General features: G+C 63.4%; 2 protein-coding genes across 2 annotated transcripts; one reads left to right on the top strand and one right to left on the bottom strand.

Moving 5' to 3' along the window:
- Window positions 1-28,885: 28,885 nt before the first annotated feature.
- Window positions 28,886-42,039, bottom strand: YTHDF1 (YTH N6-methyladenosine RNA binding protein 1). Its single transcript, XM_042930450.1, has 5 exons — window positions 41,950-42,039; window positions 41,754-41,778; window positions 40,679-40,758; window positions 31,531-33,051; window positions 28,886-29,696 (listed from the first exon to the last, which is right to left on the bottom strand). Exons 1-5 carry the CDS (start codon window positions 41,974-41,976, stop codon window positions 29,670-29,672), a joined length of 1,680 nt encoding a protein of 559 aa, XP_042786384.1. The 5' UTR covers window positions 41,977-42,039; the 3' UTR covers window positions 28,886-29,669.
- Window positions 42,040-54,859: 12,820 nt separating this feature from the next.
- BIRC7 (baculoviral IAP repeat containing 7) lies at window positions 54,860-58,869 on the top strand. Its single transcript, XM_042930092.1, has 7 exons — window positions 54,860-55,229; window positions 55,987-56,086; window positions 56,340-56,421; window positions 56,529-56,574; window positions 57,696-57,767; window positions 57,939-58,137; window positions 58,836-58,869. Exons 1-6 carry the CDS (start codon window positions 54,860-54,862, stop codon window positions 58,130-58,132), a joined length of 864 nt encoding a protein of 287 aa, XP_042786026.1. The 3' UTR covers window positions 58,133-58,137; window positions 58,836-58,869.
- Window positions 58,870-68,358: the final 9,489 nt, after the last annotated feature.

The raw sequence follows: 68,358 nt of genomic DNA, 5'->3' as shown, positions 1-68,358 counted from the left end.
GTCGGCCGAGGCTTCTCCTTAGGGAGATGCCCCTCCCGGGGGGGAGGGGGGGTGAGAGCAGTGCTAGGCGGAGTCCCACTCTGCCCTCCGGCCTGGGGGAGCCCGGCAGCGGGCAGGCGCCTGCAGGGCCCGTGGGACCGGCTGTGGGCACAGCTGTGAGAGGTCCTCCCCCAGGCCCATCCGGAGGCCCTGAGGTCCCAGGAGGACACCAGAAGGCCGCCCCCCTCAGGGTCCATGCACCCTGGACGCAGCAACCAAATGTGCGGGGGCCTCAACCCGAGGCAGGGCCCCTCCCCGTTACCACAGAAAGCCCACCCTGGCCCTGGGGCCACCCTCCATCCCCGGAGGTCTGTGGGGAACCAGACAGGCCACGTGTCTGGCCGTCCCCACCCCCCACAATCCTGAACCTGAGGGTCCGGTCTGAGCGTCAGGTCCCGGGGAAGGTGGGGGCCAGACACTCCCGTCCCGCTGTTTGCTCTTTAACCTCCAAACACCCCAGAGGATTGGCTACAGTCACACATCCAGCCCTGCAGGCGAACCCCACCCTGCCCCGACACTCCCATACCCACCGCCCCCCGACGCTGGGCTTGCTGGTAGGTGACGTCATAGCACACACACACCGCAGCCAACGTTCGGATCTGAAGACACCCGGGCCTCGCCTGCACACTCAGAGCGAAGGGCCGCCGTGACCAGTGGGGGGCGGGCCCCGAGCCCCCCAGCACATCAGTCTCCGCACACCCCGTTCCTTCCATCCCAGTCCCCTGAGGTCCCTTCGGATCCGCTCGCCGACCCCGGCTGGCCCAGGTCTCTCCTCCTTGCCTTGGCTCACGTCCCCCCCTCTCCAAATCTATCCGCCCCCCCCCCCCCACTACCACTGCAGAAACCAGCTCCACCCACACTTGTCCCACCACTCAGCCACCCCCTCCCAGGTCTGGACACAAATCAGGAGCCCGGGAGAACCCTAACCCCTGAGGCTCTGGACAAGGCTCTGGGCACTGCCGGCCGAGGCGCCTCATTTTGGGCTTTGCAGGGAACCCAGCTCCCCCCTCCTGGAGCAAGTGCCCTCAGAGCACAGAGCTGGGCCTCTCCTCCTCTTCCAGGACCTGCCTGACCGCCCCGCCCCCCCCCCCCCCATGGGACAGAGCGTGGCCCCTGCCCACAGGGAGGCTCAGGAGGACTCCCAGGGCCCGGCACCCAGCAGGAGTTGCCCCAAGAGATCTCCACGTCCCTCAAACCTGGACTTGTGTCCAATCAGCAGGCAGGAAGGGGCCCTGTCGCTCTGTGCCACCACCTGTGTGCCAGGCGTCCACCTCCAGAATGGCGGCCATCAGGCCATCAGGCCGCCCAGGCCCCACGGAGCCAGGTCTCACCCCCTTCCCTGACGATCAGTCAGAGGCTACGCTGCTGTGCAGCTCTCACTAGAGACGGTCATTTGCTGTGTTGACCAGGGGAGCCAGAGGTTCCCCCACACGCACGTCCAGGCGGAGACGCCCCCTCTGGGCAAAGCGGACAGAAGTGCTTCTGTGTGCACGGAGGTAGTTTTCTCTACTCTGTTGTCACGACCCTGACTAAATGTGAGCGGTCGACTTTGGGCCCAATTCTCTGGATACCACTGAAAGAGTTAAGTTCTTTGATGTCTGCAAATAAAGGAAGTTTAACACTCTCCAGGGTGCAAGCAGGCCTCCCACTCCGGTGGCCCTGGTGACTCTTCTGCGCTCCCCTAGCCCGTCCAGCCAGGGCACAGGACCCCGTGCCCTACAGGCTGTCGTCGGCTCCCAGGAGTGCTCTCCCAGGCACGTTGTCCGGGGGCCACAGGGCAGGCCTGGGCCCCTCCAATCTCTGGTCTGCACTCCAGATTTACCTAGCGGTCCTGCCAACCTCCTTGGTTTAAAACTCTCCTTAAATCTTTTCTAAAGAAAAACATAAATGGCAACACCAGTCAGAGAGGGTCTTCCCACGGCTTTCTTCCCAGGGGGCTGGTCCCTCAGTGTCCACTAGAAACCCTTCCCAGGGGGGATAAGTCCAAGACAGCTGGGTTGACCCTTGGCCAGGCCCCAGACGTGGGACCCCGCACAGCATAGGTCAGATCCCATCCATCCCAGCGTGTGAACCGGACAGACTGGCCCATCAAGCACCAGAAGCCCGCTGCCATCGCTGGACAGGGCCTGGGCGCTGACATGACCACCACTTTACCAGCGAGGTACTAGGAGGGACTGAAGACAAGTCCTCCCGAGGGACGTCCCGAGGGACGGAGACAAGTCCTCGTGGCTCCCGAGGACTCGGGTTTGGGGACCCGGCTGGTGGGTGCTGCAGCTGGGATCAAAGGACATCCCACGTGGGCCTCGAGCTGTGCCCTCATCGCAGTCCTCAAGCGAGGGGTGGGTGCAGGCTGGGGAAGCCAGGCAGCTGGGGAGCGGTGGCACAGCCTAGGTCCCTGAGCTCCGCCCCTTTCAGTCCCCCCACCCCCACCCCCGTGCACGCACACGCAGACACACGGACACCTGTGTGCAGACACGCGACACGCGCACACACCATGGCACAAAGACATTTCCACCCTCGGCCTGTGGATTACTAGCTCGGGCCTTAGGTAAGAAGGAAGAGACGGAAAAGTCACTAGGCAACCAGCCAGGGTTGCTATGGCATCTTCGAGAGCAGCCGGGCCAATCGGAGCCGAGTGCGGGCTGGCGTCTGTCAGCCGGACGGACAGAGAGGGGGCGAGGCAGGCATTGCCAGCACGCAGGGCGTCGGATGCAGACCTCGGCCTGATGAGGACAGCGCACCTCATGAATATTCATCAGGCTGATTGAGGCAAGGCCAATTAACCACTTGGTGGCTCAAATATTCCTGGATCCGTCCTTCTCTTTTAACCACTGGGCAGCCTAAGGGCAGGCTCCACTGACTTCCCGCCTGGCCCTGGGAGTGGTCTCCGTGCAGTCCCAGCCCCGACCCAGGACGTCCCAGCCACCCTGCAGGCAGCCCCCTGGGGCCACAGCCCGGTTTGAATTCCCACCCAGGAGCCAAGAACACAGAGGTGGGGTTCCCAAAGGCCATGTCCACTCCATCCCTCGCTCCTTGCTCCCTGATTGGGGCAGTGACAGAGCAGTGACCACAGACTTAGCCAGCCTCTCCAATGTCAGGCCAGCCACTTCCTGGAGCCCCAGTTCCTGTTTCAGGCTGGGTCTCCAGAAAGCAGAGCCTGAGGCAAGGGTCATGCACCTCGAGGGCAGGGAACATAAACTATGCAAAGGAACTCTGTGGGGGATAAGGTGGGATGTGTGTGTGACTACTGGGCCACCACCTGAGGGCACACTGCAAAGAGTCCATCCCAGCTGGACATCCAGAGGACAAGGACCACATCCCCTCCCTGTAAAGTCAAAGCTGCACCTCAGAGCAGACGGCAGAGAAGGGGGAGTTTCTCTGCCTGGTTCCCTCTAACCTCCGTTTCCCTCTGGTCTCCAGGTTCACCCCTCGGGAGCTCTCTGGGGCCACTTGGGAATCTAGGTCCCTCCCCATGGTGTGGCATTTAATCCAGATCTGTAGGTGGCTAAGGGAGCTTTCGACCACGAGAGGAAGGACGGACAGGCCAGGGGGCCGGCGGGGGCGTGGTGTGCAGGAGGCTGGAGGACGGGCCAGGGGCCGGGCTGTCTGTCTCGGCAGCAGCCGCACTGACCTCTCTCGCAGTCTCCGGGCCCCTCCCGGGGGGCATCCGTGCCCCCTCCCCATGCCCTCTGTGGAATGCTGCGCCACCCCTCCATCTACGCCCAGCCCCTTGCACGTGCTCAACAGCGGATGCCAGGCCTGCCCCCCCCACCCCGGCTCAAGCCTTAAGGGGAGGGGTCCAGATGCTTCTGTCACCATGGTGCTGTGGGCCCAGGGCACAGTGGGTGCTCAGTCGGTATTTTTTTGGCGAGTGGGGATGACAACATCCGTAGCTAGTCGTTCTTGGACAGCAGCTGCAAAACGGGACTGTCCGTCTGAACGGCCTGGCTGCCTGAGCAACCCTTGCGGTGAGGGCCAGGCTGAGGGTCTCAGGACACCCCGAGCTCAGGGCTGCGGAGACACGGGGTGTGGGAAGGCTCTCCAGGTCCAGATGTGACTCCCTCCACCCGGGCCTCAGGCTCCTTAACCCAAGTGGGAAAACGCCGGGCTCCCTGCGACGAGTCGGACACCCTGGCCTGGCCGGCTGCGGTCCAGTGACAGGTCGCTGCCGCCATGGCCCGCCACAAACAGGAGCGCACCGGCCGGGGCGAGCGGCTCGCTCCGCCTGTCCCCCGGGGCACATTCGGCCTCTCCTCGACTGGTCCTGCCCCAGTGCCCTCCAGAGTCTGAATCTGCTGGAAACACAGCCACCCGGCCCCACCCACACGGGCACTGGGGAGCACAGCTGCTCCTTCCCCAGACCCTGGCTCAACTGCGTTCTCCCCAGGTCTGGACAAGCTGTGCCCCAGAGCTCGTGGGGTGCACAGAGCCCTGAGTCTGAATGCCATGCACCCCTAAGCCCACCAGGTTTACAGAGCCCAGAGTCCTGCACACTGCCTGGTGGGCAGGGATCTGGCAGGCTCCAGGCACAGGGGTGACCCACAGCCAGCCGGGCTTCTGTCCCTTCTCATCTCACCCAGTCCCCTACGTGTGCCAGACCAGAGCAGGGTGCCCAGAGGTGGGCAGGAATCCGGCCGCACCAGCTCAGGAGCAATAGCTCAAGGGCAGTGGGGCCACAGGCCCACCCTGCCTGCTGCCAGGACAGAGGGAATGATCTCTGTGGGGGTCTCAGGACCATCAGTCCTGACCTCCCCTGACCAGCCACAGGCCCTGAAGGGTCACTGCAGTCTGAGCCTGCTTTCTCTGCCAGCGAGACTCACTAGGACCTTACTCTGTGCCTATGCCCGGGACAGACGGGAGACAATGCCATCTGACTATGCCCAGGACAGACGGGAGACAAGGCCATCTGACTATGCCTGGAGGGGACCTGCACAAATGCCCACCTGAGCCCCACCTGGGCTACACCTCAGCTGGGGACCCGCTTGCCTCTCCCCTACCCGCCGTCCTGCCCTGACCCTGGAAACCACATCTCCAGCTCCCCAGCCCTTGGGGCCTCCAGCTGGGTCCGGGCAGGAGTGCCTGTGATGGCCCCACACCCTCCCCCCCCACCAGCTTCCTCCACCTCCACATCTCCCCAGGTGCTGCCCCCACCTCAACCCTGGGCATCGGCCCCTCACATCTGGGACCACAGGGCAGGGCACGCCCAGCACTTACCTTCAAAGTGGTCCGACATAGAGGATGAGGAAGGTGCCGGCAGGTAAGCGGACCCCCGGTGTCCCACCAAACCTTGGGGTCAAGATGAAAGCCAGAGGGAGACCGGGGGGGGCGGTGCTGCTCTGGGTGGGGGCCAGGCAGAGGGTCAGATGACAGTGGGGAGAGAGCAGATGGGGAGGCAGGGCCCGTTCTGCAGGGCCTGGGGGCAGCCGGTGGATGCTCACGGAGAGGACTGTGTTTCCCCGTGGAGGGGACTGCTGGCAGGCGGGGGCTCTGGAATCCAGGTGAGGGATGGGGGGCAGCGATGAGGCCAGAAGGGAGGACAGGGCAGGAGGCCTGGAGCCCAGCGGGCCTTGAGGTGGGGGTGCCAGAAATGAGTAGAGGGCCCTGGAGGGTCCCAAGCCCCCTCCCTGTCCTGGAGACGAGGCCGGCAGCCCAGACAGAGCAGGGTCTCCCTGAGGTCCAGAAGCAGGAACACTGTTGCACTAGAGATGGGGGTGGGGCTTACAGCCCTGGGGCTTCTTCCCAGGTGCCTGCCCCTGGCCGGGGTCCCCTGAGTTCCCACCACCCAGACTACGGGCTGTGAGGCTGAGGCTTTGGACAAGCCAGAAAGGAGCCTCCCACGAGCCCTGGGCTGGGGTCTGGAGACCCTAGTGTGTGTCCCCATACTTGCTGGCTACACGCGGGTGGGCTTCTGCCCCTGTCCAATGAAGGGTGTGCCCACGACTGTGAGGGTCTTTTCCACAGAGGACTGGGCGTGGTCAGGTGGGTGAGAGCCCCCGGGCCCGGTCAGTCCCTGGCCAGAATGTCCCGTGCCCCGCACATGGCAGAGCAGGGCCGGCGTGCTGGGTGCACCTTCTGGGGGCCCCGGCTCCCCTGCCATCCGGGGAGAGTCAGGTCCAGCCAGGGTTCCCAGGGGCGGCCTGACCGTGGAGGCCCTGTGGGGGGTGGGGCCCGAGTGTGGCAGCCCCTCCCTGAGTCCTACTGTCCCGCAGTGGCCAGGCCTCTGGTGGTCTGGACCCTAGGACCCCCCCTCACCCCCCACCGGCCCATTTTTGGACACGCCCCTTCTCCTTGCCCGGTCCTGGTGGAAAGCAGGACCCTTCGAACCGGGAGAAAGTGGGGCTCTGAACAAAGCTTCACAGGACGGTCTTACTTCAAAAGTGTACATTTTCATTAAAATGTTACTTTTGCAAATGAGGGGCCCCTGGGTGCCTCAGTCTCCTGAGCGGCCAACTCTCGAATTTGGCTTGGGTCATGATGTCACAGCTCATGAGTTCGAGTCCCATGTCAGGCTCCTTGCTGACAGCTCAGAGCCTGGGTGGGATTCTCTCCTCTTTGCCCCTCCCTGGCTCACGTGCGCTCACTCTCTTGCTTTCTCTCAAATAAATAAATAAATAGATAAATAAATAAATAAATAAATAAAATGTTACTTTTACAAATGAAACACTTATTCTCCCTAAACTCTCTCACAGGCCCCGGGAGGCAGGGCTCTTACTGTCCCCATATCTCACATGAGAACACTGAGGCTCCCGTGAGTGGGAGCCCTTGGTGAGCAGGGGCCAAGTAGACCTTGCCCAGGCCTGTCTGCTTCCAGAACCTGCCCTTGGGCCATGAGGCCAGTCCCAGCCTGTGTCTGGACACCAAGAGTGGCAGCCAAATTCCAGGGGCCAGGGCCCTGCAGGAAGGTCCCAGGAGGGTGAGGAGACTCAAATGTAGGGAAGGGGAGGGCGGGGAGCCCCTGGCAGCAAGGTCACCTCCAATGGGAGCCCCCACGACAGCTTTACCCATCACGTCGTGAGATCTGTCGACTTTGAAGAACGATTTACAAGAAAACGTTTTGCAGTGACAAAAAAGCAGGTTTAGGATGCCCTCACTCTCTGGGCACTGGTGGTAGCCTGAGCCCATTATTTTCACTAATATTGGCCTTGGCCCGCAGCAGGACCAGCCAGGTCGGTCTCTGAGGCAGAAAGCAGAGTTTCTGGGTTCTGGGTCCCTGGTGGAGCTCCGGGCGCCCTGTCTGCGTGGCATGGCCCACTCTGCCGGCGTCATGGGCTGGGGCGGGGTCTCTGCCCATGTGTCTGCCCCAAGTCACCCCCTGGAGGAAGGCAGAGGGTGTGTGGTTGAGAGCTGGGGTGAGGTCCCTCGGAGCCTGGTCCAGGACAGGCGGTCCAGCAGGCCCTGCCCCCGAGCCCGCTCCCCACCTTGACCCATTTTCAGGGACAAGGGGTCCTGCAAATTCCTCTGCCCCATAAGCAGTGGTGCAGAAGCTCGTCCCCGGGGTGGGGCCGAGTCAGAGGAGGCACACCGGGTGGCCATTTAGCTCTTCACCTTTAGGACAAGAGACAATGACTGTCCCAGGTCAGCTCTTGAACGAGGAGGGGTCTGGAAGGCAGGTCTCCGGCCAGGGGGGCCTCCACCCTCCTTAAGGCGAAGCCACAGGTGTCTGAGTCACTGCGGGAGGACCCGCCCCTGCTCCCCGGCAGGGAGGGAGAATGCCGGCCCTTTCCCACCGTCCTGTCCTGCGTGATGCACGTGTCCCTGTCGGGGTCAGACCTGCGGGGGGGGGGGGGGGTGGGTAGGGGGGGACACTCCCCACCACTGCTTCTCTGGCCCTGAGGCCCTGCGCCTCGGGCACAGCCCTGCGGCGAACGTCCAACCCCTCCTTCATGGCACTGCCGCCCGGGGGACCCTGGAACCGCCAAGGAACAGGGAGGCTCCGTGCTGAGGTGGCTCCCGCAGTGGGACGGCCAGCGCCGCTGCGGCTGTAAGGGTGGCGGGTCCCAAATGGAGCCTATTTGCCAGGACAGGAGGCAAGAGACGCCAAGGCAGGTTCTGATGCTCCAGCTAGGAATTCAACCAAACCGCAGACACTCGGCCCACAGGAAGGGCCACAGTGGCAGGGACACAGGGTCACCGCGCCCCCGCCAGGGTCCAGTACCCAGGGGCACCGTCCAGTGTCCCGCTCTTCAGCTGAGGAAGGAGGCCCCTTCCCACACCTGCCTTCTCACGTCAGGCACGCTGGGCTCTGGCTGCCTCGCCTCTGGTACAGAGGGTGAGGGCTCTTCCTCCCGGGGAGGGTCCCGAGAGAGACCGGCTTCTGTCCGGCTGCACCCCCGGCCCCCAGGGGACCGCCGCAGCTCTCAGCCCCCACGTGAGGACCTGGCTGACTGAAGGCACGGAACGGGGAGGCGGCTCGGTTCCCTTCCAGGCGCAGCCCCGGGTGGCGCAGCTGGGCCCCCACCGCTCAGGCCCGGGCTCCCCGTCCCCCTCCCCTACCTCCCTGCCTCACAGACGGGTGCGGTGTGGGGGCCCGGCTCTCGGGACTCGGTGCTGCTTCGCTGTCATTGCTGTGGGCAGGGTGGGGAGCAAAGCGGGGGGCGGGGGGGGGACGTCTCGGCGTTCCCTCCCTGCCGTGTCCCGGGGCCAGCCCCGCTCAGCTTCCTTCCTGCAAGAACAGCACCCGAGTGCCCTGGGTCCCACAGCTGTCCCACTCTGCCCCCACTCCTACCTGGCGGCCTCCCGCTGGGAGTGCCCCCCCTTTCTTTCCCTGCCGGCTGAGTATCAGTCTCTCCCACCTCAGTCACTGAAGGGAAGTCTGGGAGGCCCTTGGAGCACCGGGGTCTCTGGCCCTGCCCTTGGGGGGCAGGAAAAGCTGCATTAACTCAGCCCCTGTTGGTAAGGAGACTGGCCAGAGACAGAAGCACCCAGAGTTGAGTGACGTGGACAAGGCTCCAAAGGGGCACCTTACAAAGGTGTGGGCAGGGGCAGGGAGGCCAGGGACAGACAGTGTCCTGGGACTGGCATCGAGGCTGCTGCCCTCCAGGGCAGAGGACCACGGGGAGCAGGCCGCCTGGAAGGAAGCGTTGCTGTCTGTCAAGGAGAGGCCCGGACAGGAGCACGCGGGGTAGATACTCGCTCACCGGGCCTCCGCCCTCAGGGAGGGCCCTGCTGCCTCCCACAGCCAAGGCCAGCTCGAAGCCAGAGGTGCAGAGCCCTCAGGAGGGACCACAGCAAAGCTGGTGCTCACGGCTCGTTCACACGTCTGTTAGAGTTGGTATCTGAGATGCTTTTCCAAGGAAGGTACCGGGAGCAAGGAGGGGCCCAGTGAAGACCGCGTCCGCAGTGGCCACAGTGCGTGTCCAGGGACCTGTGCTTTCCTTGCCTCTGTGCACACAGAGGGCACGCAGCCCCTGCACACCTCCAGGGGGGCCTAGTTAGCGCAGCACGTGGTGTGCCCTCCCCCGTCCGCCTAAGACGCCTCCAGCAACAGGTTCGGGGCCGCCCACGCCACTCACAGCCCCCGCAAGGTACCCACGCCAGACAGACCTCCCGCTTCAACAGTCACAAATTAGGACATGAAACCCAAGGCTTGATTCAAGCCTTTTGTGCAGGAACTGCGAGGGCCTCCCACCCGGGGCCACAGATGCCCACTGCCCTCCCCCTAGCCGCCCTCTCTCACGTCCTCTCTTCTCATGAAGGGCTGCACGCTTCCACCCGTGGAAAACCACTATCGCGGGCCCTAAGCAAGCAGGAACCGTGACAGACACAAGGAAAGCCAACGGCCTTACCAGATGCCACAGACGTGGGGTCGAAGGCCCCCGAATGATGCAGGTGAGAGGCACCGAGTGTCCTCCATGCACCCAGCCCGAGGTGGGCAATCCCCCAGCCCGGATCTTGGGACATACTTACCTGGCCCAGCCCAGGCCTCCCACCACTGGGCAGGCCCCTGTCCACCGGCCCCATGTCCCTCCCAGAGTTACCAGGCACGAGGCATCAGCTCGGTGTCTGTCCCCTTCCTGCAGCACGAAGCCCTCCGACCCCGGCGTGACTGCCCCCTCCCCAGAGTCCGCACTGCTCAGACAGGAGGGTTGACCTTTCTGGGGCCCACAGCCCTGCTCAGCCCCTGGCACCGGGTCTTGTCCTCATGTCCACTCTCCTCCCCAGGCCTGGGTCTCAGGAACACACAGAGGGTATCTCTTTGGGGCAAGGACATTCCAGACACGTCTCCCGGCATGGACGCTTCCTGTGACACTTGATTTGTAGGGTGGGGGGCGCCCGTGAAGAGTGGCAGGAAACCGCTCCTTCCCCTAAGCCACTGCTTTCCCACTAGAATCACTCGTGAGAAACAGACGGCCGGGCCCTGGATGAAGGTGCGGACGAGGGAGGGAGAGGGAGCTGCACACTGAGCGATGGAGGGAGTTCCAGGGTCAGGAGAGGGAAGGAGGGAATGGGTGGCAGGGAGAAGAGGAAGGACAGAAAGGTGGGGGGGTGGGGCAGAGCTTAGGTGCGAGAGAAGCAAACACAGGCAGGAGAGGCCAGAAGGGGAAAGAGCTACAGGACAGGGAAGACACTGGGACAAGGGACGGGGGACAGGGACCCGGATCTGGACAAAGGAAGCCACCCTGTCCCTTCCCATGAGCAGACCTGACAGCCCAACCAGGGAGGGTCCTGCTGCTCCCAAACCAAGCCATTTCTCGGGATCCCCAACCTTCCAGGATGCAGGTGTGGGCCGGCTCAGGCTCCAGGGCCGCTGTGGGGGCGGGGGGGGGGCACCCGGGGAGTAGGGGGCAGCACTGGGGTGGGGGTGGGGGGGGGGCCACAGAGCAGGGCAAGTGCAGTACAGGCCGGAGCTGTGGCTGCCTCGATGGGAGAGGGGGCCTTGATGGGGGCCTGAGGCAGTGGGGGGCTGCCCGAGGGCCAGGCGCCCCTGCTCCCCACTCAGAGGCCAGAGGTGGGATTGACCACCCGGGGGGGAAGCTGTCCCTCCTCACCTGCCGCCCAAAGGGGTGGAGGGCGGCCACAGGCATGCGTCACCCCAGGCCATCAGCGGAGGAGGCAGGAACAATGCAGAGTCTGGCGGCCTCGGCCTCGGAACAGACCAAGGGACAAAGGGTCCCCCAACCTGTGGCCCGTTTGGCCTCATCCATCCTTCACCCTGCCTGGCTGAGGAGACAACCAGCTGGGGGCAAGGGTCCTAAGGTGGGAGGCCCAAGGCCAAGGGTGTCCCTGCCTCTGGCTCCCAGGTTCCAGAAGGAATGTGCCTTCCCTTACAAGGCATTTTGCCTTTACAGGGAAGGATGTCCTGCATGCCTAGGGGCCGGGGCATGGCATCCTGGGTGCTGGGCCCCACAGCTAAGGGTCTCTAACTGCTTAGGCCTGGTGAGTGGGGCTCTGTGGGCCCTGGAAGAATTCCAGGGAGACCAGACCACAGAGACCTGCTCCAGGCCTCCTAAATGCTTTCTGGAGGACAGTAGTGGGGACAAACCCTCACCCCTGCCTCCCAGGGGTGATGTACTGACACCAAGATCCTCGATGAGGCCGGTGGGGAGCTGCTGGGAGGCAGTGGGGAGCTGCTCCAAAGCCAGGACCAGCCCTATGGAGGGCGGAGGCTAGTCCCGGGGCAGGGGCTGGTGGGAAGGCAGCTGGCCGGGGCTCTTACTTCCTAGCTGGGTGGCCACAGAGCCGCCCGGAACCTCAGGGAGGTCCGGCAGGGGCGCCTGGGGAACAAAAGGCCTGTTCCCGCCACTGGCCAGGCATCCAGCCTCCCCTGGCTGCTGCCTAGGACGGCTGCACCAGCCTCCAAAGCTCCCCGCTTGGCCCAGCCCAGGTGCGGCACGTACCTGGGCTCCCGCAGCAACCTCGCAAGCGCCCGCAGTCCAGCGGCTCCACAGCTCTCTGGCCCGAGGACCCATCATCCCAGGATCAGGCTGGAGATGCTCTGGGGCTGCTGGGCCCTCCGTCAGTCTGTCTCTCCTTGAGGGGTTGGGCTGGCCAGGGAGGAGGGAGGAGGGAGCAAGGGGGCGGGGGCGGGGGCGGCAGGGAAGGGGCTGTGGCCTCATTTCCATGCAGCGGCCCCTGGCCCCTGAGCGGCCCGCCCCATTGTGTGCCTGGCCTGGCTCACTGTCACAGCCTTTGTGGCGGCCTCTCCCCCACGAGGGGAACTCGAAGATGGTGGGGGTCCCGGCCCCCCACCAGCTTCAAAGGGCAGGTTCCTCCTTCCCACATCAGGCCCCATCCAGACCCAAGCAGAGGGCCCAGTGGCTGGCTCCAGGCAGGGACCTGAGCCTGGTCGTGGGGGCGGGTTTTGCTGTGTCGTCCCCCCTCCTAGTCTTGCAGGGTGAGGAGCCAGGCAAACATGCTTTGAGCACGTGGGGGTGGAAAAGGCCCCGAAGGAGCAGCCTGCAGAGGGTCCAGGCTGGGTTGGGTGGGTGGGCCTCCCCTCTCTCAGGACACCTGCTCTGCCTCTGGGAGCCTTGGTCCTGGTGTGGGAGGGCTGGGGAGGGACAGGACCGGGGTGCTCCCCTCAGAGGAAACGTGTGGGGTTCCTGGTGCCTGGCGGAGGGGATCTGGGCCTCGCTGCAAGGGCAGGTCTGTGGGTGGGGGCCTCCCAAGCCAGCACTGGAAGCTGGGGACCATTTTGTGGCTACAGGGGACCCAGAGCAGGGATGGGGCTTGTAGTCCCTTGCAAACCGTCCCCTCCTCCCTGAGGCTGAAAGCCTCAGCCTCCCCTCCCCAGGCTTCGTCTACACTGCCTGCGCCACTGGCCTCCTGCCTCTCCCTACCGCTGTGGGTGGCCAGACCCCTGTCCCCCTCCTCCCCAACCTGGGAATGGGGGCAAAGGTCAAGCAGCCCGGAGCCAGCTGTTCCCAGATGTGGCCACAGCCCCACCCCTTTCTGGAGGAGTGACAAGCCTTGCGCCCAGGAGGGGCGGGGGCGGGTGACGAGACAGCAGGAGCCGCGAGGGCGGGGGTTCGTCACCGGTTTCTGTGGGTTTGTTTAATCCCACGCCATTCGCCATTCGCAGGCTTTCGCGGAAGGCTGCAGGGAGAGAAGGGGGAGGGGGTCTCGGCCCACGTCCCGCCCCCAAGAAGACACCTGACCTGTCTCCAAGTTGCCGGCGGGCCCACGGTGAGAGGGGCCTTTGTGCGCATGGAGGAGGCTGCCTGGAACCCGGAGCCCTGAGCCACCCGGCTGCACCGCCCCGCACCCTTCACTCCGAGGTGGGGAGCTCGCAAATAAATCCACAAACACAAAATCTCGTGTGCCGGAGAGAGACTGCGGCGTGGGCATCGGCAGAGAGCAGGTGCGGGGAGCAGCGAGGCCGCCGCATGCGGAGGCTGGGCCCGCGCCGGGGCCTGGCAGCAGTAAGTTGACTCTTATGAAACCTCGGGAGGCTCCAGGCCCATCAGGAAGGTCCCTACCGGATGGGCGGAGGCTGGGGACCGGCTCCCTTTCCCAGCCTACACCCACGGGTCAGCTCCACCCCCACACCCAGGGCCATCCTTCCTCCCGGAAGGCCAGGGTGATGGGCCGCTGGTTACTGGGAATGGAAACGCACAGCCTCGGTGCTCAGGACTCGAAATGTCAAAATGGCAAGAGGAAATAAAATGCCTTCAGGCTGCGCAAAGCTTGTCTGATCCGAGGGAAGGAGCGCGACACCCCCACATCTGCCCTGCCTGCGGAGGGATCTGCTGGTGGTGAGGGAGGCAGGGCTCCACCAGGGAAGGGAGTGAGTCTGCGAGGGGTGCTGACCCTTCCCGGCCCAGGTGGAGCCAGCCCGGTAGGGGAGGGATCTGAAGAAAGATCTGGGGTCTGTAAACCTGAGCCCCCCCCCCCCCCCCGCCCCTTAGAATGCAAACAAGCTTCAGGGAGCTGGAAACCAGAGCCGGCCTGGGCCTTTCCAGGAAGCCAAGGGTGGCGGGTGGGCGTCTGCCATCGCACCCCGACTGGACCCGGACCCTTCGTGGGAGTGGACGGGGTGGAAAGTCCAGAGGCAAGGCGGGAGAGCGAACTGGGGTTCAGAGTCAGGTTTCAACACCATGGACAGCGGACCCCCTGCAGCTGCAAGGCTCCCCACGTTGGGGTGAGGAGGGGTATCCTCCACCTGGTGGACAGAGGCTGACAGAGGCCGAGAGCAACAGTCTCTGACAGAGCTGAGTGCCAGCTGCCCAGTGTCCCCTGCCCTCCACCCGGCCAGCGAGAGTGTCCAGCTTGTGTCCCGCGATGGCTGCCAGCCCCACGGGCTTTGGGTGCCTTCCTGAACGTCGGGCGGGGGGTAGGTGAGTATGTTGGGGGGGAGGCGGGGACGTTGCATGTCTCAGGCGAGAGAGCGGGGCCATCTTGACACCGCAGAGGACGAGGAACCGCGGCTCCAAGGGTGAGGCTGAAGCGGGACCGAAGGGTGAGGGGAGCTCCAGTGGGCTGAGGAGGGGGTGGGGGCTGGGGGTCCCAACCCCCTTCCCCGTGGGCTCTCCGTAGCTCCCTTAGTGCTGGAGAGGGCCCGAAAGGAAGGAAGCAGGGCAGCGCACCCAAGGTGGGAGGGTCGGTGGGCTCCGCTCTGAGGGCAGATGGCACAGGGGCCGGGTTGGCCTGAGGGAAGGGGAGGGGGGCAGAGGCCTGCTGGCCCGGCCTGGGCCTGCGGCTCCCTCTCCGTCTGCTCGGGAACAAAGGCCCATGGGGGAGGCCTGAGGTGGTGTCGCTTAGGAAAGTCTGAATCCTTGGCCCTAGAGGAACAGGTCAGGGACATTCCTCAGAAGGGCTCCAAGCAGAGGGCACTGGCTCAGCAGTGAGGCCAGGAGGTGTTGCCTGGGGGCAAAATCTCCCCATCCCGCTCAGGGCACTGTGAGAAGGGGGAGCAGTCTTTGATGGGGGGGGGGGTCGCTATCTCCCTCCTCTACATAAACGCCCGGAGAAGCCCCTGCACCCTGTGATCTCTCTGCAAACCCCTTCCCTTCCCGTGTAGGCTGGAGGGGGCCGTGCCAAATGAAGGTTTGTGAGCGGGAAGGGGGGGGGGGGGAGTGTGTCACGGGGGCCAGTAGAGGAGGCTCCAACCTGCAGCGAAAGCCTGAGGGCAGAGGTGTGTCTTCGGTGCGGCCAGGGTGTGGGCTAGGGTGTGGGCCGGGAAGGCCTGGCTCTTGCGGGTGTCGGTGCGCGCCCAGAGGCGCTGCGGCTGGTGGGCTGTGGGAGGAGCGTTGGAGTGCGGGCGGGGGGGAGGCGTTTCCGTGGGCAGACGTGTGGCCGCAGGGTGCCGGGCACGGTCGAGGGCGCTCGAGGGCGGCGTCCGTGTGAGCGGAGGAGCGCGCGGGGCGGGACGCGTGAGTGTGCGCGGGAGGCACCGGGCGCGCAGTGCGTGTGTGCGCGTGTGCGCGGCGCGCGTGCCCCGCAGTTCTCAAGGACACCTCGGGGAGGCGGCGGCGGAGCCGGTGTCCGGGTGACGTCACCGCGCGCCCCAGTATAATCGCCCGGTGCCCGAGCCGAGCGCGGATACGCGCGGAGGCAACTGCGGCGGCGGGCGCGGGGACAGTCGCGCCGGGCCGGCCTGGGCGCCCCCAGCGCTGACCCCGCGGACGCTCGGCTCCCAGCGGGCCCGCGGCGCTCGTGGACTTGCCCGGCTCTCTTCGCGGCGGTCCACACGCCCTCCTGCGCCCGGGGCAGCGGCGTGCGGGGCCGGCGGGCGCCAAGAAGGAGGCGGGAACGGGCGGCGCTGCGAGCGGAGGCGGCGGCGGCCGAGGAGCAGCAGGCGGCGGAGGCAGCTCCCGCCCGGGACGGGTAACTGCGCTGGGGGCCGGCCGGGGCGAGCCTGGCGAGCGGCCTCTCCGGGTCTCCCGTCTCTCCACCAACGGCTGGAGCTCCTTCTCCCCTGCCCCGGCGCGCGGGGAGGACGCGTCCGCTGGGTTGAAAAAGACACTGGTGTTCATCTCCGAGCATCGAGATTCTTTCTTTGAACCGCACTCGTGGCGCGCTCCTGGGCCGGGCCGGGGAGGGACGCAGCAGGGGGAGAACCGCTGCAGAGAGCCTGGCGCTGCCCAGTCGGAGCGGGCTCTGCACCTCTCGGCGGCCCGCGGGAGGCGGCGGCCGGGCGCGCACACACGCTGGCTCCCCACCTCGGCTCCTCCCCGAGATTCCACGGGGCCCCTGGCTTCCGGGACGCCCCAAGAGGCTTGCTTGGGACCCCCTCCCTGCTGCGGAAGGGAGACAAGAGTGGGCTCCTCAGAGTTGGGGGCGGATCCGGGCTGGAGTCCGAGGAAGCACCGTCGGCGTGGCGCAGCGCCCCCGCCCCGCCCGCCCGCCCCGCTGCGAAGCCGCCGGAGCGTTCGCGGCCTTGGGGCGAGGACCCCACGCGAGCTGGAGCCGCGGCCCCGACCCCGGCCTGGCCGCCCGCCGCAGCCTGAGGGCCCCTCTGCGTGTTCACAGCGGACCTTGATTTAATGTCTATACAATTAAGGCACGCGGTGAATGCCAAGAGAGGCGCCTCCGCCGCTCCTTTCTCATGGAAATGGCCCGCTAGCCCGGCCGGCGGCGCCCCTCCCGCGGGAGGAAGGCGAGCCCGGCCCCCGGCGGCCCCTCGCGCCGCGGACAAATCCGGCAAACAATGCGCCCGCCCAGAGGGCGGCCCAGCTGCCGGGCCGGGGACCAGGCCGCGGGACACAAAGGGGCCCGCTTGCCTCGGGCGGCGCAGGGCGGGTGGGGGTGACCGCGGGGGAGCCTGCGGTCGGGACGAAACTGCGGCCACCCGGCCTCGGCCCTCGGCCACGTGCGTCCGCAGCGGGCGGCAGGGTACGGCAGGGTGTCCGAGGGAGAGCTGGGACCGGGAGACAAAGAGAGAGGGTCCGCAGGGAGCGGCGGAGTGGGGGGTGGGGGCCGGCGCGCGGTGTGCCAGGAATCGACTGTCGGGGGCTAGGGGGGCTCGGTTTGGGGAGGTCCGGCCACCACGCGGGCGGGTCGGGGCGCTGTCCGCGGTGCTGGCGGTGGGCTGGCCCCGCGGGACAGGAGGGCCACGGGCGCAGGGCCAACTGTGTCCCGAAAGCCACTCGCCCCAACCGCGGGCCCTCTGGGCAGTTGCCATGACAACGAGGGAGGGGGTGGGGTAGGGTCTGAGGTCACTGCAAAGTCTGTCCTTCCTCGGTCCGCTCAGCGACGGGGTGGGGGTGGCCCTCACTGAGCTCCGGGAGCTGTCTCCCAGCCTGGAGAAAGAGACACTCAACAAGGGTAGGGGAAGGGCGGGGACAAGTCTACACCTGCGTCCAGGGTCCGAACCAGGGCAGGTGTGTGCACCCGACCGCATCCCTCCCCAAACCTCGCTCTGGACTATGCGGGACTCAGGCACGTGAGGCTCCGCAGCCCAGGGGGAGGATGGCAAATCCCTCCCCCACCATCTGCAGCCGCAGTGACACCCACTCAGGTTTGCTGCAGGCATTTTTTTTTTTTTTCTGTCCTCAGGAGCCAGCGCCACCTGCTGGTGCCCTGGCAAGGGATCTGTGTGGGCTTCTGCTCCTTTCACCCGCCAGGCTCCCCCAGCCCCGCTGGCACCTTGGGTCACTCAGCTGCCTCTGCCCCAGGACAGACAGGCCCCCAGCCACGGTCCGTGGGGAACACAGGACCTGCGCCCCTTCCTCTCCTCAAGTCCCCAGCCCTGGCTTGGCTTTGCAGCCGCGCCGGCTTCCGTCTCAAAGCCGGGGCAAGGGGCCTTGGTCTCCCTGGATTTTCCCTAGGCAGGGAGCTGAAAACCTGCACAAAAGGAACCCACTTAGGTTTCAGGGTGTGGCCCTCCAACCCCCACCCCCTCTGCAACCGCAGGGCAGGAAGCCTGCCTCCCCAGCTCTTCCTCAGTGCTGTCCCTGACATGCACGCCTTCAGGCACAAGCAGCAGCCAGGGGGACCCCGTCTTCCCACCCCCACCCAAGTCAGGGTCACTGCAGGTCACTCCAAGGACAGAGTCTAACCTCCTGTCACCCTGAAGGACAGGGAAGTGCCAAGGTGGCCCCAGTAAGCCTCGGCCTGACCATGGTGCGGCACAGCTGACCCCACAGCTGTGGGGTGGCCCCTTCTGCTTCCTTCCTGTGAAGGGGGTGCAGATATCACCCCCAAGGGCACTTTCAGTCCCGAGGGGGACCCAGGGTCACTCCAGGACAGCACTGAAGGGCCCGGGTGTCCCTGCTGGGCATGGAAGGAGTGTGGCCCTTGTCCAGTCTGAACTTTCTCCTGGGGCTGCTCCTGAACAGGCCAAGTGGACCTTCCTTCCCGGGGAAAGTGGCCTCTGCTTCCCTGGCTCTCCGGACCAAAGAGGGGGCTGCACCCTGTGCTTCCCCCCTGTCTTCCTGGGGCTTTGGCTCCTGACCAGAATGGACCTTTGAGCAGTTACAAGATGGGCTGGGGGAGGACACCCTTTCCCCCAGGCTGGCCAGTCTCTGCTGGGGGTCAGTCTCTGGGAGCCCTGACCTTCTGGAACCTTCCCGCACAGGAGGCCTGAAAGTCACAGAGCACCCGCACCAGTCCCCTGGGTGGGTCCGAGTCCTGCGTGGGTCTCGGGGCCTCCAGTGAACAGGCATTTGCCGGGGCTGGGTAGCTGCTGCGTTGCGGCCAGAGCCCAGACGTGCAGGGCTGAGCCTCAGACGTGCACTCTGCAGCCAGCTGGCACTGAACATCCGTGCACAGCCTCCCTCCTCCTCACACAGGGGCTTGCACACTCTGACACACGTCTGTGCTCACATATACCCACATACAGACCACTGGCCCCACTCCAGTGGGGGAGCTGGACCCCCTGACCAGTGCTAAACATCCCCAAGCTCCTGGTCAGGGCCTGGCCCGCAGGATACCCCCTAAGGAGGAGCTAGGGAGTCACCCAAGGGGACACCTAGGGCGCAGCAAGCTTGGATGAGCTCTCAGAGCACCTCAAGATCAGCCCAGGCCTCTGCAACAGGGAGCCACCCCCAGCGTGGGGCCAGTGAGGAGGACATGGGCAGAAGGCAAGGGACCCCCATTTGGCCCGCCAAGAATCTAGCTCTGCAGAGAGGACTTCTCTGCTCTGAATAAAACCTAATAAACTGCCAAGACGGGTCGTGCCCACGCAAAGCCTCCTCCCAAACTCACCCAGGTGTCCCCCGACTTCCAGCACCACCCCACTCTGATGCAGCCGAAGAGGGAGGTGCCGCAGGGCCAGAGTGGCCTCTTTCCCCACACTTGGGTCCTCTTGGTGCTGCTCTGGCCTCGCCTCTGAGGGAGGGCCCCCTCAAGGCCAGGCCCCAGGCAGGCCTCCGGCTGGTGCAGAGATGGAGAGCTGGGCTCTCTGGGCCACCTCCTGGTCCAGGCCGTAAGCCTGGGCACTGGTAGTGGATGAGCCCATAGAACAGCAGACCCTCTGCAGCCCCACCTTCCCTGTTGGGCTCCCGGGGGCAGGTGGGGTGGAGTGCAGGGTAACGACGTCTGGGGAGAACGGAGAGCCTGGAAGTAAGACGGTGAGGCGCTGCTTGTCCTCACAGGGCACTTGCACGGACTGCCCTGGCTGCCTTGTGAGCGGTCGGCAGCAGCCAAGACGAGAATGGCCACAGAGACGGACACACACGGGCCCTTCCCGGGCCTGCACCCTACCTCTGCCCGCTGGGCTGATCCCCCAGCCCTCACCACCCAGGGAGCTCACAGCAGGAAGGCAGGGGTGGGAACAGGCACCAGAAACGGTGCAAGAAGAGGCCTCTCTCCAAGCCATTCCTGAAGATGCTCTGATGGGAGCGGGGCCTGCTGACAGCTGAGGGCGGTCAGCCCCCTTCCCCGGGCCAGGGGTGGACACTGGACGAGATGGAAAGGCCCCTGCAGATAACAAGCCTCTCTCTGCTCACGGGTGTGCCGAGCCCATCTCAGGTGCTCAGCCACGGTCAGCAAGTCCTTTCTGGCGGACCTGAGGTCCCTGTGGGCCTCTGCAAGACCGCTCCCTTCCCCACTCCCCACCCCTGAGTCCTTGCAGCCTCCAGGCAGGGCTTGACCTCAGAGTCACCACCCAGCAGGGAACTCCGCACTCCAGCCTAACCGCCATGTGAGCGTATGCCAGGAGCTCTAGACGTTCAGGAGGGCACCGGGGCGTGACCACTCTGGACCCTTGCACGGAGCCCCCGCCCCCCTCCCCACCAAGCCGGGACCAACACCCGTGACCAGCCCCGGGGAAGTCCGGCCCCGCGGGTAAAATCTGCACCCCGCAGGAACAGACGACCGACAAGAACAGGCCTGGGGTGCCCTCAGCCCTAAGCCGCGCCCATCATGGCTCAAAAAGTGCACAGTCATCTCCACGGCTGGCAGGGCCGCCCACGCACCAGGCTCAGGTAGAATCTCAAGGCACAGCCAGACAGCGCAGAACCCTCCACGCAGGCGCCCGTGGAGAGCCGCAAGTGCCGATGCTCACGACGTGAGGGCATCTCGCAGGATTCTGTGCTGGACGGGCCCAGAGGGACGCCGGGCACTGCACAGACAGCAGAAGTCGGCCCCAAAGGCCATCTGCATGAGCGTGACAGCAGAGGAAGCCCTCTCCCTGCTGGGAGACCGCCCTCTGCCACGGCACCTCCAACCGGGGGAGGAGGGATACCCAGGCTCACGTGAGGTGAGGCCCCTGCACACCCGGATGCTCTACATTCATTCACTCGACAAATATTCCTGAGCCCCTCACAGGGACCAGGCCGCAGGCGCCTCCAAGGTCTGAGCAAGGCTGCAGGACACGGGACCCTTACGGGCCAAGAATGACACGGGTTCCCGCACTCCTCCCAGGAACCCAGCTGGAACTGAGTCTGGAACAGAGCAGGAGGTTCTTGATGGTGGGAGGCAGGACGGTAGGTCCCCCAGAGCCACCACACACGAGTGGTCTTTCCCTCCCCATCTGTGCTGGACAGCGAGCTCAGACGTGGTCACTCGGTGAACGTAAGCAGCTATTATCATCGTCACCCTCATGATCGCCATCATCGCCATCGATATCAGCGCCATCACCGTCATCGTCATCATCGACCTCACGGGGTGAGGCCGACGGAGCCCCCTCTGGCTGGTCTTGGTTTTAGTTCTCTGAAGCAGTGCGGGTGGGCAAGCACAGCGAAGAAGATGCAGAACCGTGCAACTGTGCCCCTGAAAGGCCATTCAGAAAGCCCACGTGCTCCTAAAAGGGTGGCCGCATGCTGAGACCACGGGAAAGGCAGTGACCGGGTGGAGACGGGAGTGGGATGGTCAAGTGCAGGGCTCTCAGTGACAGCTGGGTGTGTGATGCAGGACGGCTCTCCTCAAGCCACAGAGACCCCCAGTCACCAGTGCTCAAGCAGCCCCAGGCCCGGCCAACCCGGAGCCGTCTCCAGTGCCCTTTCCCCACGGTCCTCCAAAACGTCGGGAAAGCCCCTTGTCTTGGCACCCAAACTGCATCTCCCCAACCACTTCACACCCAGGGAGTGCGGGACCCCTGGGGGCAAGCAGGCTTTGCCTCCCGGTTTCTCAGAGCCCACCTGCCCGAAGACCAGAGATGGTGACCCAAGAGCCCACGGAAAGGCCTGTTTCCAGCCCGATCCCACTTTCCTCACGTGCGGAGAACCTAAGGAGGTGCTCTGCCCCAGCACCCAGACGGAGGGGAAGGCAGGATTCCCCCAGGGACCCCTGTTTTGTCTCGGACCATTATCACCTTTACAACTGACCATCAGTGTTACCCGGGCCCACACACCTGTGCGTGTGTGTGCCTGGGCGTGTATGCATGGGCGTGGGAATGTGCACGCGTTTGTGTCTGTTGGTGTATGTGTGGTTACACGCGTGTGCATAATTAGGTATTTATACGTGCCTGTGTGTGTGCTCATGTATGCATTTGTGCATTTATACACACGTTGGGGGGTGTGTGTGTGTGTCCATGTGCACGCATACCTGGAACACGGGGCAGCTCGAGGCTAGGGAAGAGCCAGCAACCCTTCTAGGCCTCCGGGCTCCCAGCGGCCCTGGGCTCTCCTGCCGGAGCCTTTCCCTGTGTTCTAATGGAAAGGCTCTTCTGCCCACCTTACCTCCTCCCCAAGTCACCCTTCAGGCCTCAACCTCATGTTTGTCTTCCAGAGGCTTCCGTGACTATCCAAGGACGGGCATCAAAACCCCAGGGTCCCTAAGGCACAGGCTCTCCTTTGGTCATTTCTTTATTCCTCCGCACCCCGGGGTCCTTCACTGGCCATCGGGGCCGGGGACTGGCCGGGAGAGGCAGACCGGGACCCAAGCCATCAGCCCAGGTTGAACAAGGTCTACCTTTCTCTCCGAGGAGGAGAGACCTACTCGTCCTCCAGACCAGTCAGGGCCTTTCTGTCCCCCACCCCATCCTGGCATCCACCAGGTGGTACCCCCTGTGGCCTATGGACACAGGCAAGACACAGCCAGCCCTGCGACATCCCCACGTGGGACCCCAGGCCACCAGGTGCAGATTAGAGCTGATGAGCCCCAAGCTTCACTGTCCCCACGGCCCCAGAGTCCGGGTCGTGGGCCATCCCCAAAAGGCTGGGTGGGCTGTGTCTTCCGGGCAGCACCCCCACTTACCCCCACCCCACAGCACCTCACCCCTGTGCAGCTGGAACTCCGAGCACCAGGAAGTCCCCCCAGAAGGCTGGGCCCCCACCCCTGGCTCTCAGAGGTGGGGACAGACATGGGGCCTGCTCAGGGCAGAGCCACGGCTGAGGGAAAGACCAACCCCCCGCCAGCAGCTCGAGTACAGCCCCCGGCCTTGGCCTCCTCACCCACAGCCCTGACCGTGTCTCTCTCAGACCACCACCCCATGCCCTTGCCCTTGCCCTGACCTCTAGATGCAGATGCCCAGGTGTCTGCTGCTCCCCTACCTGCACTCAGACACCCTCTCGCCACCGAACCCCAGATAGGGGCTTGCCGGCCGTACGCTTTCTCTGGGTGCCCAGGGCCCCCTCCTGGCTGCCCCTGCCCCAGAGGCTCCCTTACCTGTGCTTGCTGGGGGGACCACAGACTTCTGGCGACCTGCCCCAGGGCCTTCAGCAGCCCACAACCCCGGCTCCCCCCGCATCCTGGTCCTTCTCCAGGAAGACTTCCCGGCCAAGCATATATCCACACTGTCCCTCCTCCCTCTTTAGTGTTCCTGCAGCAGGCCACGGTCTGCTCACCCTCTGGACATATCTGCGATCCCTGGGCGGGGGGGGCCATCCCCCAGCTGGCCCGGTGGCCCTCAGCGGCAAAGGATTATATCACCAAGCTCTGTGCCCTTAATGGCAGCCAGTGACCAGAACCCCAGGGGCTGAGTTCCAGTTTCCAGGGACTTTGGGGTGGCGGGCGGACAAGGAAAGGACAACTTTCTACTCCACACGGTGACAGGATTCAGGTGCCTGTACTGGCAGTACACCTGGGCAGGAAGGAAACCCAGACACCCGCCCAGGGGACAGGGGAGGAGGGCAGAAAGGGACGAGCCACAGGCACCAGTCACTCTGGCCTCGGGGCATCGTCTCAGGGCTCCGGCATGAAGCACGGGGACCTCATCCCACCTGGGGCCACATCAGAACCCCCACGGGCGACACACCTGGGCTCAGGGCAGGGAGCAGCCGTCCCGTCCACACTGCATCCCCGACAGTGGTGCAGACGACACCTGTCACTCGGGACACCACCCACACGATCGCTCCCACCAGCTGGTGGTGGGTGTCGCAGTGAGCTAGGGGGCCCTACGGTGCCGCCGGCTGCCCAGGGAAGCAGCGACCTTTTGAGTGCCTAGGACAGGAGGAAGGGGCCCGCTCTTGGCATCACCACCAGCCGGCCCAGCCCTGGCACCCCTCCCTCTCGGTGCCGACCTCCAGGCTGAACCCACTTGCGGACGCCCGCTGTGCAGGGCTTCCCTGGCCACAAACACACACTCACAGTGCGCTGGCCCAGGGACAGCAGTCGCCAGCTATGCTCGACCTCCTATGTCTGCAGAGGAAGCCACCGCGGGACCAGCCACCCAGAGGACACTGCAGGGGGCGGAATGCACCCTCATGGACCCGTTAGGCCTGCAAGAATGTGCATGCGGGGGGGCGGGGTCATCTTCCAGGGCAGGCAGAGGGAGGTCAGTAGAGCGTCGACCTTGAGTCTTCCTCCAGCCACGGGGAAAGAGCGGACCAGAAAGCGTCCTCCCTCCCCGAGATGCTGCAAAGGACCCCGTTGTGTTAAAAACCAAACTGGAATGAGACGGTGCCTTAGGAGAGAGGATCACACTGCTCTCACACTCACTGGAGAGCCTGACACGCTGTGGTCAACAACCCACTGGAAATGTGGTGAAAGAGCCACAGCAGACCTCAAATGGTGCACAAAACATGCACACGCACACCTGCACACCACACATGTATACACACATATTCACACACACACGACCCCCCACCTACACACACCACCCTGCACACACACCCGCACACACTCATTCACAACCACACACACACGCACACACACCCCTCCATGCACATACAACACCTACACGCATACATATACAACACACACACCTACACAAACTTACACACGTACACATGCACGCATGCACAAACACGGCAAGCACATGATCAAGAAAACGGGGCAAAACGTTAAGAATAAGCAAATCCAGGTAAAAGGTATTCTATGTACTTGTTCTTGAGCTGTTCTGTAAACTTGACATTATTCCAAATAAAAAAATGAAAACGAGATGCACCCTCCCCATCAGCCCCACCCTGTCCTAACGCCTCCTTTCCCGGGCCCCATGGTATCCAGGAACTTTCCAGGGCTGTGATGTCCCACATCCTAGCCAAGAGACTTCTGTCCCCATCTCCGGGGCCCCATGCCCAGTCCCTAGGGTGTGGCAGGCCTCCCAAAATCCTAAGGGGAAGGGGCTCTCCCCCCTGCCTGTGGAGCAGTGTCCCCCGGAATCCGGATGCTCTAGCGGCTTGCCAAGGTCCCCCCCCCCGATCCCGCCTGGATGGGTGCTCCCTCTCGTCTGATGACCTACCACAGTGCAGGCGCAAAACAGCCACACCTGCCCGCACCTCGCATCAGCCACTAGAGATGTTGTGGCCAACACTAACCCAACACAAACTGTCCGTGACGCCAGGGACGGCTCGGGGTCTCACGCCAGCATGGAGATCACAGCAGAGCCCAATGCTTGTGTGTGTGTGTGGGGGGGGGGGGGGTGCTGGGAGGGGCCAGGGAGGAAGGGAGGGGATGGGAGGGGACAGAGGGAGATGGGAGAGGATGGAGGGGGATGGGAGGGGATAGAGGGGGACAGGAGGGGATGGAAAGGGGCAGAGGGGGGCGGGGGGGGGGATGGGAGGGATGGGAGGGGACAGGAGGGGCACCTGGAGAACAGCAGGGGCACTTCTCACCCTGACCAGCCCCCCCGCCCCGAGGAGAGCGGCTGTCCTCTCCCTCTCCCCGCAACCTACAGAAAGCCCCCAATTTCTGAGCCAGTTAGGCAGGGCCGAGGAGAGAGGGGCTGCCTGTCCCCTCACCTCCCTTCCCCTCCCAGGCTCCCAGGGGGCAAGGGGCAGGGGGAGACCAGGCCTGGGTGCTGCCACGGTCACAGCAGAAATCGCCTCCCAGGCTGCCAACCGGCCACGGCCCAGAACGGGCAGCGGGAAGCAATGGAGCCTTTCCCTGCCTGGAGGAGGTGCTTTCGCACAAGCACCCAAGTGGCCAGGCCTCAGGGACCCAGCCTCCCACGTCCGTCAGCGCGGGGGCCCTGCGCTTGGGAGGAAGGTCCTGTCCCGTGGGACGTGGTGCCTGGGCGTGTGGGTCCCCCTCTGTGTGGGATGCCACAGCCTCAGGGCACCCTCGTCTATCTGTGTGCTTACCGCTGATGCGCCAATCTCAGCCCGGGTCTGTCCTGAGGCGGGCAGGAAGGGGACAAGGAGCCGGGGTCACCGCTGCAGGTGCACCCCAGTGCCACTCAGCATGTGTCCAGAGGGTACCTGACCTCACCCACGAGCCTTGCGCTCCATCCACTGTGGGCGAGGTTGGTCACTCTGACTCAGGGGGGACTGAACTCTTGCAGGGGCGGGGGGGGGGGGGGCACACACACCCCACAGACAGTCCAGAGTGCGGCTGCGCAAGGCTCCGGGAACCTGTCGAGATGACCCTCGTCCCCTGTGCCTCCACGGGTGCCGGAGGTCGGGGTACCACCCAAGCCACTCCCGGAGCTGCCCCACGGAAGGTCACTGCAGGGGCAAAGCCCGGGCCTGCTCCTCGCTCTCCTCACGCCAGGGCAGGTGACACAGGCAGGGGTGACCTCATCTGCGGGAGGGCTGACCCTCCACCCTGCATCCAGGCGGCAGGAGGGATCTCAGCAGTTACTTCCCAGCGTGTGGTCACTTCGGTGACCCAGACCCTCCAGTAAACACAGATGTTCTCTGAGAAGAGACGAAGTCGACTGGGTGTCCTCAGCTCAAAAAAAATTCGCCATGACCCTCCTCCCCACAAAACATTATAGTAAAAATGTCATTCAGGACAACCGTTCAAACCCCTTTCCTAACACATAGGTTTTGGGGGAGGGGAAAACTGCACACGCACATGTCAAAAGCAACTGCTGGGTGGCTCAGTCAGTTGAGTGTCCGACTTCGGCTGGGGTCACGGTCTCACAGTTCGTGAGTTCGAGCCCCGCATCAGGCTCTGTGCTGACGGCTCAGTCTGGAGCCTGCTTCCGATTCTGGGTCTCCCTCTCTCTCTGCCCCTTCCCCTGCTCATGCTCTGTCTCTCTCTCAAAAATAAACATTTTTAAAGACTTAAAAAGAAAAAAAAGGAACTGCAAGCTGAGCACGAGGTGATGGATCTCGTGGGGCACCCCAGGGAGAGCGGGTATAAGCGGAGAGTTACCTGCACAAGGCCAGGGGCCCGGCCGCCTGCCCGCGGCGCTCGCTGAGCCAGGCCCAACAAGGACCCCGCTCCCTGACCTCAGCGAGGAAACACAGCTAGCGACCTGCCTTCACCCTACTGAGCGGGAGGACCCCGGGCCACAGGGAGCCCGAGGCGGCACGGGAGCCCAGGCTGGGGAGAAGCCACCAGCAGGCAGGCCCAGCCAGCACTCTCTCTCTGGGACTCCGCTCTGTGCGTTAAGCGCCCACACGAAAACGCCACCTGTGAATGGCGTTTGGGCCTTGGGCTGGGACAGAGGGGAAAAGAAAAGCGGATTCCTGGCTTTGGGGGGCAGATATGACATCACATAGCCCCTCACGAGCAAAACGTGGCCCGCTTGCAATTGCATGCATCCCTGTGATCCTTTCCCACCGCCACACAATGATCTTTCCTTCCTCGGATGTTTAGCCTCAAGTGACACAGTGCAAGGCAGCCCCTGACCTCTGCTCCCCGGAGCCAGTCCGGCTGGCAGGGTTTGGAGGGAGCCTTCAGACTAGGTGACATCTAAGGACCAGGCACACAGGCCAATCAGGAACTGATCTCATTAGAGAAACCGAGTCGCAGCTTCTCGGTAACAAACGCCTGGCCCCTTCCTTCGTGCCCGTGAAAGCCCCGGACCCTCCCTGTTGCTTCAAACCCAACCGAAGGTGAGGTCATCCCTCAGCCAGTCACCTTGCAAGCCAGGAACCAATCTTAGACTTTAAAGGAGCCCGGTGACCACACGAAAGGAAATGGCGCTCAAGGAACCCACACTCAAGGTCTAATACGCACTTTACCAAAATAAAATCCCAGAAGGAATTCCGAGCAAACACGGAGCTACATTTGTACTAGAACACTCACCGGGTGGGGAGTGCAAAATCCCCCCCACCGCCCGGCCTGTCAGGGCGCAGGGCCCGGCCTGACTCCCTGTGTTCACCAGCCATGACCTTACTCCAACGGCTGGGCCCTGGCAGGGCGAGCACCCGGGAAGGCCCGTTTTCTGGGATGATGCTAACATCCTGTGCCTTTGTGTCAGCTCTGCCTCAAACTTCAACCCTCTTCCAGTTCGTGCCTGTGGATTTTACCTCAACGGTAAAGCAAACCGAGCAGGCACGGGACTTCCTGCTACACACGCAGGCTCGGAGGAAGCGTGCCGGTGCCCGCGGCTGAAGAACGAACGGAGGGAGGCGGCGGGCGGGACGGCCAGTCCGGGGAGGCCGGTGCTGAGATCTGAAAAGGCCTGCAGCACAACGCGGGGGGGACTACGAACCCGGAGCTGTAACCGGAGCTTTAAACAGTCCCTCCGTCTTTCCCACAAACCGCAGCGCAGGGTGAGCGAAGTTACAACATCGACGGTCTCGGTCGCCGGCTCCCCTGCGGCAGACGAGAACGAGTCTCGGACGCGGAGAATCGCGCTCGGGCTCTGGGGCAGCGACCCCCCCCCCCGCGGCTGGCTGTGCAATCACCACCACCACCACCCCGTGAAAGGGGAGTGAAGGAGGAGGACACCGGACTTGCTAAATAGGTATCGTTTATTAAGGCTTGTATTCTCCAGAGGAAAAGTTATCCGATGTTGTCCGTGACTCCACACAGGCAGGAACAGTTCAGAGAAAGTGACACGTTCTAAATACAAGTCTAAATAATACAGCTTAAACTTTAACTCAGAGGGTCTTTTGGAGTAAATAGTTTTCGGAAGGTATCTGCTCTCTACACAGGAAGATCCCCTACAGTGGGCGCGTGCAGACTGCGTGCCGGAGCGACGGGTGTGAGCACCGTGGTCACGCTTGACTCGGACTCCAGGTGGCAGCCAGTTCAAGGTCCCTCGGTCCACAGAACAGGACAGCAAATTCAGTTTCTAAAAGGTTTTTTTGTTGTTTGCTTTTTTTTTTTTTCCCCATTCAACGGGAAAGAGAAACCAGACGCGCACGGTGAAAGTGACGCCCGCGGCACCGCCCGCCGCTCCGCCTGCACCAGCGGACCGGACGTGTAAAGCTCAGCATCGTGGGCAGGCAACTCAGAAGGGCGTCGGGTGAGGAGGGGGGCAGGTGGGGCGACGCACACGGCTCGAACGGCCGCCCGCCGGGCCCGGCCCTCCGCGGGCCGCCGCGTCCACCCCGCCGGGCGGAGCGGCGCGAGGGACACGGCGGCCGCGGCGCCTGAGACCGTTCGAGGGTGGACGGCGCTCCGTGCGACGGGGCACGTTCACCACATCCGGAAAACTGAAACGTATCTTTTTGTCTAGTAGAAAAATCAAACGGATTAGCGTTGTAGACAGATAACGGGTAATAGAAATAGCAAACTGCCCAAATGAGGTGATCGTTAACCTGTTGATTTCGACATTTTGAAAAGAAGTATTTTAACAGAAGACAGTAAACGCCAAAACCACTCACGGTTTCTTGTGTCTGCTGTAAAGCAACAAAGGGGTGAGAAATGAGTTCCACGTAAACATGTTAAAGGACACTGACTAGAAAAGTAAGAACATAATTTCTGCATAAAACCCCAAAAAAACCAAAAAACCACCTTTCAGATGTATTAGGGCTTTCTGTTTGGTTTGCTTTTGAAGGATACTTACATCTCACATTAGGTCTGGTTGATAGGCTGACAGAAAACATACCCCTTTATTAGTGAGTTCTAGAATACGATAATCCATAGAAAAAGTACAAACGAACGCAGATCCATCTGGGCAAAAATGAAAGACAATGAGCGAAAGGTGCGACGAGTCGGGCCCCGCGCGAGACAACAGCACCGAGCACACGTTCTCTTCAACTTTTTCAGTCCGACGTTAGAACACAGAAGAAACTGGTTCGTCCTTATTGTTTGTTTCGATTCTGCCGTTCCTGTAAATAGAAAAAGGAGAAGAGTTGAACGCGCGGAGTGAACGCGCCATGCACGCTCCCTCCGAAGTGAGGTCCCCCGGGCCGCGCTGCGGGCTGCGGCCCCCACCTGGGCCTGCACCCCCCGCGGGGACCAGCCAGGCCACGCCAGCGGGCGCCCCGGGCCTCTGATAACTATGCCCAGCCCTCGGCGTCCACCTGCTCCACGCAAGTCCTCTCTGGCCGGGGCTCTTTCCTACCACACCCAGAACCATCTTTCCCAGAGCACGTCTGACAAGCCCGTGACGCATCCCAGTCTCTCCCCACGTCCGCCCGGCTGGCTTCTCATCAATAGGGGCAGAAACCACATTGGTCCTTCCTCACAGTGCTGCAACTAAACTCCCCTGGAGACACACGAACAGCGGTCTAGGGAAGAAGCACACTGCTGAAAGTTCTGGTAGGTTCCACACGTCTCTCAAGCTCCCTGGAGGAACAGCGTAATGCCGCGAGTGCCCCAAGTCTGCCTGCAGGCACGTATCCCACGGACCAACTCGACACTCTCTCTTCCCAACCCCACTGGCCAACTCAGGTTTGGGACCCCAGACCCTTAAAAACGGCAACCGGTTACGGGCAGAAATTCACCCCTAGCCTCGTCACAACTCCCAGAACCTGGCGAGTCAGGAAGCGTATCTAAGATAAACCGTCACAGCCACACAAAGCTGCTGCCAGGCTGAAATCCACCAAGGAGCTTAAGCTTCATGACCAGTGATCTCTGCTCCACCCCTGCAAATTCAGCAATTCGGCATTTTACTCTACACCGAAAAGAGTTAGAATACAGGGTCTCAGGAACTGGAAATAAATAACACGCCCCTCTCCTTGCCCTACAAACCAAAGAAGGACCAATGCGTTTCCAAGTTTTACAAACCGTGATGGTTGCGCCATCGCAGCGCCTAACTCTGCTAACGTCACCATCGGCTGCAGGCCTTTCAGCTAAAAATGCTCCGGGACGCTTGCCATTCACAGACGGGTGACGCGTCTGTCGGTACAGGACCGCACGCCCAACCATCGTCAACTGACGTTTAATTTAAAAAAGGATGTTTCGGTATCAAACAGCAGGAAAAAACCTCAGCATGAACTCTCTGAGACAAGCCAGCTTCACAGAGTGTGCTTCACCGTCCTTGTTCCCACCCTGGGCCAGTTCACGGCCACGGGCCCCGTTCCGCTGCAGCACAGGCAGACTCGCTTCAGCGGGCCGGAACTGCTCAGGCTCCGGGAGGTTCTCGGTGGCCGAAGGGGAACGCACTACGTCGGAGGCCCAACTCGCGGCTCGCGCCCCGGGTTCTAGATGCTCACTTCCGGTTAGGGGAGGCCTGCGTTCCACACCCACTCTGCCCCCACCTCCTCTTTGCCACCCGGAGGGAGAGTTCAAGGTCCCAAAACCTGTAAGGCACTGGGTCTTCAGGAGAAAAAAGAAGCCACGGCCTCCAGACCAGAGCTTCCCGGGCGAGGAGGGCGGTGCCCTGGGGGGTCAGGCAGGGCCTGTAGCCCCCCGCGGCCCCAGCAGCCTCGCCGGCCTACCCCAGTCCACGGGGCGTTATTTCTAAGTGTCCTGGGAGAATTTCTGCACCATGGCCCCAGGGCTCGTGTTCCCTAAGAACCACAAAGCTGTGTGGTCACGTCCACTTACGCGCCCCCCCCCCCCCCCCCCCGGGTGGCCGTGCCCGGACAAGCCCAGACGCTGCTGGCCCTGCCCGAGGCCACGGGGACCTGGCGGTCGCCGGGCCCCAGCCAGCGAGCACGAGGCCTCGGCTCCAGCTCGGGCCCCGGCCCGCCCGGAGCTCGAGAAGGTCAGACTCACCTTGCGCACCTCCTCCTCCTCCTCCTGACGCTTCTCGTAGTGAGAAAAGTCGTCAAAGATGGAGGTCGTGTGCTTGTAGGAAGCGATGATTCTCAGCACTTGCTTTGCTTTCTCTAAGGGCACCTCCTGGGTGTCGCGGGAGTTGGTGACCGGCTTGTTGTCGTTATTCTCCAGCCTGATGTGCCGCAGCTGGTTGTTGGGCACGTCCTTGACGAAAATCCATTTCACGTCGAACTTGCCTTTCCACTTGTCCTGAGACCAGACCCCCGCGCTGGTGCCGTAGTCCACGGGCGACTTCATCTCGGCCACCCCGCAGAAGTGGCCGCTCCCGTTGACGCTGAAGAGCAGGTACACGGGCCCCTTGCTGCCGGCGGCGCGGAAGGCACCGTCCAGGCGCTTGTTGCCGTGCTCCGTGCTGCACCAGATCGAGTACTTGATGGAGCGGTGGATGTCGTCCTCCGAGTAGCTCTTTATGATGAACACGCGGCCGCTCTTAAGATTCCAATCGAACTCTTTAGGGTTATAGCTGTGGGCCGCTTTCAGTTTTTCCAGAACGGGGTGGGACTCCACACCGGGGGCAGAATTGGGCTGAGCGTTCCCAGGAGAGTTACCGTCGCCGCCGGCCCCTCCGCTCTGCCCGAACGCCGCATTTCTGTTGCGAGGGGCGACCCAGCGGGTCTGGGGTGGCTGCTGAGGGCTCGGATACTGCGGTTGGGCCAAAGGGGGGGGCTGAGCGGGAAGAGGCTGCACAACCGGCTGGGGCTGCGGGGCAGGCTGGGGGGCCGGTGCCTGCTGGGGGGCCGGAGGCTTGGGCACAGGCCCTTTGTTGTCCCACGTGCCGATGTCCATGTTATGCTTTATAGGTGGCGGGGGCAGGGCTGCCCCGACGACGGGTCCGCCCTTTGCTTTCATTTTCGGCTGTGGCTTTGCCGGCTTGCTGGCGATGGCAGCCCACGAGGTCGGCTTTGAAACCGGCATATTCACGCTCGTCCCACCGTTCCCGGAAAGGACACCGGCCATCGCCACGCTGCTAACCACCGACCCCACGGTCTTGACGGCAGAGGTGGTGACGTCCCCAATCTTCAGGCCCACCATGCCCTGCTCCAGGCTGTTCATGCCGGGGGCCTTGTTGAGGGTATCGCTGTGGAAGCCCGTCTGCCCGTCCACGATCGTGCCACCCAGGGAGCTCGGCGGGTACGTGTAGCTGCTTCCGTAGGCGGAGCTCTGAGCCTGCTGCCCCTGAGACCCGCTCGTCCCCCAGGCGGAGAAGGCAGGGTTTTCGGGGAAGAAATTGAACCTGTGCTGGTAGATGCTGTTCCCCAGGCCCCCGGGCTGGCCGAAGACAGCATCGTGCATGAAGTGGTGGTCTCCGTTACTGAGCTGTCCGTAGGTGGTGAGGTACGGGATCGGAGGGTCCCCTCCAGTGGACCAGGGCGCCTCATTGAGGGAGTAAGGAAATCCGATGGACGGTGGGTAGTAGCTGGACAGGTAAGGATCCGCCATGGAGGGGTAACTGTTACTCTGGGAAGACAAGCGGGGACGGGTTAGACTGCTCTCAGGACGCGACTCGGAGACTTCCTGCCTCGGTCCAGGCGGGCTGCACGGCAGCGTCACCCCCCCGCAGGAACCGAGGCCACCCAGTGAGAACACAGCAAGGGCTGAGAGCAGCCAGGTGGTCACCTGCAGCGTGCTGGGTCCGCGTGACGCGACCGGGCCCAGCCGCCCCGGCACCGGCCACCAGCGGTCCACCTGCAGCCGCTCCTGCACCCTCAAGCAGCACACTGTTCACGCGGGAGGGAACCAGAGTGAGGAGCGGCGACGCCGCTGACCCCGCACACGGGACAGCACCGCCGGCACGGCGGGAGGGGAGAACAGCTGCGGGAAGGCCAAGACGGCTTCCGGGGAGCTCGGGGCGACAGGGCGGCTTGCCCGGCAGCCTGGTTTCAAGCCCCCTGATTGCTCAACGCTCCCGTGGGTCCCCGCGGGTCCCGGCTCACGGGCAACACCCTTTTCCGCTGGACCCACGGGCTCCTCCCACCCCCTCTACCAAGGGCCCCTTCAGAGGCCCCTCCCACACGCCTTTCCTGCCAGCCCACCCCCACTTCCGAGTCCAAAGGGGCCTCGTCATCTCACATCCCCACCACGGCCCAGGCGTGGCCTTGGCTCTCACCGCGCGTCAGGCAGCACGGAGGCCTCGGCTGGCTCCTTGGCCGAGACTCCGTGTCCTGCCTGCTCTCTGAGCTGGAGAAGCCTTCACATCGGGCTCCAACTTCACCTGGGATTCCTTACTGAGAGGACACCCATGCGTCGGCTGGAGCCCCAGAGAGGGCTTTTCGAGCGGCTGGACTGCCCTCAAGGCAGCAGAGACTCACCTCCGGAATCTCAGGAAATCTGCCCAGGGTGTGGATTTAGACCTGAGGTCAGCCATTCTGGCAAGGCGTCTCCTTGGGGAGAGACTCAGCGGGCTTCTGGCCACAGCTGGGGCCCCCTGGCCATGCCACTGGCAGGTGACATAGATGGTTTCCTGGCAGGTGTGGGCGGTAGGAGGAGCGGAGGGGTGCAGGGTAGGGGTGCAGGCTTCCCGCCCAGGGCAGCTGGTTTAAGGAGTGGCAAGGCCATAAAGGAAAACAAGAGTGGAGGCAGCAGCAAGCTTTCCAGCCCATGCTACCATTTTCTGACTGCTTAGTGGCCCCCGTCCTCTCTCCTACCCTCCTCTACAAACAACCAGAAAGTTCTACAAGGAGAGCATTGGCCAGAGACCTCCTCCTCCAGCCCTGCACCGACTATCACGTGAGAACACCGCTGTCCTGGCCAGCACAGTCCCAGGGACCCACAGAGGGGGGGAGCCGGGCTGAGGCCGCCAGGGAGGGAGAGCCAGAATGCCAAACAAGCATTTGCACTCTGCCACCGTGAGCAGGCGTGGGACTCTCCAGACCCCGCTCCCCCAGAGGACCCTCTGGAGAACAGGCCGGTCCCTCAGCAGTCCCAGCCCAACACGTGACGTCGGTCACCCAGCCTCCTGGCTGTCGGTCTCCACTGCCACCTCCTGCTGCCCCGTCCCGTCGAGGATTCGCAGGACCTCAGGCATCGCCGCTCCTGCCTGTTGGCCGCTCCATTTGATAGCAGACAACTGCAGAATCACTTTTTAAAAGGCAAGGGCTTTCCCAGTAATAAAAATCATGGAGATGCTCAGGGGGTGAAAAACAGACAACGAACCGGCCCCATCATCGATGTCCCATAAGCCGCGGCACAGCTGGAGCTACCTTCCCTAGAAAGGACGTCAGTGACTCCGGCCCCTTTCTTGTAACCTCCTCTGTCTGCCTGCATCCAACCTGGGCCCTCAAAGACGCTCTCCAGGGGGCCGGTCAGGAGGGAGAGCAAATCACCAGGTTCGGGCAGAGGGCATGCTCTGTGAGGCGACGGGCAGCCCCAAGAGCTAAGCCTGCCGCCTGACCTCAGCACCCACAGACGGGGCTCACACGGGGCTAGCACCTCACTCGTGACTCACAGGTAAGCCTCGCCCGTAGCAGGACATAACTGAGGACACAAACCATCATGCATTGTGTTCTCCATTCAACGGCCCTCCAAGTTCATCTAAAGTCCTGCTGTGGACTGGACAGAACTGGCGTTCCGGGTCCTGACCACGCCGTGCACAGGCGCTTCTCGGCGGCTTCCAGCCGGGACCATCCCAGGAACAGGAAGCCAGCCAGCCGGCACCCCTGAACCCTCCTGGCTCACGGGAGTGCCTCCCGGCAGGAGGGAGTCTGGGAGAGAAGTGGTGGCCCTGAGTGGACCTAACCCTCTCCTCCTGGGACCCATCAGTGCAGGCGGGTCACGGTGAGCACGGACGGGAGAGTCACAAAAGCACTACAGATCTTCCTCCAACGCTACGGCTCTCACAGCAAGAGGAATGGAGACTCCTCGCTTCAAGGCCCCAGACGAAGGTGTGTCCTGACAAGCGGCCGCAGGCCCACCAGCAGCCGTCCCCACGCGCACCGGGCCCGGCACTCCCCGGGCCGGACGCCAGCCCTGCCCACGGCCTCCGTCCGTCTGTCCTCACCTCTGTCCTCCCCGGGGCACGACTGGCTCCAGGCCACCTGGCGGGCCACGTGCGGCAACCTCAGCGCCGTGAGCCCGACTCGCTCTCCACCCCTGTCCTCCCAGCAGCTCTTCGCTGCACCACCGGCCGTCTTGCCTTCAAAGCGCTAAAGCCAAGTAAGTCAGTGTACGAACCTACGTGCAGTCAGTCATTCGTCCCGTGAGAAGACCCGGATGTGTTTACTCTCGCTTGCTATTTGGACCACACCCCCTCCCTCCCGGGCTGTGCTGCACGGGAAGCGGTCCCCGTCAGTCCGTCAATCTGTCCGTCCGTCTGTCCGTCCGCAGCACAAAGGACCCAAATGCTCTGGCCTTAACTTCCAGCAAAACTGAAATTCTCCTCCTCTCATAGGCGAACTGGACCGCGGCCCCGACTGGCCAGACCGTGCCCCGCAGCGCGGGCTCCAGACAGACGTGCTGCCGCCTGGACGCTCCTCGGCTCGACCCACCGCGCCCCGAGGCTGCCAACTGGAGGCCGGTGTCTGGGGGGTGCGGGTGCAGGCGCTGCAGCAGCGGGAACGAGCGCCTGACTCTCCCTCCCCGCAGGCAGCCGCTCGAGGCAGGGGCGCTGCACGTCCAGGAAAAGGCAGGACCTACAAAAACCTTTTTGAGGCCAGTGCGGGGAAAACCCTCCCCCTGACTGACGCTCCCACATACGAGACTCCGTCTAATTGCAGCCTCTGCTAGAACGCAGGGCCCCAAAACAGGGAGGCGAGGCGGACTCTTTTTCAAGGCAAGCTGAGGCTCCACGAGGAAAGACTGACAAACACCGGACTCCCGGGCGCCTCCTTGTGGCCAAGTCCAAGATCACAGACAGAATGGGCTCTCCAGACAAAACAGACTTCCACCAAGTCTCTGTCTGTGATCCCTGCGTCACTCTCGTTGAAAAACCCCAGTAAAACACAATAACGAACCTATTCTAAAATTCAAACTTTTTCACACTTGGTAAAATACAGTCACGTTAAAAAAGAAACTCATCCTGAACGGCTAGAAATTACCCTTAAGTAAATTATGTGGAAGTGGAAAGTATCAACAGCAATTAGGAAGACCGACAAAGGGACCAGAGCTGCAAGGGCCCGGCAGGTGCACCCGGGGGAAGCCCTGGGGACACAGGCTTGGCTGCATGTGTGTCTGTGCAAGAGGACTGCAGTCCCTCAGCTGGCCGGGTCGCATGCAAGGACCACGGTTTCTGACGCCGGAGAATTTCTGCCTTTGTGTCCAGCTCAAGGCACGTAGTGTCTTCTTTTAAGTAGGCTGCACACCCAGCATGGAGCCCAACACAGGGCCGGAACCCACAACCCCGAGATCGAGAGTTGGACGCCCAACCGACTGAGCCACCCGGGCGCCCCATGAGGCACGCCGTTTGAGCAACTTGACCTTAAGAAGTATGTGAAGACCCCACTGGGCCCCACCAGCCGCACTCCACGACGGCTGGTCTCCACTGAGTGGGTGCCAACACTGAAGCCCACAGCCTTTGGACACGACCACAAGAAACCCGCGCCAGGCCACGGCCTACAAGACCACGCGCTCCTTGCTAACTCCCCCAGTCGCTCGAGCCCGCCAGAACCGCCCAGCACAGAGCGAGCCATGAGCCAGCTGGCCCCCAGGCTCTCCACATGAAGTGGCCCACCCAACAGGGCATCAGTTTAGCCTGGCCTTGTGCTGCGGGGTGAAAACCACCCCCAAACCTGACAGAAACCCTGGATGACAGCCGAGCACGATTTTCAAGATGAGCTGGCCTTTTTATAAACAGAAGCACCTCCCGAGGCCAGACGCTTTCTGCAAAGAGCGAGAAGGTACAGATTTCCACCTGACCGCCTAAGGAACCTCTGAGATGGGGCACACCAGGTCCTGGAAACGGAGGTGAGAGCCCACCACACCCTCAACTGCGAAAACACACACCCCGGCACGTCAAGTGGCTCTGCTCAAAGTGGAAGTCGATCCTCGCGTCAGAGGCATCACAGCTTTCTAGAAGAATAAGCATGAACCGATGACGGTGCTCGGCACTGAAAACGGGAACAGGAAAACTTGCAGAACTTTCTCATAAAGTGAAAACATCCTATCGCACTTAGAACACAACTGAACTGAACACAATTGAGAAATAAACTAGAAAAGTTTGCTTCCACTCCTTTGTGTCTCTGTCAGACGTGCCTGGGCAAACAAGCGCGTCTGTTGACGACCGAGTGATCCGGTTCAGTCCGTAGTATCCACACCGCGTGGCCCCCACCCAGAGCCCGTCTGCTCCCCCGCACTCCCCCCCACCCGTCTCCTAAAGCGAACGTGTATTTCGTGTCACAGAGGGGATGCAGGGCTGCTACATCAGGATGCTCCCGGGGCGACCAGGAAGGGACAAATGCACGCCCGAGGGCCCAAAGGCCCTCCCGCACCCAGGACCCCGGCTCCATTGTGGGGCGTTACAAGGTGAACTAGCCTGAACAGCATGCTTGTAAACACTTTCCAAATTGTCCCGGTGTTAAAACTTCATAAAACACAAAAACAGAGATAGCCTCGAACTTGCCACTACAGACACCCGTATTAAAAAAAAGCGTCACGGGGCTGACGGCCTCATCACCATCCTCCCTGCGGTGACGGCCCCAGAGGTACACAGGCAAAGTCCCTTGTGAAATGGCACCCTTCAAATACGTGCCACCTGTCACATGTCCAAAACACCTCAATAAAGAGAAGCACAGTGCTGGCAACTGAAGTGCGCTGCTCCCGGCCACACGAGCCACCGCGGTCCCTCACTGACGTGCGGTCGGGCGGGCCACGTGGCGCGCCTCCCGTCTGGGAGCTGGAGGACCGAAACACAGAGCCGTCCTCAGGAGAAGCCTTTGCCGGCAGAGCCCAAACCCAGAGGTGTCATCCATCCCCAGTGGCTTCTGTCTGCGAGGAGGCCACGTGCGTGGTGGCCAGCGCGAAGAAAGTAGCAACAAACACAAGGACCAAACGAGCCCCTGCTGTGTGCATGGCAGAGACCATCTCTTCCCCCCCCCGTTAGTCCAGAACCTAGCTCTGCCACAAACTGGCTCCACCACCTGGGCAAACCAGGCCTCTCGGGCCCTTTTCTTCATCCACAAAACAAGAGGACCAGGAAAACTAGGCTCCAAGAGCTCTCCCGTGTTACCTGCATTCTACGCTCTAACAGTTGGGCGTTTCTGGAAAATCTGTTCTCAATCAAGAACCTGGATTTACTCTTGGGGCCCCTGGGTGGCTGTCGGTTGAGCGTCCAACTCTTGACTCCAGCTCGGGTCATGACGTCCGTTTCGTGAGCTGAAGCCCCGTGTCAGGCTCTGGGCTAACGGTGCAGAGCCTGTTTGGGACTCTCTCTCTCCCTCCCTCTCTGCCCCTCCCCAGCTCTCACGCATGTGTGCTCTCTCAGAATAAACAAACAAAAAAACGAAAAAGATCACGGATCTACTCTTAAGTACTGTGATTAACCATCTTGCTGAAAAGCACACCAATACCCAGGACAAAGGGCTGTTTTAAGGCTGTCCCTTGCAGCGTCACCCGACCCCTGTCCTCCCAGCTGGCTTCCCCAGGGTGAAACAGCCGTAATTACCCTCCTGACAGAAAATCATCTGCTCTGCTTCTAAGGAAATCCGCCCAAATAACATGAAAGCGCCTGCCTCATAAAAACATATTTCGAGTGAAACAATTCCCCTCACCTTTCTTTGGTCAAAGCCTAAAACACGATACCGCCATAGCATTCAGACCACATAAGGGAGAAATAAAGTACTCATTCAACTTCTTGCCATTACCCCGACAATGCGTCACCGAGGCCAGGGCAGTTCTCTGCCCCACCTGGCCCTGCCCAGAGGAGGGGTGGGTCCTGGGGGGGGGGGGGGGTGCAAGGGGAGGGGCTCTAAAAAGGGTGTCCTGGGCACCTTGACTGCAGACTGGCTCAGTGCAGTAAGGACAGGGACACCTGGGAGCTCGGTAGGTTGAGCCTCCGACTTGATTTCGGCTCAGGTCATGTTCTCCGAATTTGCGGGATCGAGCCCCGGTCGGGCTGACAGCGTGCAGCCTGCTTGGGATTCTCTCCGTCTCTCTCTCAAAAATACACATTTGAAAAAAAGAAGGACGAAGACAGGGAAAAGTTTTAAGTTCTAAGACACTTCAGAAAGGGGCAGACTGGCAAGAAAAGAGACAAACTAATTTCATTCCACCCCAGGGAAGAGGCAAAGCCTGGTTTTATTCCAAAGCGAACACGCGTAGTATGTTTTAAAACTCCAACTAGCCTGGTGGTTTCACCCAGTGTAAGTCAGCCCCCAGGAGACGCCATCAAGACACTTCTGCTCGTCATGCCGGTATGCGTGTAGGGGGAGGAGGCCAGGAAGGCTGCTCAGCACCCCACGACTCACAGCCCCCCAAACAAAGACTGTTTCCGTCCAAAATGCCCACAGGGCCACGGTGGAGAAACTCTGAAAAACCAAAGAAAAACGGGCAGCTACGACCTGCTGGGCCCTGTACAGGTGCCATGTCGGGGCTTGACGAGCACTGCCTGCCGTCCTCCCAACGACTCCCCAGCCGTCTCCACAGCCAGTCTTCTACAAAAGAACAGTGAGGCACAGAAGAGGCGAGCCACCTGAGGAAGTGTCACACGGCAGCGGAGTGAAGATCCGAACCCAAGGCCAAAGTCTGGCTCCGGAGCTGGATTCTTAGATGCTCCCCTGGACCACAATTCTCCTTGCCCAGAGCTAAAATAACTCCCCGGGAAACCTCAGACGACGACACACGCCTGCACTCCATCCATGGCGGTGCGTCACTGAGCTGTAGGCGCTGAGGACGACAGAAGTCCACCTGCAGAAGGCCCCAGCGGGACCTTCCTTCCCGGGGCGCACCGCCTTCCCCACGCTCATGCCCCATGTTTAACTCAAGGCTGGTCTTCCGAGCAGATCCTCAGCATGCTCTCTGTTTCTAGTACTTTACATGGTGCTTCTTTGTTGTTTAGGATGATAAAATCAGAAACGTAGCAGGAAAGTTGCATTACGAGACTCAAAACTAACATAAAAATACAGGTTTAAAAAAAATAAAGAACAAGAAAGCTCACCTGATTTGACTGTCCAGAAAGGTAGGGCTCAAAGTCATTGTCATGGACTGTATCCTTCTGATGCAAAGAACCATTTTGTACTAGAACAAGAAGTTGCAAAATGTTAGCTCTGAATTTTAAAAAATTACTTTTAAGCATGGAAATCAAAGACAGTAAAGCCTACGTCCCTCGATTTCTAGAAATTGCTTTTACTTAAGAATGAACACAGTACCCAGCTGACGTTTACACAATTAGGACGGCAAGGCAGAACTTTCAACGATTTCATGTTTTTGGTAAAAATCTGATCATAATTTGGAAGAACTTGACAAAATAACCAAGAGCTTGTAACTGGGCTTCGGGGACGATGGTGTGGCCTGAGCAGACCACAGAGGCCACCACGGCGCTTGCAAAGGCCTCACTGCGAGTGGGGGGACGGAGAAGAACCGGGAGCTTCCGGCCCGGGCAGCGGGGCCAGGCTGTAACCGAATGACGCTTCCGAGCTCGTTTTTATCCGGCTCTCCGCTTACTTTCCGCTGTTTCAACGCTCAGCCGAAAAAGGAAAGGAAAGGTAAATAAAGTGCTGGGCCCTTTCCAGTCTTAAAACACGATGAACCATATTTGGTTACACCCGAGTAACACACACTGGTTGAAAAGTCTTCCAAGTAAACACGAAGTGTCACTTACAGGCTCTCACGACAGGGAGTCTTGGGGGGTTACCCTAAGCCCGAACAGCACGAGAGACTGCGGAGGCCCGGTTCGCTAGGGCTCTAACTAGTGGGGGGCGCAGCTAGCCCCCCAGGGCCCCCGGGGCCGGCCCCGCACACCTGCCTCCCTCCCTTCCCCCATTCAAATCCACCCCCATGCAGCGGGGAGGAAGGATGCGATGCCTCCCACCACCCTTTCACTTACTTCTCCTTGAAAAGTCCCCGATCTCCAGCCGCTAAACCTCCCGGTATCGCCACCTAACATCTACCTCCCGGAAGCACACGGAGGAGAAGCGTCCGGCTCCAGACGCCCTTCCGAGACCTTTTCTCCCCCACATGGCCCGCCGCCTCCTCCATCCAGGACCCGCAGCGACCGCGCCAACTCCGCTCACCTTTAGTATCCTGTCCTTTTGTTCTCTGTGTCGCCGCAGGCCGGGTCGTGCGCGCAGACGGGACCCCGGGGAGAGGGAAACACAAAGTTATTCACGAGGACCCCTCCCGGGCGTGGGGCGCGCTCCGGCCCCGAACGGGCCCCGCCGCCCCGGGGCGCCCCCGGCCGCCCTCCCCCGCGCCCCCGGGCCCCGCTACCTGGGGGTCCACGCTGGTGGCCGACATGCTTCATGAACGGCGCGGCGCGGCGCGGGGCCGGGGCGCCCGCCGGCTCGGGCCTCCCCGCGAGGCCGGGCCTGTCACCCGCGCTCTCGCGGCCCCGGGCCCGCCGCCTCCTCCCCGGGCGCCGGCCGGGCGGCGGCGGCGGCGACTGCTGGGCGCGCGGGCCGCTCGCGGGGCGCGGCGCGGTGAGACGGAGCCCGGACGGGACGCACTGACGAGGCGCCGACTCCAATGGCGGCGGCGGCGGCGGCGGCGGCAGCGGCGGCGGCGTCGGCGGGGACGAGGCTGCGCGACGTCAGCGCGCGCGGGGCAGGCCGGGAGCGCCGACGGGCCGCCACGCGCCGCGCCTGCGCGCCCTCGCCCGGCGGGACGGATGTCGCGCCCGGGTCCCGGTATCGCGCGGCGGGGGGGGCGGGGCGCGCCCGGGAAGTCACGTGGGCGCACCCGGCGGCGCCGCGGGGGGGCCGGGCGGGAAGCGGCGGCGGGTCGCCTCCCGGGGGCTGCACCTGTCGGGCCCGGCGCCTGCACCCTGAGCTGCTGGCGCAGGTCGTGGGCCCCAACGCCCCCCGCTCGTGCTTCTCCCCGAGGCCTGAAGAAGCTGAGCCGGCGAGTGCGACCGCCTACCGAAAGCCGCTTACAGCGGGCTGGACCCCCGTCTACCCTGCAGCTCGCTCGCCCCTGGCGCCCCACCAGCGTCCCTCAGAGGGGCAGCCTGGGTGTGAGCTCTGCGGGCCGTGGGGCTGCACCCCTGGGCTTCCTAAGTTTTGCCGGTGGCAACAGCTGTCCCCACCCCCACCCCCAGCCCTGTGCTCGGGCCTCCTTGAGGGAGCTGCCTTTCCAGCGCTCCCTTGGGCCTCCAGGGGGCTCCCCAGTTTATCGCCAGTTTGCATGTTAGTCTTGACCCCAGATTTCACCACAGGGAGGAAAAGCGAGTTCAGCCCCACACCGTTCCCTGGTCCAGAACGTGCAAGGGGGCTTTCTGGTGTCTGTTTACCCCCGCACAGCCCCTTCTTGGCTCCACCTTCCTGAAAGGGGTCCAGTTCTCATTCCACACTCACTCCCACCCCTCCCAATATAGGGTCCCCAGCCTGGACCCCCGATCCCTTGCTGGAGAGCCCCTGTGGCCAATTCCCACTGTGGCTTCCAGGTGGGTCTCTGAGCTCCCTTTCCAGCTCTCTTTCCAGTGCACTGGTGGGTAAGATCTTCACAAGCCCCAGATCTGGGCGCTGGTTGTGATGAAGGAGAGAGGCCTGGAATGCCGGCTCAGGCTGGGGAATCACAGGATCGCTCCCCAAAGCAGGGCCAAGGCAGATGCCAGCAGGCAGGTTAGGCACTAAGCAGGGTGGATGGGGACTGCTGGGATCATAGATCATAGTGGGACCCGAGACAGCCTCAGAGCCTGCACTGGCCCTGGAGAGACAGGATCAGCCGCGCACCAGACAACATCTCCAGCGGCTGCAGGAGGAGGTAGAGGTGGCACTGGTGGGTGGGTGGGCCACGGGGAAGTGCACTGCTCCAAGCTGCTCGTCCCTGGATCTCCCGGGGGCCCTGCCTGACCCACGGATGGGAAAGGCAGGTTGGGCACAGGGCCCAGAGGAAGATCTGATGCCCTGCAGATGAATCCGGGTCCGGCAGGACTTTGATACACTTGGGCCGTGGGCAGCTCACACTAAGCTGAAGCCAGGCATTTGGGGCGGGCCACGTCCAACAGGTGGCAGGCACGGAGAAGACACATGGAGATTGTGGTTGCCTGTAAGATCGTTTGCTGGGGGAGGGGGGCACCTGGTGCTGTCTTATTCCTGCTGTCTGCATAGGTGAGGCTGGACATACCGCATGGGCATCGTCGTCCCCGGGGCCTGGAACAGCATGATGCCTGTGACCCAGAGCCAGGAGAACACAGTGGTCAGAGCCCGGACACTCGGCCCTCTCGGAGCCCCGGCGCCTCCTTTCTCCAGTTGACCTCCCTCAGGCAGGAGAGGGTGGTGGTCGCAATGGTGGCTTAGGGCCACACGGCTGGTTACGGCTCCTTCACCCTCCTGTGCTCCGTTCTGTCCTTGTTTTGGGCAGAATAAGTCTCCCGTTCCAGGATTACAACGAGGAGTAAATGGTGTACGTACAGCCGTCGCATCAGGGCAGGCCCGTAAGTGCTGGCTGTTCCCCGCCGGCCTCACCTGCACCTGCCCGAGGAGCCGCACCGCACTGGGGGCAGTAGCGGCTCAGAGCGTCGGCGATTTTTTGGATGGAGCCCTCAGGACTGTGTGAGCGTCCGTGGCCTGCTGTGATGATGCACCACAAACCGGGCCGCTGGCGGCACCAGGGGCGTATTCCCTCCGGAGACTCGAAGTCCAAAATCAGTGTCACTGGGCTGAAACCAAGGCGTCATCAGAGATGCAGTCCCACCAGGGGAGGATCCTGCCTGCTTCTTTCAGCTTCTGGCAGCCCCAGGCCTTCCTCAGCCCCCTGCCTGCACCGTCACACGGCCTTATCCTCTGCGCGAATGTCTCTGAATCTCCTCCTTCTTTTTTATTTTGTATTTTATTTATTTTTGAAGTAGGCTTCACTCCCAGTGTGGAGCCCGACGAGGGGCTTAAACTCACGACCCCGAGATCAAGACCTGAGCTGAGATCAAGAGTCAGACGCTTAACTGGTAAACCGACTGAGCCACCCAGGTGCCTCTGAATCTCCTTCTTCTTAAGAGGACACTTATCATTGGATTTAGGGCCCACCCTAACTCAATGCGAGTGACCTCATCCTAAGTTCATTCTATCTTCAAAGACTCTACTTTCAAATAGGGTCACAGTCACAGGTACCGGGTGGGTGTGAATTTGGGGGAGCACAACTCAGCTCAGTGCAGGGATCCACAGGTGATATCAGCTGGAAAATTTGGAGAAGAGCTTCCAGGGGCTGGGCTGAGTTCCACCCACAGATGTGGAAAGAGAGGCCTCTGAGATGAAGGAGGTATGATCATGCCAGCTTGCTGGCCGGGAAAGGCGCACACGGGATCTGATAGCCATCGCGCAGGCCCACCGGCTGCCACCCCAGCGGCTCAGAGGTCCAGCAGTGCTCAGTGCCAAGTCTCAGTGAGACGGGGAGCGGGCGCCGCCCAGAGCCCGGCGTGGTGTGTGGCAGCCAGCGGAGAGAATAGGGGCCCCGGGGTAGCTTGAATTTGGGGACCTTGCAGGCCCAGCTCAGAAGGCTGAGGCCCCTCTAGACCAGCCCCAGCCTTTCCCTCTGCCAGGCCTGAGGACCCAGGAGGGATGGCATTACGTAGTTTGGAGCTGGGCTTTCTGCCGGTGCAGAGGGCCGCCGCCACGGGCCAGCCACGGGGAGGGGTGTGGAGACCCTCCCAGCCCAGCTCCTCAGGACAGAGAGGCTCGGGGGCTGCAGGCTAGGGACGGAGCAGCTCCTGGCAGGGAAGAGGTCTGGGGCCGGCTGATTTAGGCTTTGGAACGGTGCGGGGACCCGTGGAGCAGGGGCGGCCCAGCCGCAGGGTCTGTGCTGAGACCAGCACAGGCTCTCTCCGCTGCCTGGAACAATCTGCTCCTGTCCCCCACGTGGTCCCTGCTCATCCTTCTGCCTTAGGGAGGAGCTGAGTCCTCCTGCCGCGTCTCACTGCCACGTGTGCCCAGTGGCAGAGAAAGCCCAGCCCGTCCTGGGCCCTCCACCCTTAGACAGGTGCCTGCCCCCGGCCGTACCCTGCTGGTACGGGGTTTTCTAAACATTGCCGGTGTTGAAGAGGGCTGTTTTGATTTCCCGTTTATTTCAAAGGCATGTAGGCATGTGGTTAAACACCTCGCCTTTGTACTCGAACGGACAAGGTGGAACCCTCCGGGAGTGGGGCTGGGGTATTCCCTAGGCCTCCACCCTGACTGCACATATAAGCACGGGTCCATCTGTCTGTCCCTTGCCCCACCATTCAGCCTGCACACAGCTCTGCCTCTCACGGAACGCGTCAGTGCCCACCGAGCTCTCCCCTCATCCCTCCCCAGGTCGTTCCTGGGCTGTTCAGGCTCTGGTGTCGCTGCACGGGGCTACCTGGTGCGGGGACACAACACCCGGAGGAGGTACCCGTAGGCGGACCCACTGTATCAAAGGGCACTCGCGTTGGCCGCGACGTGATGTGAGATCGGCAGATGGCCCCCAAAAGGGGCCGTGCTGATTCATCAGCAGGGAGGCAGGCCTTCATCCCAGCCCCAACCCTTCATCGGGGCGGGGCCCGATGGCCGGTGGCCCTGAGTTCAGGTGACCACCCGGCGGGAGCAAACTCTCCTCACCCAACAACCAGCCTTTGGGGCCTGCAAAACCAACACGCCTGTCCACCCGACAGGTAACGAGGACACCCATGCCGGTGTCCAGTCACTCTCTGGTCACCTTCTCAGCTCAGCTCTGAGTTTGTCCCCAGTCAGTGGCCTCCGTCCAGAAACCCCTCTTCCGCTTTCTGTGGAGTTGCTTCACCCCCAACAAAACCCGCCCATGTTCTCCAGACGTGCAGGTCCCCCCCCCCCCCCAGTAGTAACCTCGACGTGCCTCCTGTGATTCACAGCAGTTTAGTTTTGAAACCTCCCCTTTTTACATATTTCACTGGGTCGTTCATTCCATAAACATTAATTGAGCACCTACTACATGGCCTGCTCACGTGGGGTTCTGAGGGCACCAGGCAGTCTCTGCCCTGAGGAGCTGGCGAAGGGACCGGGGAGCACCCACACAGCCTGGAAAGTAGCCCAGCTTATTCCCCGAGCACCTGCTGTGTACCGGCAGCCAGGCACAGGGACAGAGAATGAGCCAGATGCTGCCCGGTGACCCAGAGCGGGGACAGGTGGGGACAGACAGGTCACCTTGGATTGGAGCTGAGACAGGCAGAAGGGGTGCTGGCCTGGCCTCAGGAAGGCCTCTGGGGCCCGTCCAGAACTGAGGCTCAGGGGACAGCAACTCACCAGCCAGGGCTTGGAGCCAAGGTGCAAAGGCGACTGCATACGCCCCCTGCGAGGGCAGCCCTCGGTGGCCAGGCCTGTGTCCACTGCCCTGTGCGGTACTGGTGGACAGCCTGGCAGGGGGAGGCGCATGGTAACAGGCGGAGAGCCAGCCGGTTCTGGGTTCCTGGAGCAGCTGGACCCCCAGCAGTTAGAGAGCTCCACCACGGCCAGCCGGACGACTTGAACCAGCTGCCGGCACCCTGCAGCCTGTCCTGTCGTCAGCGGGCACCCTTGGCTCCGCCCTTGTGCGTGACCTCCCCGCAGAGCCCGGCAGCACCCCTCCCCGTGCCAGTCTGTGCCCGTCAGCTCCCTCCCTGCTTTCCCGGGAGCTGCGTTTTTAGAATCTTGACTCCACTTTGCAGAAGGCGTCTTCTGCCTCCTCTGTCCCCAAAGACGGTGCCAGGTGGTGGCCCGGATGTCTCGCGGGCGTGGGGGGCAGGGTGGGGATGCCCCCTGCTGGTGGCTGCTCTGCAGTGCTGTCCCGACTCAGGTGGCACTGACCTTGGCGATGGGATGATGCAGGCTGTGGCAAAGCACTGCACTGCTGGGTCCCACAGGGCGCACCTGGGCTGCAGCCGGGGGGTGGCTCTCGGCAGGCTCAGAAAGCAGGAGGGGCCCTCCCTTTTCTCTGCACTCTTGTAGCATTTGTCACTTGCTGCTTGTGTCACACTCCCTGGGGCAGGGGCTGCTCAGAGGGAGAACACAGACCCTTGCAGGCTCCCCAAGCCCATCTTCATGACTCGGCGCCCCTCTGTTCACACCCAGACCCCTGCTGGGGTGACAAGTGGCAGCAGGGACCGGACAGAGGACAGTGGAGTGGACAGCTGAGAACCGGTCCTGGGGAGAGAGAGGAACAGGGAGACCCCCCCCCCACATCGTCCCGTGGGATGTCACTTCACAAAACACAAGGCAAAAGACAAAAGTACTGAGAATATCAAGATGTTGGCCACAGAGCTTGAAAAACCCCAAGCTCCGGCCTGTCTGAGCTGGATGCAATGCCCCGAGGGCGGCCCTGGGTCACAGGGCGTCAGGGTGCCACGAAGACTGTGCACCAGGGGTTCACAAAGAGGGAGGACCACAAAAGCCAGTGGCCAGAGAATGGGGGGCAGGGGCTGAGCCAGGTGCCCGGGGAGGGTGGGCAGGTGGGGCAGAAATGAAACGGCGGGGCCCACCCTGGGCAGGGGCCTGGGGTCTGGCCAGTCTCCCGCAGGGCACAGGGAGGCAGGCGTCTGGCCCCTGGGTGGGTCCTGGGACCATGGAGGAGAATCATGCTGGACCCTCAGCCCTTGCAAGCAAGGTGAGCGTGGGGGCCTGGAGCAGGGTGCACGGCATCACGCCCTTCCGGAAGATTCCCTCCGGTCCCTGTGGTTTACAAGTGGGCACCTCACATGACCCCTCTGGAGTCTGCGAGCCCCAGCCCAGGACGGGGCCTGTGCCTGGAGATGAGACGCCCCCCCTTCTCCCACCAGTGAGAAGCCAAACACACAGGAGCTGTCGGCCACGTTGGCCTGGAAGTAACACGACCCAGAGGGCAGCAGAGGATAAGCCGGAAACGGTCCATCTCTGTGCTTTGGTCACAGGAACCAGTACATTTCATTTTCGCTAAAGCTCTGTGTTTCTGTCACCGGTGGCTGCGAGTCCCGGCCACAGCGATGACGCTTGGCGTGCAAACCCAGGCCCAGACCTCAGACGCACAGAGGAGGGTGTCTGTGGAGCCTGGGCGCCCATCATACCCCTAACGCTGCTCAGCTGGCACCTGTTGGCTGGCTCTAGGGTCCCCATGACCCGCCCCACACAAGCCCGGCACCTTCCTGTGCTTCCTCCAGTCCCCACCACAACCAACCACAGGCACGACCCCCCCCGCCCCGCCACGCTGTTGCCTCTGCCTGTGATTCCCTTCCCCGTCTCCGACAGGCACGCTCAGCCCCTCCTTCCCGCCCCTGCCAAGCCTCCCCTGGGCTCCCGAGTGGTCTGTGCCTCCCTTCTGCGGCTCCCCTGAACCTCATGCTCACTCTGGGGGAACGTGGGGCCCAGCCAAGCCATCACTTGTCTGCAGGGCCCCTGCTTGAGACCCCGTATGTGAGACCTCTGCTCCAAACAATGGAGCTTGAAAATCCAAAGTGAGGGAGAGAGAGAGAGCGTGCGGTTTTGAGCCCCTAGAATCCATTCGGCCCTCTGCCTGCACGCTGTTGGGAAATTTGAGACCCGTTTACCGGTGCGGCCTGTCAGCTCTGCTTTCTCTAGAGCTGTCTACCAAAGGTGGGTGAGCTCCCTGATCCAGCCCTTCCTGAAGCTGAGCCGACAATTCCCTGGGTCCCTCGGCTGGGATCTGGCCCCAGATGTGGGACCCTCTCAAGGTTCCAGACGATGCCCAGACAGTGGCGCACAGCAGAGCAGGCCCATGGACGTCTGGCCAGTGGACATCCCCGGGCTTGCGGGGCAGTAGGGTGACAGGCTGGTGCTCACCTCTCTCCTTCCTCTTCAGTCCTTGCCCCTGCCTTTGGCCCTTCAGGCCATCCCCCATACTCCTGGCTCAGCTTCCAGGGCCACCCAGGCTTGGGGAAGGGGCAGGAGGGAGCCGGGCTCAGCTGTACTGAACTGTCTTCACAGAGAAGCCGGTTGTCCCGCCCAGGCCTGGGCCCACGCGTGCCAGGAAATAATCTGATTAAATGAGCCCGAGGTGATTCGGGCCGGGCCACCACGGGCAGCCCTGAGGCTGTGAGTCCCGTGGGCTGAGGTTGAGGTCCTGCGGGTTCAGCCTCAGCAGGTGGGGAGAGGAGGGTGAGGCCCACTGTCTGGTGCTCGCCTTTCCCACGCGCCCCCTGCTGGCCTCTGGCGGCTCTGCCCGCAGCTCCCCTCAGCCCCGCGCCCACTGCCCTGCTGCCTCTGCCCCCACGTGCCCTGCCGCCTCCAGCCCCACGCCCATGTGCCCTCAGCCCTGCACCCACGTGCCCTGCCACCCCTGCCCGCGGGCTCCAAGGCCCCCAGCGGGCTGCCCAGGCGATGACTCCTCAGGAGCAGAGCACACCCAGGATCGGTGGCTTGCCCACTCCCTCCCTGTGCTCCCCGCAGGCCCCCCCCCCCCAAAGCACTGACACCCCAGGGTCCGCTCCAGAGACCTCAAGGTAAGATGCAGGGGTGAAGAGGGTGGGGTGACACAGGAGCATCCTCTGTGAGAATGACCCAAAAGGAGCCCCTCCCCCTCCCCCCCTCTTCTGCCTCCCCAGGCCTCTGTGGGACGGTTCTGGGCTCTGCGGACCCCACAGAGAACCACAGCGGGTGTGGCTCACGCCCTCCCACGCTGGCTGCCTCGGCTCCGTGAGCATCGGTCGTGCTCAGGCTGTGCTGACGGCCACGAGGCCGTGGGTCCCTTCCGCTGGCGTCAGCTGCCGGGACGGGGTCCCCCATCACCGTCGGCAAGGGCCCGGCTGTAGCACCGGGTCAGGGCGGGGTCTCAGGCGGACGGCGGTGTGGACGCCGCAGGGGCGAGTGTGTGCGGGGCTCCGGGCACGGGGCTCTGCTGCCACCTTGCACGCCCGTTCTTGCCCCCTCAGAGGCCACAGCCTCCCTGGGCCTCCAGTGTGCTTGTCAGGGGCACTGTGCTCTCGTCTGGAGCCCTCGCTCTGTGGTCGCAGGTGGGGGAGCTCCCGGGCCAGCCAGGCCTCTGGCCCCTGCGTGGGGGGCTCACGGAGCCCTTTCCTCAGCGAGGAGAGGGGAGGTGAGAGAGGGCCCTCTGCCCCGTCTCACAGGGGGGTGGTGGGTCGCCTCCAGGCCTCGTTGGGCTGAGAGCGGGGGGCTCAGCTTCCTCCCCTACCTCCTTTGCGCCGACTTGGGCGGGCCTCGGAAGCCTCACTCCAGGGGGATGTGTCCAGTCAGTCGACGCGTCCGCCCAGGGGGCCTGGCCCCCATCTTCTCAAAGGGAAGCCAGCGCTGGCGTGAACAGCACGTCGCAGGCCTTCCACGCGAGAACCTTCTCAGGTGGCTTTTTGGCTTGGAGGAGGTGGGCACTGGGGGCGGGGGGGGGGTGATGCTGAGCTGGCCCCTCTCTCTCATGTTCTCTTTTCCTACCTTGACCGGCCAGCCCTTCACAGGTGGGGAGGAGGCCTTGGTTCAGGGACCTTCCCCTCAAATCCAGCTGGCTCCGAATCATCCAGGCAGAGCAGGGTCCTGTCTGGCTCCAGGAGAAAATTGCGTAGATCATCTTCAGACCCCCATCTGTAAATGATTGGGCTGATGAGGGGCACTCCCCCCCCCCCATCTGGCATCATCTTACCTGGGGAGACTTCCCTGTAAAGACACAGCGTCCCCGTGGTCAAGGTGAGCCCTCCAAGGCATTGACAGACATTTGTTCCTGATTAAAAACTGGCAGAGAAGAAAGCATGCAAAGAGGAGAGCGGGCAGAGAGGAGAGCAGGCAGAGGAGGGGAGAGAGGGCAGAGAGGAGAGTGGGCAGAGGGGAGAGCAGGAGAGGAGGGGAGAGGGGGCGAAGGAGGGGAGAGAGGGCAGAGGGGAGAGGGGGCAGAGGAGGGGAGAGAGGGCAGAGGAGGGGAGAGGAATCAGAGGGGAGAGGGGGCAGAGGAGGGGAAAGAGGGCAGAGGGGAGAGCAGGCAGAGGAGGGGAAAGAGGGCAGAGGGGAGAGAGGGCAGAGGAGGGGAGAGGGATCAGAGGGGAGAGGGGGCAGAGGAGGGGAGAGAGGGCAGAGGAGGGGAGAGGGATCAGAGGGGAGAGGGGGCAGAGGAGGGGAGAGAGGGCAGAGAGCAGGTAAGTGGAGCTTGGCTGAGAGTCAGCAGCCGGGTGGTAAGAGCACCGCTTTTGTCTCAGTGCAAGACACCCATGGGTGTTTTTTTCCTTCTTTTGAAATAGTTCTAGATTCACAGAGAGTTTCAGCGACACGTGCAAGGGTGCAGTGCAGCCCCCCACCGTGGTCACATCTTGCGTGGCTGCAGGGCGAGGTCAGATCCAGAAGCTGGCCCTGGTCTGGCCACAGAGCTGGTTCAGACAGTGACTTATTTTCTTTATATTTCCAGTGTTCTCGGTATTTCCAGAAGGAGCATGTGCTAGCCATTTTTACCTCCCCAGTTCCCTGTATTTACTTATACAAACAACACGGATAATCCTTTGTGTCGACAGTTCCAGGCGTGGCTGTAGATGAGCAGGGCAGTGGGCGCGGGGCCTCCCGCAGACGCCCCTCGGCTCAGGCAGCGAACCCCAGCCGCCCAGGGAGACGCCTCCTTCCCCCCACCTCCTGATCCGCGAAACTCTGTGGGACACTGCTTCTCCAGAGCCAGCCCCACAGCAGTAGGGCCAGAGGGAACAGACGACACAGGTGCCCCCAGGGCCACCTGGGAGGGTCGTCCGAGCCTGTCCGGGCCCCAGGTCCAGAGCGTCCACAGCAAACCTGGGCGCTGCAGGTTTCTCTCTGGAGGGAAAAGCGGGCTGGAGACTTGGTACCCACCTCCCTGTCCATCTGACGGTGGGGGTGGAGCAGGGACAGAGGGTCCGCCCCCGAGGAAACCCCCCAAAAGCCCCTTTGGGGTTTGCTGAAATGGCCAAAGCTAACAGTGTTTCTGCATCCCAGGCACGGGATCACGGAGGGGTCGAGGGCCCAGATATCCGGAGACCAACACGTTGGGAAGTCCCATCTGGGGTCCAGCCCCCACGGCCTCCTCCTGCAGGAGGCCACCCCCTACAGCCCCTGAGCTACACCCCTCCCCCGCCTGCGTCCGTGCTGCACCCCCCCTCCACAGGCCACTCTGGCCTCGGGAGCCGGACGGGGCAGAGAAGGGGGTGCCGTGCCGTGCTGATTGCTGCCTGGTTTCGGCCACTCGCCGTGCGGGGATTTCCCGCGGGACACTGGGTGGCTTTGGGCCTCTGACAGGAGGAGGGTTCTGGGACGCGCTGGGACCCCGGCAGCTGAGAGCTGGTGTAGCCAGGACAGCGACGGGTCTCCTCCAGGACGAGGCGGCAGCCGCCGGCCCCCTGGACGCGAGGCACAGGTGCAGGCTGACCTACGGCAGCAGGCGCCCCCGGCTGTGGCCGGGCTCAGGCAGCTCCGCGTGGAAGGTGAGCGAGCGTGCCGGGGCAGGTGCCCGGCCCCATCTCGTCTCGCTCGGGTCAGACCCCACACCCCTCCACCTCCGCGCCTCCTCCCGGTGCTTCTTTGTGCCCCTCGCCGTGGCGCGGCCCACCCTGCCGGCGGCCCTGGGGGTGTTTTTGCGGCCAGGCCTGGGACAGGTTAGCCTCTCCTGACCGCGCCCTGCCCCACTGTCAGCAATGACCCTGACTAGCCTGCTTCCTCACTTTATTCTTTACGTGCTCGCTGCGAGCAGCCCTGCGCGGACGCCAGATGGGAGCCGCCGGGAGAAGCGTGTCAGGGACGAGCCAGGGTTCGGGCCCGAGCAGGCCCCGAGACAGGTTTGCTCCAGGAAGCAGGGAGTCAGGTTGGGCCCCCGGGGCCGCGGCCCCCACACCCCATCCAGCCTTCCTGTCTGTCCTCTCCGCATTGGACCCTGTGTGCCCTTTGATCCTGCTCTGCCCACCCGGGGTCCCAGGGTTCAGCCCTCGTCCCGTGTTCCCTAACTGTTGGGGTTGGGGGTGCTTGGTGGGGCCCCTGGGCTTGAGCCTGTGTGGCCACGACAGGTCTGAGGGAAGCCCATCCGGGGAAGGTCCTGAGGGGCCAGCGGCTTTGACCTAGAATGTGGTGGGAGTGCAGTTTGGAAACCTGGGCCCCCAGCCGACACTGGGGGCTCCCGGCACGTACCCGGCAAGAGGACGAGCCGCAGCCAGGCCCGGGGACGCGGGCTGGTTCTGACGCAGAGTGGGGGGCACCAGGGAAGGCGATGGGATGGGGGGTGTGGTCTCCCAAGCAGCAAGACTCCTCTGACGCACCAGGTGCAGGTAGCTGGAATTGTGACCCCTCCCCAAATGTCTGGGTCACAGTGGCCTGGGGAGCACTAATTCCAATGGGAAAACCGAGCCCACACTGTGTGACTTCACCCTTCAGCTTAGTGCCACCTGGACACTGACGCTGAGGGAGGCGATAGAGGCGACTCAGGCCAGCCCCTTCCCCAGAACCTCGGGAAGGACACAAGCCCAACTGTCCCCGAACGTCACGGCTTAAGGACTAGAGATGCACGCTGACCTACTGAGGCCCTCGGGCTCTGGGGGGCTGGGCGCGGGGCGATGGGCTGGGCTCGGGGCGGGGCTCGGGGCTGGGCCACAGGCCTGACGACGGGCTGGGCTTGGGGCGGGGCTCGGGGCTGGGCCACAGGGCGGACGACGGGCTGGGCTCGGGGCGGGGCACGGGGCTGGGGGCGGGGCTGGGCGATGGGCTGAAAGCGGGGATGTCTGGCGCCCCCTTCAGCTCCAGGGCTGAGAGCACAACTTCCAGGGCCCAGCCCTTCACTAGGCATCCCTGTCCCAGGGAGCCCGGCGTCATCCCAGTGACAGGGGGCCATCCTCCCCTCTAGGGGGCACTAAGTGCATAGCTCAAAGCACCTGGAACCTTCTGCCTTCAGAGGCCGTCACTGGCATCTGGCCCAGGAGCTCAGAGCTGACCCACAGCATTGCCTCCCCCTTCTCCCCACCTCACCCCACCCCTGTGGAGTGGGGCAAGGCCTCTACTGCTGAGCCCCATGACACACCCCTGCTGCAGAGAGCGCGTGATGCTGGATGCCACGCTGGCCCCTTCCAGAAAGCAGTGGGCCCCCTGGCCACTCCCCCACCTGGGGCATCCTGGGGTCAGGACTGTGCCTGCTCTCATTGCCCGGCTGTTTGAGGCAAAAGCCACTTGCTGTCCCTAGGCAGGGCCCTGGGGTCGGGAGCCTGGAGGCAGGTTAGCTGGGCACATTCCAGGACCGGCTTCCTCGGGCCCGCGTGCCTGCTGCAGAACTGGTCAGGGCTGGTGTTTGCTCTATGGGGCCCGAGGACAGAGCCAAGTGCCGGTGCTGTGGCCCTGAGCGAAGCTGCTGGGTGGCCGGCCGCAGTCCCACACGGGCCCACTGTGGACCCCTCTCTCTGTGCGGCTCCATTGTGGACCAGGACACCAGCTGTGCCCTGTCCTGGGGAGGCCGGGACCGCACAGATGGGCAGATCCTGGGCCAGCTGCGCCCCCTTGCAGAGGAGGAGGAGGAGGAGGAGGGGGGGGCCAGGGCAGCCCCAGCCACAGGGCCGGCCTTCCCCGGGATGGGCTCTGAGGAGCTGAGGCTGGCCTCCTTCTACGACTGGCCGCTGAGTGCTGTGGTGCGGCCAGAGCCGCTGGCTGCCGCAGGCTTCTTCCACACTGGTGAGCCCTGGGGGCCCTTCTGGACTTCTAGGAGACTTCTAGGGTCTCCGGGGAGCTCCTCCCCCACAGCAGGGGGGGTCTGTGCCTGATAAAGCCGAGGGGGGGCACCTGTCCCCAGCCTCCGAGTCTTTCCTGGCCGCTCAGACTCTGACGAGTGCAGGGGTTGGGGGGGGAGGGGGACAGGAGGTGTGTGGGTCTTCCGTGGGGCCCCTGAGACCCGGGGACGGGCTGTCAGGTCTGCTGTGCCCGTAGCAGCCCCTGGTCTGCAGTCTCTGCTGATTGTGGGGGGCGAGGCGGAGGCGACATCCCCACATGGATGCCTGAGCCTGCCAGTCACCCCTTTTCCCCATCACTGGGAATCTGTCCTGGGGAGGTGGCACCTGGGGCAGAGGTGACAGAGGAACTGCTGTCACCTGAAGCTGCAAGGTCACAGAATACTCAGGGCTCCAGGTCTAACTGTCCACCTGCCTTGCTGTGAACAAACGCCTGCCCCGTCCCCCATTTCGCCCCTGAGAAAGTGGGGTGCGTGTGAAATCCAGGGGGAATGCAAGGCAAGTGGGGTGGCAGAGAGCAGGGGGGGCCCCGCGGGGGCTCAGGGGTGACCCCAGAGAGCCCCTGCCACGTGAGGAAAGACCACCTGGGAGCCCCCGCGACCCCAGCCCCGGAGGACACACCTGGCCTAGCGGGTGGGTGAGGGGGCTCCTGGCGGCACCGAGGGGCCGGGTGTGGGCAGGGCCAGCATCCGTGCTCCACCCAGGGCGGCAAGACCAAGTGAGGTGCTTCTTCTGCCGCGGGGGTCTGCAGAGCTGGGAGCAAGGGGATGACCCCTGGACAGAGCATGCCAAGTGGTTCCCCAGGTAAGGACCCTGCAGGCCGCTCCTGGGGCGGGGCACGGGCCGGCTTTGCCTCCCCAGTCCTGGGTGGGGGGGTGAAATCCGGGAATGGGGGGCCTCCTGGGGGCGGCCTTCCCAGCAAGTGCCTGACACTCAGTGAGCCCCGACTGCCCTGTGCGGGCCTGTGTGGGGTGCGCGGTGGCAGGCGGGGCCGGAGAGGTTGGTTCTCTGACGGCCGGGCCTGCCGCCCTGAGGCCTCTCAAGCTGCTTCCTCCAGATGTGGGTTCCTGCTCCAGACAAAAGGAAGGGACTTTGTCTGCAGCGTCCAGGAGTCTTGTTACCACCCGCTGGGCTCCTGGGTGAGTCCTGCTCCCCTCAGGGCCGTGGCGGGACGGACGGTGAGGGTCCCTCCCCACCCCTGCCCCTGCATCTACTCAGGGCACAGATGTCCTCTGGCTCCTTTCAGGACCAATCGGAAGAACCCGCAGACTCAGCCGCCACCACCCCTTCAGGTGAGCCGCGAAGTGTGACCCGTGCTCTGCTCCCCGGGCACCTGCAGCCCGCACCGTGGCTCGGGCCATTGGGTGTCCCCGTGCTGGAGAGCAGGCCAGGTGTGCTCAGCCAGGTGTGAGGGAGCAGTGCTGGGCCCGCGTTGGGGGTAGGGGGCTGTGTGCAGGCGTTCTGTGCGTCTGGTGCCCAAGGGAGGCCACAGCAGGCCGCCGTGGGCGAGGCCGATCCCAGCGCTGGCGGCAGGGGTGGGAGGAGGAGAGGCTGTGCACCGGACGGCCCCACCTTAGCAGCGGTCACGAGCACGGAGGAGCGGGGCTGTCCTGTCCATACCCACGCCCAGGACCTGGCAGGACAGGGGTCCGAGAGGCTCCGGGGCTCAGATCCTGGCTCTCCTCTCTAGCCCTGTAGCAAGGGACTTCTGCTCTCCGGGCCTCGTTGCCCCGAGCTCTGAATTTGGAACTGAGCCTGGTCTCTGTGACGCTCTGGAAGCAGCACCTGACACCCGCTGGGGCTCTGTCTGCAGTGGCTTTGGCGATGACGTTTCCTGTGTTTTCTGTGTGGTGGCGCCTCTGGACAAACGTGCTGGGAACAGCCCTCCCGTGACGGCCACAGAGGCCCCTGTGTTAAGGCGGCCACCGGGGACTGGCCACAGTGGCAAGCGGGCTGCTCCCCCCCCCCCCCGCTCCCTGGGTCCAGTGCCCCTCCCCCTGCCTTGCAGATGCCAGGGGCAGGCAGGAGTGGCCTGCATGGAGCCGGTGCCCGGCGGTGCAGGCTGCCCTCTGCATGGGCTTCGGGCAGAACCAGGTACGGCGGCTGGTGCAGCGTAAGTACCTCTGGGCGGTGCCGGCCAGCGTATCCGCGTCCCAGCTGGTGGCCGACCTGCTCCAGGAAGATGACGGGGGCCGGGCTGCGGAGGCCAGAGGTGCGTGCCCGCCCCTGCCCCATGCTCTCCCCTGGCATACAGTTCCCACTGCCCAGGGGCCGGAGGGCCCGTCCTGGTGGCGCGGGCTCTGGGGGGTTCGGGCAGCATGGGCTCCGCCAGAGCCAGACCTCGCCTGTGGGGCCCCCTGGGTGGGGTCTCGCTTCCCCTGGGGGCTTCTAGTCTGTCCCACACCACCCACAGCTCCTGTCCACGTGGGTCCTGAGCTGCCCACGCCCAGAAGGGAGGCCCAGTCAGAAGGTGCCACAGAGCCAGGTGAGGGTCCCCTGGGGACCAGCTGGGGGCAGGACCGGCTCCCCTGCACCCTGCCGGGGGAGGGTGCTCCTGGCCTGGCCCCCATACAGAAGGTGGAGGTCTCGGTGGGGGGGGTGGATGTGGAGGAGCTGGGCGGAGCCCAGGCCCGGAGGGTGCGGCTGGTCCCCCCAGGAGCCCAGGACGCCCGGGAGCAGCTGCGGCGTCTGCAGGAGGAACGGACCTGCAAGGTCTGCCTGGACCACCCCGTGCGCACCGTCCTCGTGCCCTGCGGCCACCTGGTCTGCGCGGACTGCGCTCCCGTGCTGCGGCTCTGCCCCCTCTGCAGGGCCCCCATCCGCAGCTGCGTGCGCACCTTCCTACCCTAGGCCAGGTGAGTGGCCCCAGAGCGGGTCTCGCCTGGCCCCAGCAGGCGCCTCCCCGCGTGGGCCTCAGGGGCGTCAGCACGTGCCAGGGCAGTGACCCCAGCACACCCTGTCTGCTGCCATCTGCCCCCTGGGCCGCCTCTTACCTCCGGGGTGGCCAGCACTGCAGGGGGTGGGAGGCAGCCTCCTGACTTCTCCTGCCTCCCTGGCCTGGCCGGGTGTTGCTCGCCAACCCGTTGCCTTCCCTTGGCGCTCAGATGCTGGCTCTAGGTCCTTCTCAACACGCACCCTGGGCAGCCCCTGCCGCTCTACTTGGGCACATTAGACCATACTGGCTGGCTGGGCCATCTCTGCCTTGATTTTGCTAGTGATCAGGGGATAATGCGTCCTGTCCAGCTGCGTGTGTGGGCTGAGCCAGGCCAAGGGGAGGATGGCTGTGGAGGTGTGTTGTCGTGAGAAAGGGACTGGGCAGAGACCTTCACCTGGGAGCCGAGGCCAGGAGGGAGTGCGAGATGGGGGAGGGAGGGAAGCCTCAGCCTTTATCATGGGGGGCCTCCTCCTGGCTGTCCCCACCATGTGCCCCACCATGTCTCCAAGCATCTTCTGGGGGGTCGAGAGGCAGGGGAGGGAACTCCCTGCAGCTGAGGTCCCTGGCCACTGGACCAGCCACCTGAGAGTAGCCCATCCATCTCTCCTTCTCTCCCAGGTGCTTCAGATGCTGGCTGCCTCTCGTGTCCCGTGGGGGGCTGCTGAGGATGACTGAGCCGGCGTCCAGAACTGGCCAGCCAGAGTCCCCACTGGCAGCCCAGGGAGGAAGGGAGCTACAGACGGCTTGGCAAGGGGAGGGGGCGTGAAGGTGGTTTGACCGATGCTTAGGCGCTTTTGCAGATTTACAGTAAAGTGGCGGGTTTTCCCTGGACGGCACTCCGCAGCCTCTGTTCCAGCCGGCCCCCTCCTCACCGGCGGGGCAGCGCGGCCGCCCTCTCCCCAAATGCTGCCTCGCCTCCAACCCCCTTCTCTCTCGTCTTCCTTGATCTTGTGTCTCAGCGTTGTAACAGGACTTCCAAGGGCATCTAGCCTGAGGCCACTTCTGAGCCTGAGCTTAAAATTCTGCTCCAGACCCCTGCCTCTCAGGAAAGGGGGTCTACAGGTGGCGCTCTTTTCTGCTCCCTACTTGGTGACACCCTAGGGATGCTGTAGGACCAGGATTTAATCCCTTCTGTGAATAGGGCCACTGGCTAACGACAAGGAAGCGCCTCGCTCTGTGGCGGAAGGGGCCTGTGGTCCTGGTCAAGCCAGGCCGCCCACCCCCAGGGTCCGTCGGCAGGGCACCTGGGGCGGGGTTTTGCCTGGGCGACCGCTCACAGCATTGTGTGTGGTGTTTAATCAGGAACCCCCGCTCAGGGCGGTGGGGGTGTCACTGTGGGTTTACATGGACCTTGAGGTGGGGTCACACCTTCCTGTCTCAAAGTCCTTGTGGTGGCCCCCGCAGCAGCGGTGCGGGCAGCCTCCGGGGGTCCAGCGCTGCCGTCCCAGGCGCACGAGGGAGGGCCGTCCCAGGCTGGCTGCGGGGGATGGAGGTCCCAGCGATGCTGCAGTCTCTTGTGTCTTTTCCTCGATTTTTTTAGAAAAAGAAGACGATAAGCTCTCTTGAGGCCGCGGCCATCCTCAGCTGGGCACTGGCCCCGCTGTCCTGGCTGGTGTCCGATCACCTGGCCCCGGGGGCAGGGAGGCTGGTGTCTCCTCCAGTCTTCGGTGGGCACTGAGGCTGGAGGTCACGCGCAGGAGGGACTGGTGCTTCCTCACTCACGCAGGCCCGTGGGGGCAGGGTGGGCGTGGGCAGAAGTCAGGGGGCCCCTGAGGAGCCGCCCTTGGCACCAGGGCAGGAAGGCTTTTGCGTGGAAGGCTCCAGATGTCAGAGGGGCCGCCTCTCAGCCCCCGAGGGCTCCCAGGCCTTGGGCAGGGGCTCTGGCCGCACACACGCCAGCAGAGTTTGGGCCACGCGGCTGGGGGTCGGGTGAGGGTGTGCCCAGGGTCTGGTGGCCAGAGGAAGATCCCCAGAGCCCGGTCCAGCCTGAGCTGCGTGTGCTCCGGGTGGTCGGCCGCCCTCCGCCCGGGCTCAGGGGCCTGAACAGGGCTCCCCTGTCATGGGAATGGGACGCTCACTACCCCTGGTGGCCCTCGGCTGAGATGAGCCTTCACCTATCGGGTAGGAAGGCTGTGGCTGCCCAGAGGGCTGGGTCCCAGGGGGTGGCCACAGGCGTAGCGTGAAGGGCAGAACTGTCTCTGAGGGCCTGGGCGTGACAGAGGACGAGCATCTCTATGGAGAAGGACCGCCAGCCGCCTCTCCTGACCCCAGATTTCAGGGTTATGCATGGGACCCAGCAAAGGCTGCTTGAGAGGAGGTGGGCCAGCGGCCCAGGTGCCCCCACCCTGAGCCCGCGGTGTTCAGGGCCCCGGATAGATAAGAAACCAACACCCCAAATGTCCTGCCACAGTGAGACCCCGAGAGAAGTGTCACAGCACCCTCCTGGGAGGAGGCCTCTCCATGCACCCTCGACCCCCTGGCACAGAACCATCCAGACCCACCTCCTAGACCCTGCTGGGCACTGAACTCCAGGGAGTGTGGGCCAAGCCCCTAGCTGACCTTGACAAGTCAGGGATAGGTGGGGGAATGGACGGATAGATGGATGGACAGACAGATGCCTGGTGAAGTTTCCTCAGGAAGAGAAGCCTCATGGCTGTGCTAACCCAGCCGGCTAGGCCCAGCCAGGGGCAGGCTCTGATGGCCACACTTACAAGGACGCCTGCTTGCACAAGAGGTTAGAAGGCTTTTCACTGACATGGTAGAGAAGAAATGGGTCAAATCCACCAATGAAATCAACTGTAAGAAATCAAGACCCAAATAAAACATGCCCCAAACAATGGAAAAGATGACAGAATGGAGAACATGCCCAACCACAGGCACTCATGTGGGGAGGGCAGGGGTGAGACTGAGGGGCTACAGGGGGGAGGGTGGGGGCAGGGGCGAGACTGGGGGGCTGTGGGGGGAGGGCGGGGGCAGGGGTGAGACTGAGGGGCTGTGCGGGGGAGGGCGGGGGCAGGGGTGAGACTGAGGGGCTGTGGGGGAGGATGGGGCAGTGGTGAGGCTGGGGGGCTGTGGGGGGGAGGATGCGGGCAGGGGTGAGACTGGGGGCTGTGGGAGGAGGGCGGGGCCAGGGGTGAGACTGAGGGGCTGTGTGGGGGAGGGCGGGGGCGGGGTGAGACTGAGGGGCTGTGGGGGAGGATGGGGGCAGTGGTGAGGCTGGGGGGCTGTGGGGCGGGAGGATGCGGGCAGGGGTGAGACTGGGGGGCTGTGGGGGGAGGGCGGGGGCAGGGGTGAGACTGAGGGGCTGTGGGGGAGGATGGGGGCAGTGGTGAGGCTGGGGGGCTGTGGGGGGGAGGATGCAGGCAGGGGTGAGACTGGGGGCTGTGGGGGGAGGGCGGGGGCAGGGGTGAGACTGAGAGGCTGTGAGGGAGGATGGGGGCAGTGGTGAGGCTGGGGGGCTGTGGGGGGGAGGATGCGGGCAGGGGTGAGACTGGGGGGCTGTGGGGGGAGGGCGGGGGCAGGGGTGAGACTGAGGGGCTGTGGGGGAGGATGGGGGCAGTGGTGAGGCTGGGGGGCTGTGGGGGGGGAGGATGCGGGCAGGGGTGAGACTGGGGGCTGTGGGAGGAGGGCGGGGGCAGGGGTGAGACTGAGGGGCTGTGGGGGAGGATGGGGGCAGTGGTGAGGCTGGGGGGCTGTGGGCGGGGAGGATGCGGGCAGGGGTGAGACTGGGGGCTGTGGGAGGAGGGCGGGGGCAGGGGTGAGACTGAGGCTGTGAGGGAGGATGGGGGCAGTGGTGAGGCTGGGGGGCTGTGGGGAGGGGAGGGCGGGGGCAGGGGTGAGACTGGGGGGCTGTGGGTGGAGGGCAGGCCTGGCACTGTCCCTCCGGAGGATGAACAGTGGGACTCCCCAGGGAAACGTTCCAGTGGACGCTGACCACCTCAGCAGGGGGAGGTGGCCTGGGGTGACCGTGCAGGCCCGGACAGCCTGGATCCTTGGAGCTGTGGGGAGCTCCGTCCTGACCTGCCAGGATCTCTGTCTGAACCAGGGTCCCCACCATGTTCACAAGCATCAGTCACCTGCCCCTTGAGTCTGTGTCTGCACGGCGGGTGGGCGGCCGGGCTCGCTGGCAGAGCTGAGGCATTTCTGACCCCCCAGGGCTGGTTCTCCTCCTAAAACATTTGTTTTAATGTAACCGACACACGAAGCCCCTTCTGTTCTCTCTCAGCCCGCGAGCGATGGTCCAGGGGTCACACAGCACGAGAGCTGAGGGATCTGGGGTTGGTCCAGACTCGGCTCCCTGAGCACAGGGTATCATTTGGACACGCGGACCCCCAACTTCACAGCCACCTAACTCCTGGGAACAGAGGCTCTGAATCCCCAGAGAACCGACCCCAGGGAGGGTTCTGCTCACGGGACCCGTGGCCCCCGGGTGTACCCAGTCCCCCCCCACCCCGGCTTTGTCCCCTGCAGGGTCTTCCCAAGAAACCAGTCAGAGCCAGGGGTGATCAGGGCTCGCAAGTGTGCCTGAGCGTTCAGGTTGCCAATCAGAGGAAGGTCACGGGGGCTCACCTCTGTGAGCAGGAAGCCAAAATGCTGCCCAGATGGGTCCAGCCGGCACTGAAGGCCCGGTGGGGACAGCCACAGCCAGCAGGGCCGGGATGTCAGCTGCAAGGAGGCAGAGGGGCCCCTCCCTGTGGGTCTGAGGGTTCAGCCTTCCACCTGCAGCAGCTGTGGGGGCTGTGGGGGGGGCCAACCCTGCAGCACGGGATCCCCGGGACCTGGGGTTTGGGGGTGAGCTGCCCCTGGTGCCCACAGCCCAGGGCTCCTCCTCCTCTCTTCTCAGGTGCCTGGGCCATCTGCCCCCTCCGCTCAGGCAAGGAACCCTTGCCTTAGATGGGCACAGGGGTCCATCTAAGAGGCGAGGTCTCAGGCTTGGCCAACAGCAGGCCAGGAGTACGCAGAGTCACCCCCTCTGTGCCTTCTGCTTCCCTGTCCCTTCCCCACTGCCTGGCGGGTCCAGGCCGGGTCGCTCAGGGGCTCTCGTGGGAGCCTGGCAGCCGCACACCAACAGCCGTCCTCCTCGGTGAAAACGCTGACCACATAGCAGCCAAAGACGAAGCCCACAAGCTGAAAGACACCAAGAGGTCCGGACCAGGACTCGGGCAAGCTGCAAGGGCATGGGACAGAAGCCACAGCCCCTCCTAGGCCTCAGTTTCCTTGTCTGTAAAGTGAACCAGGAGAGTGGACCCAAGGACTTCTTTAGCTTTGATGTACTGGGTGGCATCTGACCTCCCCTGTGGGGCTGACCGGGCCCCTGCAGGTGAGGGGTGGGAGGGGTCAGGGCTGGCCAACGGACAGGTGAGTCAGCATAACCAAGTCCCTGCTTTAGCAAGAGGATGAGACGCAGGCAGACAGAAGCGCTCAGAGGCGTGGCCACAGCCCAGATGGAGCCCCAGGAGGAACCCTCCAGCCACCGCCAGGCCATCCCAGGGCCTCTTGTCTTAAGCAGCCAACCGCCAGGTTTCTCCTCCTTGCGGAGGGGCGAGGGGGCATCTAGAGGCAGCCCTGGCTGGAGAAGTCGGAGCTGGCCAAGCTGGAAGTTCCCAGGACCCAGCCCAGCGGGCCATCCTGGGCAGAGTGGACGGGGCTGGCCACCGCCACGAGGGCGTCAGGGGCTTGGTTAGGCAGAAGCTCCCCAGCCAGGCTCACTGGAGGTGCCCAGGGGAGAGGGCAGCCTGGCATTCAGTGTCCCATGGACACCCAGGGACCAGCCTCTGTGGGAGCAAGGGCTCCAGCGGAGACGGTGCAGGGTCCACGCTGCCCACGGCCCGCCTCTCCGCACTCTCGTGGCCCGAGCAGCGCTAACCACGGATGAATCACTCCTGAGCGTGTCCGGGAGCTGCGTCCTCTGTGAACGAGAATGAGGGACCAGCCCAGACTCACAGCCAGAGCACAGAGTGGCCCATGAGCAGGACTGCCTGTGCACAACATGACAGCCACAGGGAGTCCCACGAAAGGCCCACAGCCCCGTGTGCTCCCTTGGGAGGACAGCCCCAACTCATCCGGGGGGCTCTGCAGAGGGAAGCAGTCACCTCTTCCCCAGACACTGGAACCCTGAGAGGCAGCTGAGGATGGTGAGGTCATGCCCCATGGCTTCTGAACCCTGCAGGTCAGACCTGCACCCTCAGGGGCATCACCGATTCTTGCAGCACCTCCCCTAGCAATGGTCTCCACCCCAAGGATGCAGCTCCGAGCAGGAGTCCAAGGCGGTGCGTCAGAGGTGCCCCACCTCCCCCCACAGACCCGCCTCCACATTCTCCACCCTCCGTGGTGCGGGTGGCGTCCGGGTTCCAACGCCCTCCAGCTTTGGGCGGAGCCAGTGGGGAGCCCAGCAGGCGATGGGAGGGAGACAGGAGGGCACAGATCCCTCCGTCCCTTCTCTGCAGGGCTGCCTCCCGGGAGCAGGGGGGACTCTGCCTGGGTGTGACTCCTCCCCACACCCCTGCAGGCCAGGGCTACGCACACCGAGGGGGTGGGATACCCCATGTGGTGCCCGGAATGGCGCCCACACTTAGAACGGCCCCTTCACCCGTCCCCTGGAATTAACCTAATTAAGTGCAGCCTCTCTGCCTTGTGGGACGCTGACCACTCTGGGGTTTCACAGGGGAGCCCGCTATGGAGAAGCCGCAGCAGATCTTCGGAGAGAGGGTGGTGGGGGGACAGGAACGTGGCCAGCAGCACAGTCTTGGAAACAAGGGGCCTCGGGAAGGAGCGAGCCTCCCCAGCCTTCCTGGGAGTGGCTTGGCCCTCCACCAGCAGGGGTGACACCCGAGGGGTCACTTAAGCTCTGGGTCTTGGTCTCCTCATCCACAGAACAGGCCCAACAGGCCCCCTTGAAGTCGCGAGGGTGCTGTGCCCCTGCTCTAGAAGCCCCCGTCCTTCCAGGGGGCAGGTCGTGGGCCTCGTCTATGCTGACCCAGGCAAGCCTGTCTCCTCCCTATTGAAAGACAAGCTTGAGAAGCCTTCCGACGCCGCAGTGTAGCATGCTGGCCAGCCGCCCCGTGGCCCCGTGCCTGGTGTCCCTCCCTGGGAAGGGTCCAGGGCCAGGCGCTGACCGCGGTGCTGAAACCATCCCTCCAACACTGCTCTTTGTGCACAGGGTCCCGGGGGAGGCAACCCCACGGCCACACCTCGGCCTTCCCACCTCCCGTCCGTCCTCCCTGAAGCCCCCAGAGGCCCACAGCACTTGCAGACCCTGCCCCGTCCACACTGGGCGCGCAGCCTCCTCTGGCTGTCTCTCTCCCCGCCAGCCAGACCGCAGGGCCAGCTCAGCGCCTGCCTCTCCGAACTCTCCAAAGCAAACAGCAGAGGGCTGGCTCCTGGAGGCAAAGCTCGTACCAGCTGACTGGTATTCAGAAACTTGCATTTCATTAACCGGATGCCCAGCCCTGCGGGTGAAGGGTAATCACTACCAGGTGTCCCTGTCTCTCCCATCCACACGCAGAATTCTCCTCCAGCACCAGAACCAGCGGAGGCATGTTGGAAACTCCCCCGAGATCTTCATTTGTTCTTCCCCACTTTCCTTTTCATTGCCCTTTTACACACTCTGTAAATGACTTCAGAAGTGCTGATGAATATCCCTGCCAAGTTCCCCTTTCGAGGAAGGCACCTGGGTTCCCATGTGTTTTCACGTAACCGTGGCCCTCATTTGGCAGCAGTGAGCGAGGCACATGGAGACGGGGTCCCCAGCACCAAAGGGAAGGCCGGGTCTGTTTCCTGGCTATGGGGCTGCACCCCAAATGCCCCACAGTCGGATTGTCCGTGGGGCCTATAAAAACTGGGGCAGAGAGAACCCTGGAAGTACGCAGGCCACCTGAACTGCTGTGTTTTCTCATGCCACAGACCACCACGAACAGGCACGGATGCCCCAAGCCATGGATGGCCCTAGATTTGAAATTCACTTCCAGTACCAGCCGCTAGTTCAGAACCTGTGCTACAAACCCAACATCCACCCGGACACCCCCGTGCACACCAGGCGAAGTCAGGAGCCTCCAGATCCGGCCAGTCCCCTCTGGTGACTGCATCAGGTTTTGTCGGCCTTCTGTGACCCACATGGGCCCAGGGAGAGTGGCCTCCTCAGGGCCACCACAGCCTGCACAACACGAAGCTTCAGAAAGGGGCCTGGGTCGGCTGGTCCCCGCGGGGCAGCCCTCTGCCGCGGGGGTCCTCCAGGAGCCAGAGCACATACATGTAACCCTGAGGAATTGCTTAGTCGTTGTGGGCTGAATCACATCCTCAGAGACGTGTGTTCACGTCCTAACCCCAGTACCTGCGAATATGACCCTGTCTAGAAAGGGTCTTTTTAGATCCGATGAAGTTAAGAAGAGGCCACACCAGATTAGGGCAGACCCTAACGTCATCGACTGCCGTGATTTAAGGAAAAGGGGACAGAAACTGGACGCAGAATGCACACAGGGAGAAGGTTGCGTGAAGACAGAGATGTGTCCACCAGCGAGGAACCACAGAGACACCAGTGACGCCGGCAGCTGACAGACCCTCCCTCAGCGCCCCCTGCAGGAACCAACCCTGTTGGACGCTGGCCTCCGGGTCGGAGAGAATAAATATCTGTTGTTTCCAGCTGCCTGTTTTCAGTGCCTTGTTACGGGGACCCTGGGAGACTCCCAGGTGGAAAGCCAGAAATCAGTCGGAACTGGCCCACGTGGCCTGGCCACACAGGGGGCAGCGGGGACCCTGTTCAGGGTGGAGCCCGGCACGGGCTTCCCCGACACCGGGCCCTCTCCCTTCTCTGCGCAGGGAAAGCGCCTGTGCATAGCCCCACCGCTGGCCCTGGGAGATGCTCGATGACCCCACCTTTCTCCAGGGACCTCCAGGCTGTCTGGACCATCTCTGAGTTCACAGTCTCATCTGACACACACATCCGCGGATAAGGCACCCCCCCCCCTCTGAAAAGACACACTCCCGGAGAGACCTCCAACTGTGAAGCGCCTCAGGGCTCTGCCCCCAGAGAAGTGAGCACAGGAGAAGCCCCAGACCCACTGGGTGTGCACCCCGATGCTGGGCCAGGGTCAGCCCACAGATGGTGGCATCTGGAGAGAGGACACACACCCCAGGGGACGTTCCCGGAGGCTGTGAGCGGGAGGGGCTGGAGCCCACATGGGGGCTTCCCCCCCCCACCAGCTGGGTGATGGGGTCATGCTCATGGTCACGGGCTCTGCTGACCAGGCACGTATGTTCACAGCCACCAAGCCCTGAAGGAGGACGTGTTATAATTGTCACCTCCTTCTTCCCTTTGGCCTCCTCCCATCCGTGAATGGGGGGGGGGGGGAGGTTGGGACACGCCCCTCACAGCCTCATCTGGGTCCTAGCTCCTTGCAGCTGGCCGTGTGGCCTCAGGTCAAACTATGGCCCTTCACCTTCCTCTTCTTCAGATGGGGAGACGATGGGGACAAAGGGTTTCCCCAAGTAATAATCCAGAGACTTTGGGCCTTGGAGGAAGGTGGGACTCTGGGCCCCATCTGTGTTGTCAGTGCAGCAAGGAGCAGCACAGGGAGCCTGTGCTCCGGCAGAAGCCCCCAGTCCGTCCCGGTGCACCTTCCCCTGAGCCCACGCCTGTGGGACCGTCTCCCACCCTGGCTGGGGCTGGCCTGTGCAACACTGACATTCTCCAGAAATGACCAAGTGTGACGTCCGAGGCAGGGTCACAGAGACACCGCAGCCCCCTCGTCTCCCCCTCGGACGGCTCGCCCCGGGGGACGAGCCCTGGGGAGAGTCCAGGGGGCGAGGACCTGAGGTCGCCTGCCGACGCCACGTGACCGGGCCAACTTGGGGACCGTCCAGCCCCCATCCAACCTGCGGGTGATCCCGGGCCTCGGCCGACAGCCTGATTGTAGCTTCGTGAATGGCCTGGAGCCAGAACCGGCCGTTTAAGCCATTTCCGGATTCCCCGACCCGCATAGAGAGTTACTGTTTCGAGCTATGATGCTACTCCAGCCATCCACCAGCACTGTGGCTCCCAGCGGGTCACCCTCGCTGCACACACCGGGAAAACGAGTGACATCAACCACGTGGAGTGGCGGTGCACGGTGTCCCCCACCCCAGTCGAGCGCCCTTCTCCATCGAT

Source organism: Panthera leo, chromosome A3 (genome assembly GCF_018350215.1).
Source record: "Panthera leo isolate Ple1 chromosome A3, P.leo_Ple1_pat1.1, whole genome shotgun sequence".
Classification (NCBI taxonomy): domain Eukaryota; kingdom Metazoa; phylum Chordata; class Mammalia; order Carnivora; family Felidae; genus Panthera; species Panthera leo.
Note: the sequence above shows the minus strand (reverse complement) of the source record. Positions and strands in the feature narration are given on the sequence as shown.

Coding starts and splice junctions, on each gene's coding strand:
- YTHDF1 (XM_042930450.1), bottom strand. CDS start 41,976: ATGTCGGCCACCAGCGTGGACCCCCAG. Junction 40,759..41,753: donor AAAAGGACAGGATACTAAAG/GTGAGCGGAGTT, acceptor TTCTTGTTCTAG/TACAAAATGGTTCTTTGCAT. Junction 29,697..31,530: donor AGGAGGAGGAGGTGCGCAAG/GTGAGTCTGACC, acceptor TTCTATTTACAG/GAACGGCAGAATCGAAACAA.
- BIRC7 (XM_042930092.1), top strand. CDS start 54,860: ATGGGGCCCGAGGACAGAGCCAAGTGCCGGTGCTGTGGCCCTGAGCGA. Junction 56,422..56,528: donor ACCACCCGCTGGGCTCCTGG/GTGAGTCCTGCT, acceptor GGCTCCTTTCAG/GACCAATCGGAAGAACCCGC. Junction 57,768..57,938: donor AGAAGGTGCCACAGAGCCAG/GTGAGGGTCCCC, acceptor TGGTCCCCCCAG/GAGCCCAGGACGCCCGGGAG.